This window comes from Capricornis sumatraensis, chromosome 23, assembly GCF_032405125.1.
Source record: "Capricornis sumatraensis isolate serow.1 chromosome 23, serow.2, whole genome shotgun sequence".
NCBI lineage: Eukaryota > Metazoa > Chordata > Mammalia > Artiodactyla > Bovidae > Capricornis > Capricornis sumatraensis.
The window spans coordinates 21,104,493-21,171,127 of record NC_091091.1 but is presented as its reverse complement, the minus strand read 5'-3'; the positions used below and the strand labels follow the sequence as shown (position 1 = coordinate 21,171,127).

The window sequence follows — 66,635 nt, the reverse complement described above, 5'->3', positions numbered from 1 at the left end:
AAATACTTTTACTAATTATAAATTTATTTTTTAATATTAAAACTTGAAATATAGTGAAATTTTTCTGGTTGAATAAACAAATTTCAAAGAACAAATTTAAATAATTAATGAACTCATTGAACTAGACCTAAAGCCTAACAAAATAGTCAGCTACTAAAATATTTATGTAGAGTTTTAAAAAAATGAAGATGGGGGAACACATGTTTAACTGTGGCTGATTCATGTTGGTTGATGTAAGGCAAAAACCATCACAATATTGTAAAGTGATTATCCTCCAATTAAAATAAATTAATTAATTTTAAAAATTTAAAAACACATACTTTAAAAAATAGTAAGAGTTACTTATTGATGGTACAAAATAATGACCCTAGTAAAGTCAAAAAATAAAATTTTAACCATTGACAAACTAGAGAGAATTGGATGAGCAGTTCAATGTTTTTTAGACAGAAGCATTTTAGTATAAAAAAGAAGTAACTGGGAATCCCCTGGTGGTCCAGTGGCTAGGACTCAGTGCTTTTACCGCCATGTCCCACATTCAGTCCACAGTTGGGGAAATAAGATCCTACAAGCTGAGTGGGGCAGCCAAAAATAATGATAACAATTAATTTAGGTCTTTGCTTCATATCATACCATAAAATATATTTTGATAGGTCATAAAACAGGAGAAGAAAATGGGCTAGCATAAAGAGATATGCACTGGAGAGAATAATACTCTTCTGAGTCCTGGGGTAAAAAAAAACGGTGATATCAGAAAACAGAAAAATGTCTACACAATTTTTTTTGTTTTATTAATTTTCAAGAGACTTTTATAAAAGTCAGTCAGCCCTCTGTATCCCTGGGTTCCACGTTCACAGATTCAACCAATCACAGATCAAAAGTATTTGAAAAAAAAAAAAAATTCCAGAAAGTTCCAGAAAGCAAAACTTGAGTTTGCCATTCAGTAGCAGCTATTTACATAGTATTTACATTATATTGATATTTACAACTATTTGTATTTACATTGTATTAGGCATTATAGGTAAACTAGAGATGGTTTAAAGTATTCAGGAGGATGTGTGTGGGTTACAGGAAAAAACTACACCACTTTCTACATGGGACTTAAGCATCTGCAGATTTTGGTATCCAGGAGGATCTTGGAATCAATCCCCCCTCGATACTGAGGGACAGACACCTATACAATATGAAAGTAACCAAACAGGGAAGACATCTGACAAAAATAACATGGGAGGGGCAATCTAAGTATCATAATTATCACATAGAAAACCACATAGTTTTACCAGCAGTTAAATACAAGTAATTATAAAAATTTCTGGAAAGGTACAAAAGAAGAGTGGCTGCTTTCAGAAGAACTGGAGGAATGAAGAAAATAAGCTAAAAGAAATTATATGTAAGATGTTGAATTCTGTGGAATACAAGTTCTAGCAAAACAGCACCAAAACAACCTGTTAAGATAAAGCTGAGTTTATTCTTATCACAGTGGGATAGCACTACCTTAACATATGGTGGCCTTTTACTAGGAAATTATTTAAATTCATAATACCAAATGCATTCTTATAATTTATGGTTGGACTCCTGCTATTATTATTATAGACAGTTTTGTGAACTGAGAACATGAAAATGGCCAAATTAGTGAAAATTTGCTGGATAGTATCTTTAAGTGTACTGTCAAGACTTAAAAATGCATTTCTCTGTATGTTCATGTTTGTTCACACACATATGGAGAAATCTGGGGAGTGCTTTCACTAGCACTTAGCTTTTTCACCTGTTATTTGGGGACATGTTTGAGAGAGATTACTATTTGCAAAAGGAGTTTGAAGAGGTCCATATTTTATTTAAAGGAAAAAAAAAATCTGAACTTTCAATCATATAATTTCAACTTTAAATTCTTTGACTATGGGAGTTGTATCCATAGAGCAACAAGTAGAGTGCTAGGCATATGGATATGAGCCATATAAATAAAATTGCTATTTTCATAATCTTTACTTTCGACTTGGGTTCATCTTTGACCTATAAAGGGAAGGACCATCTTTTTGGCATCTTGTGAGCAGACAGTTGTGAATGGGTTGAAAAAAACAGGATGACTTGTTTATGGGTCTCCTATTTTCAAACACATGAACTGTAACTGACTTCTGAGCAATTTCTAAGTATAAAGTGGATTCTTTAAGATAGGTGTCTGAACTTCATTGAACTCTGACTGGCTTAAGCTTGTGAGCAGACAGTTGTGAATGGGTTGAAAAAAACAGGATGACTTGTTTATGGGTCTCCTATTTTCAAACACATGAACTGTAATTGACTTCTGAACAATTTCTAAGTATAAAGTGCATTCTCTAAGACAGGTATCTGAACTTCATTGAACTCTGACTGGCGTAAGCTGTAAGGAGGTTTAGAGGACTTTGAACTTAGTCAAGCCAGTGAGTTACCAGTAAGACTTTTTCTAAAGATATTTCTTTTGCAATTGTCAGACTGTAGAGATTTGGAAAGTTCTTAATTCTGCTAAAGAAGGTTGCTATGAAACCTTCACAACAAAGGCTGGAGGGGAAACTCACTCTCCAATTTTTTTCTTCTTACCACCTTTACCCATTTTTTCCCACCCCTCTAGCAACCACCAATCTATTCTCTATGAGTTCCCTTTATCGTTTTAGATTCCACATATAAGTGAAAAGAGACAGTATTTGTTTTTCTGTGTCTGATTTATTTCACTTGGCATAATTCCCTCAAGGTCCATCCATTCATGTTGTTGCAAATGGCGGGATTTCTTTCCATCTCTTTTGACTGAATATTTCATTGTGTATATATGTATATGTGTGTGTGTATCTTACAACTTATTATTCTTTAAAGTTTTTTATTGGGATACAGTCAGTTTACAAAGCTGTGTTAGTCCCAGGTGTACAGCATCTTACAATTTCTTTATCCATTCATTCACTGATGGACACTTGTTTCCCTGTATTGGCTATTGTAAATAATACTGCAATGAACATGGTTATCTTTTTTGACAGCAGCTTCATTTCCTTCAGATAAATACCTAGAAGTGGAATTGCTGGCTCGTGTTAATTCTGCACCTCTATACTGTTTTCCATAGTAACTGCACCACTTAACATCCCCACCAACAGTGCACAAGGGTTTCCTTTTCTCCACATTCCTACCAACAATTATTTGTCGTTTTGGTAATAGTCATTCTAACAAACATGAGATGATATCTCATTATGGTTTTGATTTGCATTTTCCTGATGACCAGTAATGTTGAGCATCTTTTCAGGTACCTGTTGACCATTTATTTGTCTTCTTTGGAAAAACGTCTATTTGGATCAATTCTGCCCATTTTAAATCAATTTTTTTTCTATTGAGTTGTACAGGCTCTTTATATATTTTGGATTTTAACCCTCATCAGATATGACTTGCCAATACTTCCTTCCATTCTATAGGTTGTCTTTTCATTTCACTGATATATTTCTTTGCTGTACAGAGATTTTAGTTTGATGTAGTCCCACTTGTAGTCCCATTTTTGCCTTTGGGCAAATCTAAAAAAATCATTGCCGAAACTATATTCTCCAATTGTATTATGCTCAGTGTCCTCGGTCATGGGCTCAGTCTGTGACCCCAGGGACTATGGCTTGCCAGGCTCCTCTGTTCATGTCTTTTTCCAGGCAAGAGTACTGGAGTGGGTTGCCATTTCCTACTCCAGGGGATATTCCCAACCCAGGGATCAAACCTGAGTCTCTCAAGTCTCCTGCATTGGCACCTGGATTCTTTACCACTGCGTTACCTGGAAGCCCAATTACATTAGGATCCTCATAAAGAGTACACCCAACTTAAAGTGGCTTGAATGAAAATATTTACTGGTTCACATAATTGAAAGCCCAGAGATAATGCAGTTCTCAAGATTGATTTATTCCAGTGGTTGTGCTCCCTTTCCCTCACATTCTTTTGACTTCGCTCTCTTTTGGCATCAGTTTCATTCTCAAACAGGTCTTAGGACAGCTGCAACTGTTTCAAGACTCATATTCACACATAACAAATAGCAAAAAAGTCATTTTCAGCAAGTGTCCTAGAAATAGAAGCTACTAGCAAATGTCTCCTGGCATCTCAATGGCCCACATTTCTGAATCAATTCCTGACAAGGAAAATAAGGTCACTCTTATAGATAACTCAGACCCATCCCTGAAGTTGTGGGTGAGGCTGGCCTTTCCTCAATCACATGGGACACAGAGTGATTGCTACAACAAAATCAGAATTGGGAGAAAAAATGAGAGGTAAAGTTGGGTAAGAAACTGATTCTGTCTACTAGGAATCAATTCTTAGTTTTTTTCCAATCCAGACTAAAGAAAACATGGGAAACTATTTAGTGCCTTATTATAAAAAGGATTTTAAGTGACTTTAAAAAATATATAAGAATAGCAAAATAAAATGAGTAAAGAGAAAGGATAGAAAAAGTTAAAAGACAAGCGCACTACACAAAATTTATTCAGTATGATCCTTTGTACTCATGGGATACATATTTGACTCAGTTTCTGTCAGTTTAAAGAGGAAAACTGAATCAGGAACTCTATCAGTCAAGCCTCTTTTGGTTGCAAGTGTCAAATATCCAAATCAAACAGGCATAAATACAAAAAAGGAAATTTATTGGCTTATTTAATAGAACAGTCTGCGAATGGAACTAGCTTTAGGCACAGATTAGGTTCACAGACTCAGACAAGGTTATCTGGACATTTACTTTTCGTTGGTTTCATTTTTAAGTAGCCTCTGTTCACCTGCTGGCAAAGATGGCCTCAGAAAGTCTGTGCTTACATAGGTCTTACAGCTAGTGATTCTAGTGAAAAGAGAGCATCTCTTTCTGAGAGCGCCACAAAAAAGTCCTTGGTTGGATTCTGTTTGGCCCTCTTTGTGGTTAGTCCCAACTCTGGACTAAACAATGTGAACAAAGGAATGAGGCATTCTAACCGGTTAGCCTGGGTCAATGTGCCCTCTCCCATAAGCCCCAGGGGGTGCCGCATGATTTACAATCCCATTAGGAAATCATCATCTTTCAGTGGCAGCTTCAGTAAGGCAAAGGGTTAAGCAAACAAAATATCTTGATAACAACATAATTCCATATACATAAGATATAAACAAATCAACTGTTCAGAAGCCCAGCTACTCCCCAGACTAATACTTAAGAAACAATGTCTCCTCTAGGACCTCAGTAACACACTGATAGGGACATTTTATTATACAAGTGTCTTCTATTACATCTCCATTACAAACCAGTGGCATAATGCCAATGTAGTTTTTTTTTATTTTTTTAATTCTATGAGAGACTAGAGCAATGCAATTCAAACACACAGCTCTTTGTGATTTTTTCTCCAAGGATAAAATTTAGCATCTAAACAGGACAAGATGGAATGAATATTCTTCAGGTGTCTTAAGTCACTACCCTTGGTTGCAGGGAATAAACTGGTGTAGCCATCTTACTGAGAGATATAAACTAAATGCAAAACAAACAAGAAACAGTATTTTGTTTCCACCATTGTCTTAAACCATCACACCTCTTTCCTTGCTTGCCCTTGACATCTTGGGCAGCTCCTATAGCTTTTCAGTCTCTTTCAGGTTTAAATACCCCAAGCTAATTTAATCTAATTTAAAACTCTCTCACATTCACTTTTTAAAAACAGCTTTATTAAGATATAAATTATATATAATTCAGTGTTTAAATGTACAATTCAATGGTTTTTAGCATATTCAGAGTTAGTTGTCCGTCCATCACTACCATCAAGTTTAGAACATTTTTCACCACCCACAAAAGAAACTCACACTTGGTTTAAAGCCCCTCTCCTTTTTTGGCTCAGGGACCAGTTATTGCTGGAGAGAGAAATGCCACTCCTTTTATCATTTTCCTTTGTTATTCAATTTCTCCCCTACAAATTCCAGAATTGGGGCAGGGAAGGTGAGGACCAGGGAAAGGAGGCAAAGGTAGTTTTACTGAGTTGGCAGGATGACCAAACTTTCCCAGTTTGCCTGACACTGATGAAAGTTTTTTAGGATACAGGACTTTCATGGGCAAACTCAGAAAAGTTCCAAGCAAACTGGGATGGTTAGTTACCATATTGATCTGGTGCTGTTTGCATTAATAATTCACTCATTTGATCAATAGCTAATCATCACACTTTGTCACAGCCACTTTCCCGGTGTTCCAACTCTTAGATCTTCTTTGGGTGACTCCCAAACTGCAATTTCCTAACACAGCGTATACACACTGGCTGACCTCTTCCCCTTTGAAATCCTGTCTTCCATTGCTGGTAATGTTAAATTTGATTGGGTTAAAATGGTAACAACTAGAAAGCTTGACCATTATAATGTCAAGTTTCTACTTTCATGACTAGCAAATGATCCACAGGGTGATATTTCAACACCATTTGGATATTCAGCCCCCAATCAACCTTTTCCTAATGGTTTCAGCATTAATAGTCTTTGGCTGATTTATTTCATTAGGGGTTGCAAAATGATTTATTCTCTAATTCAGAAAGATGAGTCATGTTGCTAGGAATATTCATGTACAAATACCCATGTGAACATGTTTTCACTTTTCTTGGGTATATATATATATATGTAATATATATATAAAACCTAAGAATAGAATTGCTGGGCCATAGCAACTCTATGTTTAACACTTGAGAAATTCCCAGACTATTTTACAAAGCAGCTCCACCATTTTACAATCCTGCCAGTAGCATTGAAAGTTGTAGTTGCTCCACACCCTTGCCAACACTTGATATGGTCAGTCTTGTGGGGGATACAGTCATTCCAGTGGATGTGAAGTGGCAGCTCGCTGGGATTTTTATTTATATTTCCCTAAGAGAGTTCCAGAAAAACATCTATTTCTGCTTTATTGACTATGCCAAAGCCTTTGACTGTGTGGATCACAATAAACTGTGGAAAATTCTGAAAAAGATGGGAATAACAGACCACCTAACCTGCCTCTTGAGAAATCTGTATGCAGGTCAGGAAGCAACAGTTAGAACTGGACATGGAACAACAGACTGGTTCCAAATAAGAAAAGGAGTACGTCAAGGCTGTATATTGTCAGCCTGCTTATTTAACTTATATGCAGAGTACATTATGAGAAATGCTGGGCTGGAAGAAACACAAGCTGGAATCAAGATTGCCGGGAGAAATATCAATAACCTCAGATATGCAGATGACACCACCCTTATGGCAGAAAGTGAAGAGGAGCTAAAAAGCCTCTTTAGGAAAGTGAAAGAGGAGAGTGAAAAAGTTGGCTTAAAGCTCAACATTCACAAAACGAAGATCATGGCATCCAGTCCCATCATTCATGGGAAATAGATGGGGAAACAGTAGAAACAGTGTCAGACATTTTTTCTATTTTGGGGGGCTCCAAAATCACTGCAGATGGTGACTGAAGCCATGAAATTAAAAGACATTTACTCCTTGGAAGAAAAGTTATGACCAACTTAGATAGCATATTCAATAGCAGAGACATTTCTTTGCCGACTAAGGTCCGCCTAGTCAAGGCTATGGTTTTTCCTGTCGTCATGTATGGATGTGAGTTGGACTGTGAAGAAGGCTGAGCGCCAAAGAATTGATGCTTTTGAACTGTGGTGTTGGAGAAGACTCTTGAGAGTCCTTTGGACTGCAAGGAGATCCAACCAGTCCATTCTGAAGATCAGCCCTGGGATTTCTTTGGAAGGAATGATGCTAAAGCTGAAACTCCAATACTTTGGCCACCTCATGCGAAGAGTTGACTCATTGGAAAAGACCCTGATGCTGGGAGGGATTGGGGGCAGGAGGAGAAGGGGACGACAGAGGATGAGATGGCTGGATGGCATCACAGACTTGATGGACGTGAATCTGAGTGAACTCTGGGTGATGGGACAGGGAGGCCTGGAGTGCTGCGATTCATGAGGTAGCAAAGAGTCGGACACAACTGAGCGACTGAACTGAACTGAACTGAACTGAACGATAAATAATTTGGGGGCATCTTTCGTGTGCTTGTTGGTCAGTTGTCCACCTTCTTTGGAGAAATGTCTACTCAAATCCTCATCCATTTTAAAACTGGGTTGTGTTTTGTTTAATATACATTCTGGATACAAGCCCCTAATCAGACACATGATTTGCAAATATTTTCTCCATTCTATAGGTTGTCTTTTCACTTTTTTGATGTTACCCTTTGAAGCATTATTTTTTCTTTTGTGATTTGTGCTTTTCCTGTTGTACCTAACGCTTTGCCTAGCCCAAGTTGACAAAGATTTACTGTTGCTTTCTTCTAATAATTTTGTTTTAGATCTTTTATTCATGTCTATGAGGCATTTGCATTAACTTTTGTACATGATGTAAGGTCTAACTTCACTCTTTTACAAGTATATATCTAGTTGTCCAGCACTTTTGGTAAAGACTTCTTCCCCAGGGAATTATCTTGCCACCCTTGTCAAGAATCAATTGCCTATTGTAAAAGGGTTTATTTCTGGACTCTCAGTTCTATTGCATTGAGCTATGTATTTATCTTTATTCCAGTTATACACTGTCTCAATTATTGTAGCTTTGTAGTAAGTTTTGAAATCAGGAAGTGTATGTCCTCCAGATTTGTTCCTTTTTCTTTGGTTATTCCTTGTATTTCCAGATGAATTTTAAGATCAGCTTGTTAATTTCTGCCCAAAAGGCAGCTGGGATGTCAATAGTGATTGTCTTGAATCTGGAGATCCATGAAAAATATTGCTAACTTAAAAATATTAAATCTTCCAATCTATGAACATGGGATGTCTTTCCATCTATTTCCTTATTCTCAGGTCTTTAAAAATTCCTTTAAAAAATGCTTTGTAGCTTTCAATATATAGTCTTGCACTTCTCTGATTAAATTCCTAAGATTTTATCATTTTGATGCTATCATAAATGGAATTTCACTTTAGAATTGTTAGTGTAGCAATACAATTGATTTTGTATATTGCTCAACTTAAAAAATTTTGTGTGGATTCTATAGAATTTTCTGTATACAAGATCATGTCACCTGTAAATGTTGTTCAGTTGCTAAGTCATGCCTGGACACTGCAATCCCATGGACTGTAGCACACCAGGCTTCCCTGTCCTTCACGGTCTCCCAGAGTTTGCTCAAATTCATGTCCATCTCATTGTTTCCCTCTTCTCCTTTTGCCCTCAATCTTTCCCAGCAATAGGGACTTTTCCAATGAGTCAGCTCTTTGCACCAGGTGGCCAAAATATTGGAGTTTCAGGTTTAGCTTCAGTCCTTCCAATGAATATTCAGGACTGATTTACTTAGGAATATTAGGATTGACTGGTTTGATCTCCTTGCTCTTTCAAGAGTCTTCTCCAGCACCACAATTTGAAAGCATCAATTCTTTGGTGCTCAGCCTTCTTGATGGTCCAACTCTCACATTCATACACGACTACCGGAAAAACCATAGTTTGACTATATGGACCTTTGTTGGCAAAATGGTATCTCTCCTTTCTAATATGCTGTCTAGGTCTGTCATGGCTCTTCTTCCAAGAAGCAAGTTTTAATTTTGTGGCTGCAGCCACCATCTGCAGTGATTCTGGAGCCCAATGAAATAAAATCTGTCAGAGTTTCCACTTTTGCCCTATTTGCCATGAAGTGATGGGACTGGATGCCATGATCTTAGTTTTTTGAATGTTGAGTTTTAAGCCCATTTTTTCACTCTCCTCTTTCACTCTCGTCAAGAGGCTCTTTAGTTCCTCTTTGCTTTATGCCTTGGAGTGGTATCATTCGCATGTCTGAGGTTGTTATTTCTCTCAACAATCTTGATTCCAGGTCGTGAGTCATTCAGCCCAGCGTGTCCCATGATGTACTCTGCATACAAGTTAAACAAGCAGGGTGACAAAATATAGCCTTGATGTACTCCTTTCCCAATTTTGAACCAGTCTGTTGTTCCATGTTCAGTTCTAACTGTTGCTTCTTGACCTGAATTCCAAAAACAATATCTACGGCTTCACTGACTATACTAAAGCCTTTGTGCGGATCACAACAAGCCGTGGAAAATTCTTGGATAGGAATACCAGACCACCCTATCTGTCTCCTAAGAAACCTGTATATGCAACTATATAGAAGACGTTTTCTTTCTTTTTAATCTGGATGCTTCTTGTTTCTTCTTCTTGCCTAACTGCCCAGGCTATGGGCCTGCAGTACAACATTGAATAGAAGTGGTGAAAGTGGACATCCTGTCTTGTTCCTGATCTTAGGGAGAAAGTATTAAGTTTGTTGTTAGCTATATGTTCTATTTTTTGTTTTGTTTTGTTTTTTATAGTTGCTCTTTATCAGGTTGAGGAAGTTCCTTTCTATTCCAAGTTAGCTGAATGTCTTATTATGAAAGGGTGTTAGATTTTGTCAAATGCTTTTTCCACATTGAGATGACCATGTGATTTTTGTGCTTTACCCTATCAATATGGCATATTACACTGACTGGTTCTTGACTGTTATACCAGCCTTGCATTCCTGGTATAAATCCTATCAGATCACAACGTATAATCTCTGTTATGTTGCTGGACTCAGTTTACAGAAAGAATACAAAGTAGATCTTGATGGGGCGAATTGAAGGTAAGCAGCATAGTAACCAAAGTCAGTAAGTCCTGACTCTGAAGCCAGTGCTCTTTTTCCACTAGAAAGTAAATCAATATGGATATGCAATTTGATGGTTTAAATGAAAAATGCCTAAAAATATGAAGGCATGCTTCCCTAGTCACAAATTACTTGTAATATTGATGAGAAGATATATACACATAAAATAATGAGAAAATATTTTAAAATAGGACTAGGTGTAGAAAATAAAATCAAGGTAAGAGGTTACCTTGCGTTTCCCTGGTGGTTCATACAGTAAAAAGTCTGCCTGCAATGTAGGAGACCTGGGTTCAATCCTTGAATTGGGAAGACTCCCTGGAGAGGGGAATGGCAAGCTACTCCAGTATTCTTGCCTAGAGAATTCCATGGACAGAGGAGACTGGCGGGCTACAGTCCATGAGGTCGCAAAGAGTGCGACGTGACTGAGCAACTAACACTTTCATTTTCACAAGTGGTTACCTTGTGCTTCATTTATATTCATGTAGTGGAGGGCACCGGAGAAGGCGATGCCACCCCACTTCAGTTATCTTGCCTGGAAAATCCCATGGGTGGAGGGGCCTGGTGGGCTGCAGGTCCATGGGGTCACTAAGAGTCAGGCACAACTGAGTGACTTCACTTTCACTTTTCACTTTCATGCATTGTAGAAGGAAATGGCAACCCACTCCAGTGTTCTTGCCTAGAGAATCCCAGGACGGGGGAGCCTGATGGGATTCTGTCTATGGGGTCACACAGAGTTGGACATGACTGAAGTAACTTAGCAGCAACAGCGGCAGCAGTGGAGGGCACAGAATATTGGCTTCAGTACTCAATGCCTAGCTTCCTGGCAAAAGCTTTTAAACTATCAAAGATTGATACTAGAAAGCTAACCTAGAAGAATAAAAACATTTAATGGGCACATACTATGTACTTGGTGTTTTAATATATTCTTAAACTAGAAACCATAATTATTATTCCTGATTTACAAATAAAGGAATTACAGTTCAAAATAAGTTAACTTAAACTGGAAGCCAGGATATGATTTCAAGTGTGTCTGATTTGTCCAGGAGTACAGCTCTCTGTGCTACATCCACATTCTAGAAGCATCCTAAAGCAGAAGACTTGGAGGTTAATAGTCTAGCATTTAAGCCTCGTAAATAACATTAATCTGTTATTAAATTTTGAGCAATTCATAGCACCTTTCATATGCCTTGCTACTCTGTTTAAATAAAATAGAGATGATAACATACCTGCTCTTATCTCTGAAGGATCATAGAGTAAAATTCAAGCATGACAGAGGGTTAGGCCACAATACTAAACATGACTGTGTGTGCATGTATATGTGATACTTACATATCTGTATCTATACTTCAAAGCCAATATTAAAACTGTTAACAGAAATCACTACCAATGGAAAACACTGAAGTTACTGTTAGTTTTTCAACAGTTTGTCTTTTGTTTCTCAAAAATTCCTTGGCAATATTCTATGTTGAAATGGTATCTGGAAAAGTGAGGAAAGATTTAAAAGTGAGGGAAATGACACATTAATAAAAAGGCAAGGTTTTCAGTATATAGTCATTAGTACCCAAATCTGTGCATGCTATTTATAGAGGCTTCACTAACTAGTTTCATGACCAAGGCCAAGTTTTCTACATTATGATTCAGTTAATCTCCTAATACAGAAACATCAGTTCTATTACCAGAAGGGTGTTGTGTGTGTAGAATGAGATTATAACATGAAAGTCACAGAAAAAAGCTAGTAATAAATTTCACCATTTGGGACCTGCTCGTGAGAGCTGGACTGTGAAGAAAGCTGAGCGCCGAAAAATTGATGCTTTTGAACTGTGGTGTTGGAGAAGGCTCTTGAGAGTCCCTTGGATTGCAAGGAGGTCCAACCAGTCCATTCTAAAGGAGATCAGTCTTGGGTGTTCTTTGGAAGAACTGATGCTAAAGCTGAAACTCCAATACTTTGGCCACCTTGTGCGAAGAACTGACTCATTGGAAAAGACCCTGATGCTGGGAGGGATTGGGGGCAGGAGGAGAAGGGGACAACAGGATGAGATGGCTGGATGGCATCACCGACTCGATGGACATGAGTTTGAGTGAACTCCGGGAGTTGGTGATGGACAGGGAGGCCTGGTGTGCTGCGATTCACAGGGCTGCAAAGAGTCGGACACGACTGAGCAACTGAACTGAGCTGAACACAGGAAAAACATCTTTCATCACTAGAATCCATTCTCCATATCTATGGCCTTAGCTGAAAGAAACTATTATTCTGATAACCTCGCTAACCTCCCCAATTCTCACTATAGGTCTTTCTAAATTGTCAGATGAACCTTATGGTTAAGCCATTTCTCTTTCTGGTGACAGAGACAGAAGTAACCTGATAAACAAAAAGATCACGTCTGGCCTTTATAAGTCTCGGAACTTTTACATCCTACTTCCCAAGGCTGAAAATTTTTATGCTATACCATATACTTCATATCCTTTGCATCTTGCCCAGGGTAACACATCCAAAAAGTACATAATAAAAAGAGAAAATAAAATTAAAAAACAACAAAAAAATCTTCCCTCTAATCACAGATTGTATTCAGGGTATGAATAAGAGATGCTACCATAATAGAATTGCAATTTTTATTTTACAATGACAAGGCAAAATAACTGCTATTGAGTTGACCATGAAGTCACATTTGAGTTCATACCTTGCAGCTGAACTTTCCCAGTTCAATTAATCCCACTGAAAACAGACTTAAACCTCTGTCTGCAGAAGAAGTGTAGGCCAGATTTAACCACGATGATGGAGATGGCTGACAAGATTAAGCAAAGAAAATGACTGTACTCTGTTTCAAGTTCTTTTTCTTCTTGGAAACATTCTCCATGGTAATATAAGACTCAAAATAAAGACGGACTGTCCTGGCCAGAGAAGGTTAAAGCTGTCATAGAGAACTGTAGACTATTCTTCTATCTTTGTCTGGTGATATCCATGTCTCTCAGAGAGGTCTGGCTAAACGAGAATATTCTTTGCAATAGCATTCAAAGTCCTTACTTGGGTCACATCTGTAACCTTTAGAGAATATTCTGAGTTAGAAAGAGAGGCTCCCATAGCAACAGAGGAATTTCTGCAATGGAAATAATAAAGAAACAGATAATTACATAAGTTGTTAAATGAACCCCCCCTACTGGCACTTCATTTTAGGGTAGATTTCATAGCTCAAGAACAAGGACACTGAACTAACATATTTCATAATTTTTATTAGTTACTTGAAATACCTAGTATCTAAATATACCAGATAGTATATTTGATTTTATATGTGGAATTGTAAATCTAAGGTTCTTGGTTCTTTTATATCTCATTTTCCCCAGCTTATAAACAGAAATAATCAATTAACTATTAAATTATAGGAATCCTCTCAAGTATGATAGAAAACACATAATAGCTTAAATTCCTTAAAAGTGATAAAATTTCAAAATGACTAAAAGTAGGGAATTCCTTGGTGGTCCAATGGTTAGGACTCTGCTTTCATCACCAAGGGTGTGGGTTGAATCCTTGGTCAGGGAACTAAGATTCCACAAGCTGTGAGGCATGGTCAAAAACAATAAAATTAAAAAAAAAAAGAGAGGGTAAAGGTGAGGAAATATTTACATATTAACAGTAGGAAAGATAAAAAGGACTACAGTTCTTCCATCCTTATTACCATAGTTATTAACTTAGTTAAAGGAAATCATAGGTGAATGGGCACACGTACATATCTACTTCATCTGAAGCTTAGTTGCTGAATTAGAGTTTACAATCAACTGGTCTCGGAGAAGACAATGGCAACCCACTCCAGTACTCTTGCCTGGAAAATCCCATGGATGGAGGAGCCTGGTAGGCTACAGTCCATGGGGTCTCGAAGAGTTGGACATGACTGAGCGACTTCACTTTGACTTTTCACTTTCATTCACTGGAGAAAGAAATGGCAACCCACTCCAGTGTTCTTGCCTGGAGAATCCCAGGGATGGGGGAGCCCGGTGGGCTGCCGTCTATGGGGTCACACAGAGTCGGACACAACTGACATGACTTAGCAGCAGCAGCAGCATTAACTGGTCTAAGTTCAGCAAAGCCTTAAAGATTTGGAGGTTAGCCTATGTTCAGAAGAGCCTGCTTATTTAAGGCAGGATAAGAGCCACTCTGCAGTTAAAAAACTTAAAAAATGACTAATACTTACATGCTAATCACAACATTCTATTCATTAATCATACCATCAACTAAGGCTTCCCTATTTGGAGAAGTAAAAATTAATCCCATTCCTTTTTGTAGGAGTCAAAGGAGTCATTTTTACCGAAACTTCATTCCTGAATCTCTAGCCGACCGAGCAGAACAGTGGAATTCTGTAGCACCTGAACCCTCAAGGATCCTTTGCAGATTTCTATCTGTTATGCCACCCCCTGTTGGAAAGAATAAGTAATATAGTAAATAGAACAGATTTTCACATAAAATTTAGTGACTCTACCTGGAATCTTCAGACTGAAATTCCTCTTTGATATTCTCTCCTTACTCAGCTAAAATGAATTTAGAAACAAATGATGAAAGACAAGACTGCAGACTCTGGAGAACAAAAGATAAGATCAAAGAACCTTTATGACAGAACTGTACATGCCCACTGGTTTGTATAACAATGATCCATGTTACTGATTTTAAATCTAAAAAGATTACTCTGGGGCAAGGAAAATCATTGAATACTCCAGCCCTGCTTCCCCTTAATTAAAGTAAAATCAAATTAAAAGCAAAGACTCAGAAATGTATCTCAAAGAGAAAACCTCAAAACAAAATCAAAAACAAAAACAGAATATCTCCAAGGTTCTTTCTCTGGCCCATAACACATGGATTTCACTGGAAATGGGAACAATGAAAAGTGTTACACAGTTTCTTTATTATAATGCCAATTTAAAATTTTCATTTCACAGAAGAATTTTATTCTAGTTTATTAAAATTGCATAATCAAGGATTTTATGACTCATTTGTTTTGAGGAACAATCTTTTAAATGTCTGTATATAAAGAATTACATTCTGAACTGATATCAGATTAGATGACTGTTAAAATATGTATTTTTTACCTCAAGCTATTAAAGTTGCTTGAGATCAACTTTATTATGACCAACCTAGACAGCATATTAAAAAGCAGAGACATTACTTTGCCAACAAAGGTCCACCTAGTCAAGGCTATGGTTTTTCCAGTGGTCATGTATGGATGTGAGAGTTGGACAATAAAAAAGCTGAGTGCCAAAGAATTGATGCTTTTGAACTGTGGTATTGGAGAAGACTCTTAAGAGTCCCTTGGACTGCAAGGAGATCCAACCAGTCAATCCTAAAGAAAATCAGTCCTGAATATTCATTAGAAGGACTGATGTTGAAGTTGAAACTCCAATACTTTGGCTACCTGATGCAAAGAACTGCCTCACTGGAAAAGACCCTGATGCTGGGAAAGATTGAAGGCAGGAGGAGAAGGGGACGACAGAGAATGAAATGGTTGGATGGTATCACCGACTCGATGGACATGAGTTTGAGTAAGCTCCGGGAGTTGGTGATGGACAGGGAAGCCTAGTGTGCTGCAGTCCATGGGGTTGCAAAGAGTCGGACACGACTGAGGAACTGAATTGAACTGACTGATTAAAGTTGCTGAAATAACTTGACTTACACACTTTTTCAGACTCATTAACTTTTTTTTTTTTTTTAGTCATATAGTACAACAACAACAAATACCACCGAGCCCTAAGAAAGAACACAGACTGAGAGGTCAGATTTATGAGAATCCTGGCTTTACCACTGTGGCCCTTCACAGCTATGTGGCCTTGGATAAACTACTCAAGTCCACTGAGCCTCAATTTTTTTCATTAAAGAGGGATAGTATTGCTTACTTCACAAACTTGTTGTAAGGATTAAAAGACAAATATTTGTCATTTCTTGCTAACAAATAACAGAATATCTGGTCACTGAAATACATGTTACTCAGTTATCAGAACATAAGTAATACATTTCCCAAACATAGATTAACAGTTGGGACTTGAAAGAAAACTAGTTCAATACCTTCTCTTTATGAAGATAAGGGAACTGGAGCCTAAATTATAAGCTTCATTATGAAAATCTTCTAGAGGGAAACTGCTATATTTTATCTTTATATTTCCCAGTGATGGACACATATTAGGCATTCAGGCTGATTTACCCAGGAATTTTTACTTGCTGGTATTTATTTACATGAAATTATTATAATTTGTTTATAGGTCTACTTGGTAAGCTCCTCAAGAAGAAAGATTACTTCATATACATTTCTGTGTTTTTACATCAGAACCTGGCATATAATCAGCATTTTCTTGGTAAGGTTTGTTAAATAATCACAAATACTTTTGGATATAACATCATTTCACTTAAGACTATAAGCCTCTTGAGGAAGTAGTTTTTTGTGTAACTCTGTATCCCAAGTAGTGCCTTGCACATAGCAGATAACTTAATAATTACATATAATGCAAAAGCAAGTTAACAACTTGCAAAAGCAAGTTAACAACTGTCTAACTGTGGGTATTAGTCAAGACTAAATACATTTAGTCTTAATGGAAATGCATCAGACACAATTAAGTCTCTTTAAGATTCCCTGATTAATCTCTTAAGGGTCTCAATTTAACAGATAATGTATGCTTCTATCTGCTTATGTTTCAGGAACTTGCTACAAGTCAAAGCTTTCCTAAAATTCTGACACTATACTTATATTTGGCCTCTTTTAAAAAGTTTTCTTATATCTAACTATCACCATTTTGACTCCTGCTCAGTCTTGGCGTTACTGCTATTAAGACAACCAGACATTATATGCCTTCTGATGTGATGAAACGTGAAGTATACAGAATTGTTGTGAACTATTTCTACCAAAAATATTTAACCAGAATCTAACCAAGCCTTATGATCTAACTACCTGTTTATAGGAAATACAGAGACTAGGAAATACATGCTAAACAATATTGAAAGGAAACAATCCAATAAAACCAGAAATTAGGACATTTTATAGCATAAGTGGTTCAAACTTTTTAAATGTCTTTTTTTTTAAGCAGAAAAAGAAAACTTCTATATTAAAAGGTATTAAGAAAGATAACAATCAAGTGCAATCCTTGTTCCTTGATTGGATCCTGGTTTGAACATATCAGCTATAAAAAACATTCTGGGTACCGTTAGTATTGGCCAAGTATTAAATGGTATTTTAGGGAATTAGTGTTTATTTTGATAGATGTGATAATGATATTGTGGTTAGATACCCATATGTGGTTAAAACGCCCCCTCCACCTTTTAAGAGAAGTATAAAGTGTCACAATACCTTTAGTTTAATTTAAGATGCCTCAGGATAAAAAAAGATGAGACAAATGTGACAAGATGTTAAATACAGAAATTGAGTACATGAGTATTTATATGCTATTTTCTACTTTTTTAAATTTGTTTGAGAAATTTCTTAAGAAAAATTTAAGACTGTCTTTATATTCATCTCATTCTGGATCTAGGTCTGCTTATCTAATTTTTTAAAAACTACTGACTTCTAATGAGCCATTATGTACTTAATTGACCTTACAGTTATCATTAGGAGTATGTGATCCAACTGTTCTGACTACAAGAATTTGTTCATCGAGATTTTTTAAAGATTGAGTATTATATTATTCAGGGATATTACCTAAACGTTTACTTATACTTTGTCACCAACTAGGACTTGTGGCCCTAAACCAGTGTAGCAGCATCAAACTTGGTAAGTAAGCATCACCAGAAATGAACATCTACATTCACAAGATTGTATACTATGGGAAAGCAAATGTGGAAAAATCCCAATCCTTATCTGCTCTTCTCTAAGCTAAACCTCACACAAAGTTCTAAATTGCAGTCAGGATCTCCCAATCTTAAACATTTTAATAAAATTAAACACTATGTGCTAATACTTCTCCCCACATTGTCCTGCCTCTTTTGCTCTTCCTTCCCATTTTCAGTGTTACACTAGTAAATGGATAGATACATACCTGGCATTACCACAATCCTGCCTTTGGCCTGAAAAAATAAAAAAAATTAAACAAGTTAATTTTAATATCTTTCTCTTACATGGGATAGTAAGGCAGCGAAACAGAAAAATAACTATACTAAATTACTACTAATATCTAATTTCAATAGATCTAATTCTTTGGAATCATGCATAATAAAATCCTCAGCATACTAATTCCTTCTATCCAGAAAGGTTATTATATTGCTTTAAAGACTTGTACTGTTACGAACATAAGAATAGGAGAACTAAATATAAATGCTAAATAATCACATCACCTTAAGAAAAGCTATTACTGAAAAATAACACTCATTCTGAATTCTTGGTATGCAATTGAATGAAAGTTCAGTTCAGTTCAGTCGCTCAGTCGTGTCTGACTCTTTGCGACCCCATGAATCGCAGCACTCCAGGCCTCCCTGTCCATCACCAATCCCCGGAGTTTACTCAAACTCATGTCCATTGAGTTGGTGATGCCATCCAGCCATCTCATCCTCTGTCGTCCCCTTCTCCTCCTGCCCCCAATCCCTCCCAGCATCAGAGTCTTTTCCAATGAGTCAACTCTTCGCATGAGGTGGCCAAAGTATTGGAGTTTCAGCTTCAGCATCAGTCCTTCCAATGAACACCCAGGACTGATCCCCTTTAGGTTGGACTGGTTGGATCTCCTCGCAGTCCAAGGGACTCTCAAGAGTCTTCTTCAGCACCACAGTTCAAAAGCATCAATTCTATGGCGCTCAGCTTTCTTTATAGTCCAACTCTCACATCCATACATGACCACTGAAAAAACCATAGCCTTGACTAGACGGACCTTTGTTGGCAAAGTAATGTCTCTGCTTTTGAATATGCTATCTAGGTTGGTCATAACTTTCCTTCCAAGGAGTAAGCGTCTTTTAATTTCATGGAATGAAAGTAGTTGAATTTAAATAAGATTTCAGTATAAACTAAAGAGTATAGCATAACTGTAAATTACTGGGGGTGGGGTGGGGGTGGGGAATCTGTTCAAATCCTATATCCTCACATCCTAAATATAGGAATTTATAGCCTATAAATTCCCTACCATATTATACCAATTAAAAAACACCAGAGGTCCATTGTATTGGATACTAAAGAATAAAATGAACTACAGGAATTAATTTAATTTCTGATAATTCCAGAAGATAGGTATTGAAATTTCCTTACTTTCATTCTAATTTTTATCATATTTCCTGAATAAATTTAGGTGATATATACTCAGTATCACTCAAAATCAAAATGGGAATAACCCTTTTTACAAATGTATACTCAGTGAAAACACTAGTAGCAGGTAGGTAATAATGACAGAATAAAAATAACATGCTACAGCAAGCTCACTAATTTGCAGGATAAAACCCTGATCACATTGCTCTATTATGAAAGAGTTTATTAAATGTCACTTGATTCACTCCTCCATCCATCCAACAGATACATTTAAGTGCCTACCATGTACCAGACACTGTTGTAGGTATGGGGACTACTGTGATCGAGGGGTCCAAAACATGCCTCTATGGTATAAAAATGATTTTGAGCTGAAGGCTCAAATTCCTTACTTGCCTAAAAGCAGAGACTCCCAAAAGAACTGAAACAAACAAACAAACAAAAAAACCCTACACTGTCATAAATCCCCTCACCGCGAGCAACTCATCAGCACCACAGCCAAATAGACACTATCAAAACACCATTCTGTCTCCCATATGTTCTTCTAAGGATCCAATTATCTTTCCAAAAAGTCATTTGTTTTTCCATAAATGTACTTTCTCCTTTCACTTCTGAGTACCTAAGTGCACTCTGTCCCCTCCTCTTCATCTATTAAGATGGTTTATAAGCCCCAAATTCTAAGCACCTCTTTGAGTCACATTTCTTTGTGAATGCCCAAATATACATACACATGTGATCACAATCTTTTTTTCATTTATTTTTGAACCTCAAAAACTTAAGCTAAGAATGTTCACCTTTTAAAAAAAAGAGGGTAAAGAAAAAGTTTTTCCTCCCTGACATGATGAGCAAGAGTAAGTTCCTACTCTCATGGGGCATTCATGTTCAACTAAAACAGATAACAAGTAGGTATATTTATAAAATCTAAATACTTAAAGTAGCCATCATGGTCAACAAAAGAGTCTGAAATGCAGTACTTGGATGCAATCTCAAAAATGACATAATGATCTCTGTTCATTTCCAAGGCAAACTATTCAATATCACGGTAATCCAAGCCTATGCCCCAAACAGTAACACTGAAGAAGCTGAAGCGGAACGGTTTTATGAAGACCTACAAGACCTTTTAGAACAAACACCCAAAACAAGATGTCCTTTTCATCATAGGGGACTGGAATGCAAAAGTAGGAAGTCAAGAAACATCTGGAGTAACAGGCAAATTTGGCCTTGGAGTATGGAATGAAGCAGGGCAAAGGCTACTAGAGTTTTGCCAAGAGAACGCACTGGTCATAGCAAACACCCTCTTCCAACAACACAAGAGAAAACTCTACACATGGACATCACCAGATGGTCAACACTGAAATCAGACTGATTGTATTCTTCGCAGCCAAAGATGGAGACGCTCTATACAGTCAGCAAAAACAAGACCGGGACCTGACTGTGGCTCAGGTCATGAACTCCTGATTGCCAAATTCAGACTTAAATTGAAGAAAGGAGGGAAAACCACTAGACCATTCAGGTATGACCTAAATCAAATCCCTTATGATTATACAGTGGAAGTGAGAAATAGATTTAAGGGACTAGATCTGATGGACAGAGTGCCTGATGAACTATGGATGGAGGTTTGTGACACTGTACAGGAGACAGGGATCAAGCCCTTCCCCAAGAAAAAGAAATGCAAAAAAACAAAATGGCTGTCTGAGGAGGACACACAAATAGCTGTGAAAAGAAGAGAAGCGAAAAGCAAAGGAGAAAAGGAAAGATGTTCCCATTTGAATGCAGAATTCCCAAGAATAGCAAGGAGAGATAAGAAAGGCTTCCTCAGCGATCAATGCAAAGAAATAGAGGAAAACAACAGAATGGGAAAGACTAGAGATTTCTTCAAGAAAATTAGAGATACCAAGGAAACATTTCATGCAAGATGGGCTCAATAAAGGACAGAAATGGTATGGACCTAACAGAAGCAGAAGATATTAAGAAGAGGTGGCAAGAATACACAGAAGAACTGTACAAAAAAGATCTTCACGACCCAGATAATCACAATGGTGTGATCACTCACCTAGAGCCAGATTCCTGGAATGTGCAGTCAAGTGGGGCTTAGAAAGCATCACTACGAACAAAGCTAGTGGAGGTGATGGAATTCCAGTTGAGCTATTTCAAATCCTGGAAGATGATGCTGTGAAAGTGCTGCACTCAATAGGCCAACAAATTTGGAAAACTCAGCAGTGGCCACAGGACTAGAAAAGGTCAGTTTTCATTCCAATCCCAAAGAAAGGCAATGCCAAAGAATGCTCAAACTACCGCACAACTGCACTCATCTCACACGCTAGTAAAGTAATGCTCAAAATTCTCCAAGCCAGGCTTCAGCAATATGTGAACCGTGAACTTCCAGATGTTCAAGCCGGTTTTAGAAAAGGTAGAGGAACCAGAGATTAAATTGCCAACATCCGCTGGATCATAGAAAAAGCAAGAGAATTCCAGATAACCATCTACTTCTGCTTTATTGACTATGCCAAAGCCTTTGACTGTGTGGATCACAATAAACTATGGAAAATTCTGAAAGAGATGGGAATAACAGACCACCTGACCTGCCTCTTGAGGAACCTATATGCAGGTCAGGAAGCAACAGTTAGAACTGGACATGGAACAACAGACTGGTTCCAAATAGGAAAAGGAGTACGTCAAGGCTGTATATTGTCAGCCTGCTTATTTAACTTATATGCAGAGTACATCATGAGAAACGTGGAGCGGGAAGAAGCCCAAGGTGGAATCAAGACTGCCGGGAGAAATATCAATAACCTCAAATATGCAGATGACATCATTCTTATGGAAGAATGTGAAGAGGAATTAAAAAGCCTTTTGTTGAAAGTGAAAGAGGAGAGCGAAAAAGTTGGCTTAAAGCTCAACATTCAGAAAACGAAGGTCATGACATCTGGTCCCATCACTTCATGGGAAATAGACAGGAAACAGTGGCTGACTTTATTTTTTTGGGTTCCAAAATCACAGCAGATGGTGATTGCAGCCATGAAATTAAAAGATGCTTACTCCTTGGAAGGAAAGTTATGACCAACCTAGATAGCATATTAAAGAGCAGAGACATTACTTTGCCAACAAAGGTCCGTCTAGTCAAGGCTATGGTTTTTTCAGTGGTCATGTATGGATGTGAGAGTTGGACTGTGAGGAAGGCTGAGCACTGAAGAATTGATGCTTTTGAACTGTGGTGTTGGAGAAGACTCTTAAGAGTTCCTTGGACTGCAAGGAGATCCAACCAGTCCAACCTAAAGGAGATCAGTCCTGGGTGTTCATTGGAAGGACTGATGCTGAAGCTGAAACTCCAGTACTTTGGCCACCTCATGCAAAGAGTTGACTCATTGGAAAAGACTCTGATGCTGGGAGGGATTGAGGGCAGGAGGAGAAGGGGTCGACAGAGGATGAGATGTCTGGATGGCATCACTGACTCGATGGACGTGAGTCTGAGTGAACTCCAGGGGTTGGTAATAGACAGGGAGGCCTGGAGTGCTGCGATTCATGGGGTCGCAAAGAGTTGGACACGACTGAGCAACTGAACTGAACTGAAATACTTAAACATACAATGAAAAAAAACTAACCAAAGAAACAGAGAATAAAAAGGAGAGGAGGCTATTTCATAAAATTTAATAATTGTTAGAGAAATAAGTGAAACAAGGCTGTTTAGTGTCCTCAAACATACTACAGCAAAATAGCCACAAAACTAAATATTTACTACATAGAAAGCTGAAATGAGTTTAGGAGTTAAAAAAGTCATATTTACTCTAACTGTTTCTTCCAACTGAAAGCTTTCCAAAATATGGACAAATGTTTGAAGAGATGATTCCTATCGCTTTTTGGGGGTCCTTTCAAAAAACATTATTATGCTTATCTTGGGCTATCAAAGTGACTTGCCAAAATAGAGCACTTACTAAGTGTCAGATGTATGCTGAAGTAATCCACAACTATTCTAGGAGGTAGGCACTTTTACTATGCTAACTGGCACTCAGTATGCAACTCTGTAGGTAAAGAAACAAGTTTAGGATGGTCAGGTAAACTCTCCAAGGTCACTGTTAAAAATAAACAGAAAGTTTAGGATGCTTAGGTAAACTGCCCAAGTCTATTGTTTTTTGCCCAATAAACAGTAAAACTAGGATTTAAACATAAACCTTTCTAATCCCAAATTCTATGCTTTCACCAGTATATTACACAGCTACAAAATGGCTTCAAGAAGTAAAGTTGGGCTTCCCTGATGGCTTAGTAGTGAAGAATCTGCCCGCCGATGCAGGAGACACAGGTTAGATCCCCGGTCCAGGAAGATCCAATATGCTGCAGAGCAACTAAGCCTGTGAGTCACAACAACTGAGTGTGTGCTCTAGAGCCCAGGAACCTCAACAACTGAAGCCCACACACTGCAACTTCTGAAGCCTGTGCACCCTAAAGTCCGTGTTCTGCAACAAAAGAAGCCACTGCAATGAGAAGCCCACACCCCACAATTACAGAGTAGCCTCTGCTTGCCCCAACTAGACAAAATCCTGCTCAGCACCAAAGACCCAGCAGAGTGAAAACTGAAAAATAAAAAAGCAAAGTTAGTATGCTCTTACTTCTATGTGCAATCTAGAAAAGTAAAATATATGAAGCAGAGAACAGAATGGTGGTTACCAGGGGTGGTGAGGTGATGGAAATGGGAAGATGTTGGTAAAAGGGTACAAAGCTCCTACACAGGATGAATTAAGTCTAGAGATCAAATGAATAGCATGATGACTATAGTCAATATAACTGTACCGAATACTAATAATTTGCTAAGAGAGTAGATGTCAGGTACTTTCACCAGACATGAACGCACACACACATACCACACAATTGTACTATATGAGCAGTTGAACATGAGCTTGACTGGAACCATTTCATTCTGTATGCCTGCATGCTGAGTAGTGTCCAGCTCTTTGTGACTCCATGGACTATAGTCCGCTAGGGTCTTCTGTCCATGGAATTTCTCAGGCAAGAATACTGGAGTGGGTTGCCATTTCCTCCTCCAGGGGATCTTCCCGACTCAGGGATCGAACTATTAACTCTTGCATTGGTTGGTGGATTCTTTACCACTGAGCCACTAGGGAAGCCCCTTCATTCTGTATGCTGCTGCTGCTGCTAAGTTGCTTCAGTCATGTCCGACTCTGTGCGACCCCATAGACGGCCTCCTACCAGGCTCCCCTGTCCCTGGGATTCTCCAGGCAAGAACACTGGAGTGGGTTGCCATTTCCTTCTCCAATGCATGAAAGTGAAAAGTGAAAGTGAAGTCGCTCAGTCGTGTCCAACTCTTAGTGACCTCATGGACTGCAGCCTACCAGGCTCCTCCGCCCATGGGATTCTCCAGGCAAGAGTACTGGAGTGGGGTGCCATTGCCTTCTCCATGTTGTACACAGTAATACATATTCTGTATATGTAACTCAAAACATCACATTGTACACCTTAAATACATATAATTTTTACTTTAAAAAGTAAAATTATTTATAATAAGTGTATGACATTCTTATACACTTATATATTCTTATACACTTATAAATAAACTTTTTAAAGTCAAAATTATATGTATTTAAGATGTACAATGTGATGTTTTGATGTAACATATACAGAATATGTATTATTCTGTTCATATACAGAATGAAAATATCACATTGTACATCTTAAATACATACAATTTTTACTTAAAAAAAGTAAATTTAGTGTATAAGAATATTTAACTTAGCTCTTCCTACCAAATGACTAAACTACAAATCTGTCTCTCTCTTTCTCACATACAACATTTTGAAATGCAACATATTACTATGACAATTATTCTCTATTCTATACTGAGTAACTATTAAAAAATGGAAACCTGACTCATCAGTTCTTCTATTTCAAAACCCTTCAGGCTTCCCCAGTGAACCAAGGATAAAATGCAAACTCTTAAACAGTTTAAAAGGCTCTGGACAGTATTCTTCTCTTCACATTCAACTTTATAGTCATTCTTTAATATCTTAATAAGTTATGCTCACTTTTGTTTCCAGGCCTTTGCATATACTATTTTGTCTATAAGGAGAATCCCCCTGACTTTCCCTCTCTCCATTCCAGCTTAGACTGATGGCTACTAATCATCCTTTAAATGAGTAAGGCATTGCAGTGTGGGGCTTTCCTGGTGGCTCAGTGGTACAGAATCCACCTATCAATGCAGGAGACATGGGTTTGATCCCTGATCTGGGAAGACCCCACATGCTGCAGAGCAACTAAGTCCATGTGCCACAAATATAGAGCCTGTGCTCAATGGAGCCCAGGGGCTGCGACTACTGAAGCCCAAGCACTCTAGAGCCTGTGTTCCATAACAAGAAAAGCCACTGTGGTGAGAAGCACAAGCACAGAAACAAGAGAAGAGCTCCCTTTCTTCACATCTAGAGCAAAGGCTTTGAAGCAACAAAGATCCAGCATGTTCAATAAAAACAGACACTACAGTGTGGATGTCTTTTCTTCTGGGAAGCTAACTGCTATGAATCCCAACCCCTCAAACCTGGGGTTAATTCCTCTTCAGTATGCTCCTACAGTACTTTTTAAAAAATATAGCACTCTATTGGAAGTGCCTGTTGTGCACTAGTTTGCAAGGCTAGTGACTACACATACACACACACCCTGGTCACCAGCATAGTACAAATGCCCTGTTGTTCAGTCCATAAGTTGTGTCTGAGTGTTTTCGATCCCTTGGACTGCAGCAGGCCAGGCTCCTCTGTCTACCACTAACTCCCAGAGTTTGCTCAGATTCATGTCCATTGACTTGGTGAAGCTATCTATCTTATCCTCTATGGCCCCCTTCTCCTTTTGCCTTCAATCTTTCCCAGCATCAGGGTCTTTTCCAATAAGTTGCCTGCAAATGCCTTGCACCTTGTGTGTGTGCTAAGTTGCTTCAGTCATGTCCAACTCTTTGCGACCCTATGGACTGTAGTCTGCCAGGCCCCTCTGTCCAAAGGATTCTCTAGGCAAGAATACTGGAGCGGGTTGCCATGCCCTCTTCCAGGGGATTTTTCCAACCCAGGGACCAAACCCTCATCTCTAATGTCTCCAGCATTGGCAGGCAGATTCTTTACCACTAGTGCCACCTGGGAAGACCCCTTGCACCTTAATATATACTTAATAAATATTTATAAAGCCAGTAAGCTGCCTAGAAAAGTTAATCTGATTCTCATGTGAAATTTCTGAAAATAATTTTCATGACTATAAAAAAGTAAACATTAGCAAATGTCTACACAAAAACACTAAATATTATTATTAATAATAGCAGTAATAATAATAGTCCCTTGGACTACAAGAAAGTCAGTACTAAAGGAAATCAACCCTGAATATTCACTGAAAGCTGGGAAGTTCCAATATTTTGGCCACCTGATGCGAAGAGCCAACTCATTGGAAAAGACCCTGATACTGGGAAAAGATAAAAGAAGAAGGGGGCAGAAGACGAGATAGTTAGAATTACCGATTCAATGAACATGAATTTGAGCAAACTCCAGGAGATAGTGAAGGACAGGGGAGCCTGGTGTACTGCTGTCCCTGGGGTCACAAAGAGTTGGACGTGACTTCGCAGCTGAACAACACTGCTGCTGCTGCTGCTAAATCGCTTCAGTCATGTCCGACTCGGTACGACCCCAGAGACAGCAGCCCACCAGGCTCAGCCGTCCCTGGGATTCTCCAGGCAAGAACACTGGAGTGGGTTGCCATTTCCTTCTCCAATGCATGAAAGTGAAAAAAGAAAGAGAAGTCGCTCAGTCGTGTCTGACTCTTAGCGACCCCATGGACTGCAGCCTACCAGGCTCCTCTGCCCATGGGATTTGCCAGGCAAGAGTACTGGAGTGGGGTGCCATTGCCTTCTCCTAGCATGTATCATATATCAAGCACTCTGCTAAGGCTCTTACCAAGAGCATTTCTTATCTTTCACATTATTTCTTGAAAGTAAAAGTGAAAATGTTAGTCACTGAGCCGTGTCTGACTCTTTGTGACCACATGGACTGTAGCCCACCAGGCTTCTCTGTCCATGGAATTATCCAGGCAAGAATACTGGAGTCGGTTGCCATTTCTTTCTCCAAGGAATCATCCCTAGGGATCGAATCTGGGTCTCTTACACTGCAGACAGACTCTTTACCAACTGAGCCACCATGGAAACCAAGGCTCTTACCAAGAGCATTTCTTATCTTTCATATTATGTTTTAACTCTACCAATTCTACCTTATCTCTATAAACCCTCAGAGCAACCCTATAAAGAAGATATTAAGATTATCTCAATTTCACACATGAGGGAACAGCGGCTTAAATGCTAGTAACCTACTCAACATTACACAGCAAACATCAAACCTCTCAAATCCAGAACATTCTCATCTCAAGTCCATGTTCACTCATTTAGATGTCTCTGGACTGGTGTGAGAAAACAGACATACTATTAATACAATTACAAAGCCATCGTCTAACCGTTCTACAAATGATCCAAACTCACAAGAGGAAATCACATAAGAGATAAACATAGTTCCTATCTTGACAGTTGGGGAGAGATGAGAGAAGAATAGCTCTAGAATTTTTCTTTTTGGCTGTACTCTGTGGCATAGAGGATCTTAGTTCCCTGACCAGGGATGGAACCCATGCTCCCTGCATTATTAGTGTGGAGTCTTAACCACTGGACTACCAAGGAAGTCCTAGTTTTAGTTTTAGAATTCACCTCCAAATGATAATTTTCTCAAATTTCATGCAAGAACCCCTGAGTATACACAGATCGACAGTAAGAAGCTTAAATTATGCAATGATGATGGCAGAAAAAGGTAAAATTCGCGGCAGTTATCCAAAGTAGATCAGCTGTTTAATCACTGTCTATAATTTGATGTTAAGAGCCTTAGTTACTAAAAATGCTATGTGAAAGAAATGAAAGTTATATTACTGCCTGCTTGCTACAGAGTAACCCACAAAGTTAGTTAATATGTAGTTTCACAACCTCTCCAAACAATAGAATATCAGAAGTAACCACAACAGACTCTTAGGAAGAAAGGAAAGAAATCATGTGTACCTGATCTATGAGTCGCTTTATTAGGGGTAGTCCTTCTAGGGCTGAACTGTCACATCCACTGGTTAATACTCGTTCAAATCCCAAAGTTAAGAGTGTCTCTAGAGCTGCCACTGGATCATGAACCATGTCAAAGGCTGAAATAAATAAAACTGACTTGAGTTTTGAACAGATCTCTCTAATACAGTGCTTTCCAGAATACAGTATACCCACAGTGCTATGCTAGACCTAGCTTGTCCTGGCTTTTGCAAGCATGATTATTAACCCATTGCCAGCTTGAAATCAATCAAGGTGGAAGTATTCAAATCACAGAAATCAACAAATGTTATAAATCAAGGCTCTTTTTTCCTGAGAAACAGTTTACCAATATACCACAGTCAGCATGCCACTAGTGGTACCAGGATCATTTTATGTTTTAAACATATTTATTTAATTTACTTATTTGGCTGTGCTGGGTCTTAGCTGCAGTATATTGGATCTAGTTCCCTGACCAGGGATAGAACCCAGGTACCCTGCATTGGGAGCATGGCCTTTTAGCCACTGGACCACCAGTGAAGTCCCTGTAGGATCATTTTAGATGGTACACATATGAACAGATGCATTTACTTAAATGCAGATTAGAAGTGAAAAGCTTCCATTTTTTTCATTAGTTTCTCTTTAAAATAAATTTACTTAAGATTTTAAAAATAAATTTGCACAAGTAGCCCTTGGATATGGTCAAATTGTAAATGTGACAGACAAGTGACTCACATTTGGGAAAGTCTGTTCTAAGGGTTCAAAGAAACTGCACAAGCAGAATGAAAACTTTACACTCATCAGTTCTAGAAAAGCCTCGGTTCATATTCTCTTTATTGACTAATATTTTATTCTAATCCGTTTTACCCCATGTTTTTAAGATTCATAGTATAAAGATAGTTGTTTACGACAGACTCTATCCATTTCAATTCCCTCCTACTTTCTAAGAGACCTCTCTCCTCTTCATTAAGGAAACTGGCACTAGGAACCCCAAACAAAACGACTTCTGCTTTGACTCTCTGTGCTGCTACCTGATACCAAGTGCTGGTCTATGGTGGATTAGGTGGTAAACCCCTTCCTTTCGCCCTTTAATTTATGTAGGCACCAAAATCTACCACAGAGGATTTTCGTTTTTTTGGTGGCAGTACCTTCTCACAGTGATTATACTATCATATTATAGTAAGCCCCTACATACGAATGAGTTCCATTCCAAGAGTGTAAGTCAGTCCACTTTGTTCCTATATCTAACAAAGTTAGTCTCAGTACCCAACTAACAAACATAATCAGCTATACTGGACTGTACTGTAACAGGTTTACAATACCTATCACTGCTGGCTTTACACGTACTTCCAGACATCCTGGGCTTGAAATAAAGATACTGTATCACTGTACTCTATACAGTACTGTACAGTAAAGTACACAAAGGCACAGTCACCTACCGAGGATGCACACAGGTGACAATATATGCTAGACATGTGGATGAACTGACATGATTAGACATGCAAAATGCACGGTCCCATCTTTGAAAGTTCATAACTTGAAGGTTCATATGTAGGAGACTTACTGTATTAAACATACAAGTGAGAAAAATGTAGAATCCAGGACAATATAACAATTTAAAAATATGGAAGTATTTTCATTAAATTTATTGAAGGAGGAAAAGAACAGAACTCTAAAATGATTTTCTTAGTTTAAGAAAAATATATTCTATATGGTGGGTTTATTTTGAATTATTTATCATATCAAATTTTAAACTCTATACTTTTCAGATAAATATTTACTTATTTAAATGACTTCATATTTTAAAACTTTTTGTTTTTGGCTAGCTTCAAAGTTCTGACTTTTAAGCAATCTAACATGTTTTAGTTATTGCTAGTTTATAAGAAACACTGCTAAACAGTAAGTCAAGAAAACAGTTTTCTGGTGTTATCATTCATTTCACAAATTAACAAGGATGACAAATGTTTCATGTCTAATTTCTATAAATGGATACAAATGGTGGTGTCCACTCTCATCTTAATCTTTGGACAATTACTCAAAAGGACAGAAAGACATTCAGTAATTTCTCATGCATATAATCAAATAAAAAGAAAATTGACGGAAGATTTTTCTTTTCTTTTCATGTGCAATAGCAGTGCCTTAAAGGCAAAATTTGCACTTGTTCCTCCATTTTACCAATGCTAGGCAAAAATGTATGGGAACTGTAACTGCCTGATTTAGAGATAGGAAGTATTTTTATATAAAATTATTAGACACTTTTTAGAAATCATTCTCAAGTAGACAAGCTATCAATAATGTAAAATAGTTTTGTGCACTATGGTGAACGTCTGTTCACTGACTATCCAGCACCTATTTTTTTCTCTCCTCTTCCTAATATTATCCAATTCTTCATTGGAAATCCAGCCCCTTTCTGCCCACGAATTTGGGAAAGTTGACCTCACTCCGACCTCCAGAATGGTCTTATCTGGTTTAAGCCAGGCAGTACATTTTATTTCCATTGGCCACAGTGACCTATTCTTTTTGAGACTGCACATGACCTGAGGCGATGCAACAAAAATAAATCTCAAGATTCTTGCTTGGAATTCTGTGAGAAGTATACACACTTGCAGGCAATGTTTACTCTTTCCCTCTATTATATTCCACCACCGGCACCTTCCACCTTTAACAACTTTTCATAACTAAGGCTTCATATTTTCTAGAAATTGTGCATTTCTAAATTTACAACTGTTAGTTCCACGACAGGTATAAAAAAAACCAATTGGTAACACTATAGAATTGTGTTTCATGAAAAGGTTGGCATTTGGTGAGATGAGAAAACTGACACTGTTCAACAGAACTTCTAAAATGGAAATGACTCACCTCGGTGGAAAGTGACTGGCAGAGGACGGCAAAGAGCTATAAAAAGAAAATAACATAACAACATGAATGAAGAGATAATCACTGATTACTATTTATAGAACTCTCCATGTTAGACAGGACTTTTTTTATACTTTCTTTTCCTAAGTGAAGACAGTGAGGTAAATAGTCTTCCAAATTTAATAATCCTGTGTTTCCATTAATCTCTAACTTTCATATTTAAAAAAACTGTCACCCACCCCTTAGAGGCACCAAATGAAAATTATACAATCTGGCAACTGTAAGGATAGCACTACATCTATCACTGACTCTTCTGAAAATCTTTAAGAAATACTCTGGCCTAGTAATATAAATACTTTGCCTCTGTGTTCTCCATGTCTCCTCATCCTTACCAACTGTAACAGGTTTTAAAGTTTTTGCTGCTATGATTAAAGAGATCAAGGTAAATTCCCCTTAAGCCCTATAGGAACAGTAGCATAATCCAATCTATTGGAGCTGAGTCAGGGGGTTTCTGTAGCACATACTGTCTACCTAAAACATCTAAATAATAGTGTTTAAAACAGGTGAGTATCAGTGCCTGCAGGTGTGAATGAAAAGCCAGCTCTGTGATTGCATTTTTCTGTATAGGGACTATTCAATGCAATCATCATTAGGGGCTTTTTGGTCTCTGATACAAATTCTTACCCACAAGGGACATGCACAGTTCTTTGTCAATGTGTCCATCTTCAGTCAATGCCCCAAATACCAAACCATCAGCACCATAAAGCTTGGCAAGACGAATGTCAGCCTTCATCACCTCAACTTCACGATCTGAATATAAAAAATCACCTCCACGTGGCCGAATCATCACAAAAACTGGGATCTGGACATACTGCTTCACTACTTGAAGGACACCTATAAGAGAGGGAACAGACTAATTAAAATTCAAATGTAAGCTAAAAGCTTAAGGAAGTCAGTAAAATATTACGGTATTGGTCTTTTACATTTGCTCTGGGTGTTATCACTTCTACAAGGAACAGAAGAGTTGATGGAGTAAAAACCATAGAAAGATGACCTAAAGGAAAAAGGAGACACTAAGAAAAATGTACCTATAATAGAAATTTGCATAATAAAAAAGTCAAGGGTAAAAACAGCAATTTAGAAAACAGAAGTTACTGCATTTTAAAAGCACTGTTCAGTTATGCTTTAAAAATTTTTTTGTTGTGCTTAACAAAAATTCTTTTACTGGAATGTGACATTTAAAAGTGTAACAGCTACCAGGCTCTATGTTCTGCCAATGTATTCCCTAAGATCTGGTTTCTCCTTCCTAATGATTACATCTCTATTTAAAACCTGCCATACAGATGGTTACATAGTTTTAAAGTTTATGATTCCTACTAGACGAAGATATTTAGTAAAGCCTTTTTAAATAAGAGATATGTAAAAGGGAGCAATGCTGCACTTATTTGTGATGCTAACAGGCGATCTATGAACAAAAATGACAGCTTCCCTGTTGGTTCACCGGGTAAAGAATCCACCTGCAATGTAGGAGACACAGGAGATGAAGCTTCAATCCCTGGGTCAGGATGATCCGCTGGAGTAGGAAATGGCAATCCACTCCAGTATTCTTGCTTGGGAAATTCATGAATAAAAATAACCAAATCTGACACGATTTGTGACTAGTTCAGAAACTCAATGATATAAGATCTGTGGCAGGCACTATGAGTGATTACCTAATATGAATTTACTTCTTTTTCCTTGCTACAAGAACCCCAATTCTGTATGGGACAACAAGCAATGACTGGTGATGGGCATATTATTGCTGGCTTGGCCCATTCACCAAGTCCATCATGCATGACTGCTGTTGCAAAAAACAGACTGCACTCAAATTACAGATATGTTCTAGGTATTTCATAGAATGGCCAGGGACTGCCCTCCTTTATTTTCGTGAGAAGAGTCACTAAAAGGCCATTGCATACATAAATCTTTTATAATAAATAATGCTATCATCCATCTCAGAATAAAATAAAGAGGTCAAAAATTCATATAGGGACTTCTGCTTTTGACCAAGACAGAGCAAAAGGAACTGGATTTACCCTTCCACTTATTTTAAAAAAAAAAAGACAAAACATCAAATAATGGTTTGCAACAAAGGATAATGATCCCTTAAAGATGGAAAACAAATGAGGTAAGCTCTCCTAATTACCCAGATTACTACCTTGAGATTTTTCCAGGCCACAACATAGGGAGGTCAGGAGAGACCCTCCCCACCTGATCCCACTTCTCTCTAATACTCAGCTGAGTACCAACTGATGTATGCATGCAAGGAAACTACACAAAGCCAGGGAAAGATCCACTGAAAAAAATCAGAAGCAATACTGCCTGTTGTTCATACTAGACCAGGAATAATGCCTGCTCCCACCAGCCAGACAAGACAATTTTCAGATTCATGGGGCACTGGGTAGAGTGAAGAAAGGGTCTTGCTTCAGTAGTGGGGAATAATGAACTCTAGACTGACCACTGTTCCAGACCCACTTAACAAATTTTAAAAACATTACCCAAAAGGAACAAACTGTTTCCAAGTAACCTAACTGCTCAAGAATATTCATAGGAATACAAAAATATCTAGTAGCCAACAAAGTAAAATTCATAATGTCTTACACACAATGAAAAATATCAGGTAGGAAAACAAGATGGATCATGAGGTAAAAATCAATCAAACAAAACCAATCAAAACTGATACATATGTTAGAATTAGTAGCCAAGGCATTAAAAAAGCTATTGTAACCTTAATCTATACTCCAGTACTCTTGCCTGGAAAATCCCATGGATGGAGGAGCCTGGTAGGCTGCAGTCCATGGGGTCGCTGAGTCAGACACAACTGAGCAACTTCACTTTCACTTTTCACTTTCATGCATTGGAGAAGGAAATGGCAACCCACTCCAGTGTTCTTGCCTGGAGAATCCCAGGAACAGTAGAGCCTGGTGGGCTGCCGTCTATGGGGTCGCACAGAGTCGGACACGACTGACACAACTTAGCAGCAGCAGCAGCAACCTTATTCTATATGTTCAAAAAAGTTTAAAAGGGACAAGAGATATAACAATAAATTCAAATATCTAGTGATAAGAACTATGATATGTGAGATGAAAAATACAGTAGCTAGGATTAACAGCAATTAAATACCGCAGAGAAAAGATCAGTACACTTGAAAACAAAGGAAGAAGATTTATAGAAAATGAAACAGAGAAAAAAAATTTTTTTAAGAGTAGTTGTGGAACAACTTTAAGCAGCCTTATTTAAGTTAGTTGAAGTCTTTGAAGAAGGGAGTGGAGGACATTAAATGTTGAAAAATTTCCAAGTGTGATGAAAAGTATAAATGCACATGTCCAAGAAACATGAAGAAAATTACACTCAGGGACATCACAATCAAATGTTCAAAACCAAGAATAAAGGGAAAAAACCTTAAAAGCCACCAGAGAAAAGAGACAAATTACACAGAAAAGAACAAAGGTTTGGATGATAGATTTCCTGTCAGAAACAACACAGGCAAGAAGACAGTTGGAGAAGCATCTCTAAAGTCCTGAAAGAATAAAACTATCAACCTAGAATTCTACTCAGCAAAAATATCTTTCAAAAAATGGGGAAAGATGTTTTCAGATATACAAAAGCTGAAAGAATTCATTACTAGCACACTTGTACTACAAAAAATGTTAAAAGAATTACTTCAGGCAGAAAGAAAATGAAACCAGACAGAAATCCAGATCTATACAAAGGAAGAGCACCAGAAATGGTAACTACACATGACTAAATATATGACTGTGTTATTTTTTTTACTCTTTATAGTGTAACTGACTCTTTAAACAAAAATAATCACAATGAAGTGTGGAGTTTTAACATATGCAAAAGCAAAATGTATGACAACAGCACAAGTAGGAGGGGAGAAATGAAGACAAAAGCCAGGATACCAAGGATGCCAGAATGGAAAAGGTGAGAAAATCAGGGTCCCTGACAGCCTGCAGAGCATATGATCCAAAACTAATAGTAATTTAATCTCAACTTTTTGATACCTAAAGGGAAGAAAATATCTATTTGATCACATTTACAACTGACAGGTTTATCTCCAACTAGAAACATTTCTGATACAATATTCATGGCACAGTTAACATGTTAGTAACTTGAGTAAAAGATCCCAATAACAGATTATCAATTGTCTCTAGGCTCTGTAAACTCCTATGAGGAAATCCTAAAAAATGGACACTTACCCATGCTGGGTGTGGTTCCTCCTTCCAACAAGCCAGAACATAACTCTATGCGACCAGCACCTGTAATAAAAAAGCACTGCTCAGCACAAGAATTTTTTTTAATTAAAAAACTAAGAAAAATTTTGAAAAGCATTGCTCAAAAGTATTAAACAGAAATATTTTTTTTCTAAATAGAGGAACAAAGAGTCTTAGAAAGTGAAAGAAATCAAATGATAGAACTAGACTAAAATTCTACTTTTAAACCCAACTATATTCTCCAACCCACATTATGTTACTGATAAGTCAAATTTAACAGTTAATTCAAGTTAAGCTAGGTTTCTTTTTTTATTATAGGGTGGCCTCTCTACATATAAGAAAGTGACTTAGAATAAAGAAATTTCTGGACTGACTACAGTGGAATGCTAATTCTTCATTGATTATAAAGAACAGTCATCTTTTCCAAGAGAGTCTTTATTATTCTAAGCTTTAAAACAGCACAAGTTACTTTTAAGTAGCTTAAATCAGGATAATTTTAAGAAAAAGAAAATGCTGAAAGCAAAAGAACTATCAGACTATAGCAGCATCACGTCAAAAGGTCTCAGAAGCCAGCTTGAAGAGGCTCCTACTGGCTAATAAGCATCATCACAAAGACATTTTGAGCATCAACAAGAACAACAACTATACTGGATTCAAACACGTCAAATATGTCTACATCTAGGCTTGTAATGATAAAACTAGAATACACTGGAGGATAGAGAACACATCATCCCCAAAATCGGTAAACAAGGAAAAAGCAGCAGGCACTTATCCTTTCTTATACAAACTGAACCTCAGTATAACAAAGCAGCTGGTGAGGGAAAGTTCTTTATAGAAGCATACTGCTAATAAATGAAAAATAAATGTTAGACATAACATAGCACCATTTTACAAACCCTACTAAAATAAGCATTGCTAAAATTATTAGGTGAAAGCTGGTAGGAAAACCAGGTGGATCAGGCTGATAATATCTGAATCCACTGATCAACCTTAGTATCATAAAAACCGAAAAAACTAGGATGTTATATCCCCTGATGAGATACAACAGGGAATATGCCATTATCTATTAAGTCTGTTATTTTCAGTTGCTAAATTGTGTTTCACTCTTTTGAGACCCCCATGGACTGTAGCTCTCCAGGCTTCTCTGTCCATGGAATTCTCCAGGAAAGAATACTGGAGTGTGTTGCCGCTTTCTTCTCCAAGGGATCTTCCTGATCCAGGGATTGAACCAGGGTCTTTTCCATTGGCAGGTGAGTTCTTTACCAATGAGTCAACAGAAAAGCCCATCTATAAAGTAGTGTTATAAAAAACTCAAATCTGAATCTAATTAAGCCTTTAGGTTAACTAAAATTTTACAGGAAATGCAGGGGTCAGAGGAATATAATAAATAACACTACATATACAGTCAGCAAAATGTAGAAATATGGAATACTTTATAAGATGAAAAAAAAGATGAAAATCAGTTTAACAAACTGTAGAAAGAAGAATTAAAGAAAGCAAAAAGGGAAACAGATTGAAACAGACATAAACAAATGACATGTTTCTATCTTGATTCCAAGAACTGTAAAATAAAACAAAATAAAACTGTGTGAGCCAGTTGGGGAAATCTGAAAACTAATTGGGTATTTAGATGCTATTAAGAAATATTATTTTTAGAGATATGTTACTGATATTGTGGTTATTATTCTATTTTTTTAAAAGGCCTTTACCTTTTCAGTTCAGTTCAGTCACTCAGTTGGGTCAAACTCTTTGCAATCCCATGAACTGCAGCATGCCAGCCCTCCCTGTCCATCACCAACTCCCAGAGTTTACTCGAACTCCTGTCCATCGAGTTGGTGATGCCATCCAATCATCTCATCCTCTGTCGTCCCCTTCTCCAACCGTCTTCAATCTTTCCCAGCATCAGGGTCTTTTCCAGTGAGGCAGTTCTTCGCATGAGGTGGCCAAACTATTGGAGTTTCAGCTTCAGCATCAGTCCTTCCAATGAATATTCAAGACTGATTTCCTTTAGGATGGACTGGTTGGATCTCCTTGCATCCAAGGGACTCTTAAGAGTCTTCTCCAACACCACAGTTCAAAAGCATCAATTCTTCAGTGCTCAGCTTTCTTTATAGTCCAATTCTCACATCCATACGTGACTAGTGGAAAAATCATAGATTTGACTAGATGGACCTTTGTTGGCAAAGTAATGTCTCTGCTTTTTAATATGCTGATTAGGTTGGTCATAACTTTTTTTCCAAGGAACAAGCATCTTTTAATTTCATGGCTGCAGTCGCCATCTGCAGTGATTCTGGAGCCCCCCAAAATAAACTCTCTCACTGTCTCCATTGCTTCTCCATCTATTTGACATGAAGTGATGGGACCAGATGCCATGATCTTAGTTTTCTGAATGTTGGGTTTTAAGCCAACTTTTTAAAACTCTCCTCCTTCACTTTCATCAAGAGGCTCTTTAGTTCTTCTTTGCTTTCTGCCATAAGGGTGGTGTCATCTGCATATCTAAGGTTATTGATATTTCTCCCAGCAATCTTGATTCCACCTTGTGCTTCATCCAGCCCAGCATTTCTCATGATGTACTCTGCATATAAGTTAAATTGCTTATTGTTAAATAAGCAATATACAGCCCTGATGTACTCCTTTCCTGATCTGGAACCAGTCTGTTGTTCCATGTCCAGTTCTAACTGTTGCTTCCTGACCTGGATACAGATTTTTCAGGAGGCAGGTCAGGCGGTCTGATATTCCCATCTCTTTCAGAATTTTCCAGTTTGTTGTGATCCACACAGTCAAAGGCTTTGGCATAGTCAATAAAGCAGATATTTTTCTGGAACTCTCTTGCTTTTTTTGATGATCCAACAGATGTTGGCAATTTGATCTCTGGTTCCTGTACCTTTTCTAAATCCAGCTTGAACATCTGGAAGTTCATAGTTCACATACTGTTCCAGCCTGGCCTGGAGAATTTTGAGCATTACTTTACTAGTGTGTGAGATGGGTACAACTGTGTGGTAGTTTGAGCATTCTTTGGCATTGCCTTTCTTTGGGATTGGAATGAAAACTGATCTCTTCCAGTCCTGTGGCCACTGCTGAGTTTTCCAAATTTGCTGGCATATTGAGTGCAGCACTTTCACAGCATCATCTTTTAGGATTTGAAATAACTCAACTGGAATTTCATCACCTCCACTAGCTTTCTTTGTAGTGATGCTTCCTAAGGCCCACTTGACCTCACATTCCAGAATGTCTGGCTTTAGGCGAGTGATCATACCATCGTGATTATCTGGGTTGAAGATCTTTCTTGTATAGCTCTTCTCTGTATTCTTGCCACCTCTTCTTAATATCTTCTGTTTCTGTTAGGTCCATACCATTTCTGTCCTTTACGGTGCCCATCTTTGCATGAAATGTTCCCTTGGTATCTCTAATTTTCTTGAAAAGATTGCTAGTCTTTCCTATTCTATTGTTTTCTTCTATTTCTTTGCATTGATCGCTGAGGAAGCCTTTCTTATCTCTCCTTGCTATTCTTTGGAACTCTGCATTCAAATGAGCGTATCTTTCCTTTTCTCCTTTGCCTTTCATTTCTCTTCTTTTCACAGCTATTTGTAAGGCCTCCTCAGACAACCATTTTGCCTTTTTGTATTTCTTTTTCTTGGGAATGGTCTTGATCCCTGCCTCCTGTACAGTGTCACAAACCTCCGTCCATAGTTCTTCAGGAACTCTATCAGATCTAATCCCTTGAATCTATTTGTATAATCGTAAGGGATTTAATTTAGGTCATACCTGAATGGTCTACTTGTTTTCCCTCCTTTATTCATTTTACGTCTGAATTTGGCAATCAGGAGTTTGTGATCTGAGCCACAGTTAGATCCCGGTCTTGTTTTTGCTGACCGTATAGAGCTTCTCCATCTTTGGCTGCAAAGAATATAATCAACCTGATTTTGGTATTGACCATCTGGTGATGTCCATGTGTAGAGTCTTCTCTTGTGTTGTTGGAAGAAGGTGTTTGCTATGACCAGTGCATTCTCTTGGCAAAACTCTACTAGCCTCTGCCCTGCTCAATCTGTACTCCAAGGCCAAATTTGCCTGTTATTCCAGGTATTTCTTGACTTCCTACTTTTGCATTCCAGATCCCTATAATGAAAAGGACATCTTTTTTGGGTGTTAGTTCTAGAAGGTCTTGTAGGTCTTCATAGAACCGTTCAGCTTCAGCTTCTTCAGCATTACTGGTTGGGGCATAGACTTGGATTACTGTGATATTGAATGGTTTGTTCTGGAAATGAACAGAGATAATTCTGTTGTTTTTGAGACTGCATCCAAGTACTCATTTTGGACCTTTTTGTTGACCATGATGGCTACTCCATTTCTTCTAAGAGATTCTTATCCACAGTAGTAGGTATAATGGTCATCTGAGTTAAATTCACTCATTCCAGTCCATTTTAGTTTGCTCATTCCTAAAACGTCGATTTTTACTCTTTCCATCTCCTATTTAACCACTTCCAATTTGCCTTGATTCGTGGATCTAGCATTCTAGGTTCCTATGCAATATTGCTCTTTACAGCATTGGACTTTACTTCCATCACCGGTCACATCCATAACTGGGTGGTGTTGCTTTGGCTACATCTCTTCATTCTTTCTCGAGTTATTTCCACTGATCTCCAGTATTTTACTGGGCACCTACCGACCTGGGGAGTCCATCTTTCAGTGTCCTATCTTTTTGCCTCTTCATACTGTTCATGGGGTTCTCAAGACAAGAATATTGAAGTGCTTTGCCATTCCCTTCTTCAGTGGACCACGTTTTGTCAGAACTCTTCACTATGACCTGTCCTTCTTGGGTGGTCCTACATGGCATGGGTCATAGTTTCACTGAGTTAGACAAGGCTGTGGTCCATGTGATCAGACTGGTTAGTTTTCTGTGATTGTGGTTTTCAGGGATACTTTATCTTTTAGGGATACTGAAATACTTGATTATGAAATGACATAATGTCTGGGATTTGCTTCAAAATAATTTAGGGATGGGGTAAGAAAGGTAGGAATATAGATCAGATGGTCTGGAGGCCAAAGGCTTACAAGCTTGTTTTTGTTAAAGCATACAAGTTTAAAATATTTTATGTATTTAAGAAAAACACACATATCATACAGTTTGCCCATTTAAAGTGTATAATTCAATGGTTTTTATCATGCTCACAATATTTGGCAACTATCACCATTATGCAATTTTAGAACATTTTCATCACCCCCAAAAGAAACCTCATACCCTTTAAGCAGTCATTTTCTCTTCTCCCCAGGGCTCCTCAATCCTTGGCAACCACAAATCTTTCAGTCTATAAAAAATTAGCCTATTCTGGACATTTCATATAAGTTGAATCATATAATATGTGGTATTTTTTGACTTTTTTCCATTTAGAATAGTGTTTCAAGATTTATCTGTGTTGCAGACTGACCAGTACTTCATTCTTTTTAACTGACAAATTAAGAATGGTTTTTACCCTTTCAAAGGATTATTTAAAAAAACTAAGAAGTGGGAATTCTCTGGTGGTCCTTTGGTCAGGACTCCCACTCTTTTACTGCTGAGGGCACAGGTTCAGTCCCTTGCGAGGAAAATGAAGACTCTCCCTGTAGCATGACCAGAAAAAAGTATATATGACAGAGACCAATGACCAATGTAGCCAGCAAGGTCGAAATATATACTGTCTTGCTCTTTACGAAAAAGTCTGCTCACCTCTGATACAACTGAAAGACTAGCCATGTACCGAAAATAATTAAAGCTGATGGGTAAGTGGTGATTCATTATAATATTCTATTTTTGTATGTCTGAAATTTTGCATAATGAAGTCTAAAAATTTTTCTGATGCTGAGATGATGGGAATTTCTATGCTTCTTATTAAAGCAAGTTAGGGTGCAAAAGAATCCTTGAGGTAAAATATATAACATTCAAAAAAAAAAAAAGAGGTAATGATAAGTCTTGACAATGAAGAAAACATCAAATCTAAAATTAATGGCTTGGAAAAAATTGTATCTTTGCTAAATTCAATTTTTTTAAAAAGTAGGTTTGTAATCACTATCATGGACACTTAGGTCAAAATGTAAACTACTGGGGAAGTAAGACTAGAAGATCAGTAGGTTTTCTAGTTGGTTGGTTGTTTTTAGAGATCACAAAGGTTCTCAAGTTCAGTTCACAGGACTCATTTTCAAACTCTTAATGGACTGCCAACTGCCATTCATTCCGTAATTTCTCTTACCTCCTCTTTCTGCATTTACAGCTGATTCCACTGAATCAACACACACTTCCATGAGAAACCCATTTGCTGCTCCTAAAATACATGGAGAACGATGAAACTGCATGAGGGTACTTTCCATCCAGACCAAGCCAAACACAAATATTTTACATTTTGCTGCCAAAATCCAAATGTCTAGTAATAGGTAACTAGGTTAAGTACACTAGGGTCCATACATGCAATGAAATATATCAATGCCTGCAGAATCCATTTAAATTTCTTTATAAGGTATATATGCTTAAGAGCAGGGATATTAACAAATTTGTTAATATGTGATTCTAGACCAGTTACTTAGCCTAAGTTTTCCCCAAAACTGAGTTTTTTTGGTTGAAAGTTGCTCAGTCATGTCCGACTCTTTGTGGCCCCATGGACTATACAGTCCATGGAATTCTCCAGGCCAGAATACTGGAGTAGGTAGCCTTTCCCTTCTTCAGGGGATCTTCTCAACCCAGGGATTGAACCCAGGTCTCCTGCCCTGCAGGCAGATTCTTTACCAGCTGAGCCACAAGGGAAGCCCAAGAATACTGGCGTGGGTAGCCTATACCTTCTCCAGCGGATCTTCCTGACCCAAGAATCGAACTGCGGTCTCCTGCCTTGCGGGTGGATTCTTTACCAACTGAGCTAACAGGGAAGCCCCAAAGTAGGTTTTAATACTTACATCAGAGTAAAGAGGATGAGATAATTCATGTAAAGTAAATAGTACCTACTAACTGTACAGGAAGTATTAGTTGTCATTAATTAACTATACATTATTTCCTCTACATGTCTCCAGTTCTCCCTGATCCCCATTCCTGCTCCTAGTTAGCTCTTCAATCCACAGTGCTTCCAGCTCTATCTTTGAACACTAAAATCTTCCAAGGTTCAAGTCATATCATATTTCCATGATACTTCTCTCTCCCCAGGTAGAAAACTGTGTCTCCCTTTTTTGAGTTCAGATAACTCTTTATAATCCAAACGTTCCTCTTTAAAACGTTGTTTTCTCTTATCATTATTTATGTAGATAGGTGCCTGGTCATTCTTACTTGAACCAAGTTCCTAAGTAAGGTCTTTATGAGAGAAATCTTTATTACAGTAAGCACACTCTCTAGTGTGCTTATAGTACATAGCTCATAGTACAGAATAGACACACAAAAATTTACTAAAGGCTGAATGATTACATGGATGTGAGAGTTGGACCATAAAGAAAGCTAAGTGCCAAAAATTGATGCTTTTGAACTGTGGTGTTGGAGAAGACTCCTGAGAGTCCCTTGGACTGCAAGGAGATCCAACCAGTCAATCCTAAAGGAAAGCAGTACTGAATATTCATTGGAAGGACTGATGCTGAAGCTGAAGCTCCAGTACTTTGACCACCTGATGCAAAGAACTGACTCATTTGAAAAGACCCTGATGGTGAAAGACTGAAGGCAGGAGAAGGGGATGACAGAGGATGAGATGGTTGGATGGCATCACTGACTCAATGGATATGAGTTTGAGCAAGCTCAGGGAGTCGGTGCTAGACACGGAAGTCTAGCGTGCTGCAGTCCATGTGGTTGCAGAGTCAGACACAACTAAGCCAGTGAATTGAACTGAATGATTATAAATTCATAAACATTCATGTATTTACACTAAAGAGTGTGATGAAAAGTTTTGAATGTTTTCTGTAAGCACATACTTTTCTTAAAAAAATTAAGAATAATGAATGCATACTTCATGCAATAATATCTAGAGGAATGTTCAGCATATGCTGGTAATTGTTACTTCTAGGTGGTAGTATTTAAAATTACTTTTACTTTCTTCTTTTTACTTTTCTTTACTGCTTGGTTGTTTTTTTTTTTTACCTAATGCTGCTTTTATAGTTTTTTAAAATCAACTTTCAATTTGAAAAACAAAAATCTATCATTCCCTAACACCAAACTGCAAATGTCTCATTTATTTAAGAGACTATCAGCCTCAAACTCTGAAAGGGCCAAATGTTGGCTATGCTCTTAGCCAAGAGCACTGCATTAATTCCATGGGTTTCCTGACAGTTCACCCACATCAGCTGTTAGATCAATCTAACTGAACAGTGCTGTAGGGGTACCATTTCCCTCACACAAGACAAGATCTTGGCGGGAATTCCCCAGCAGTCCAGTAGTTAAGGGGCTTCCCAGGAGGCTCAGTGGTAAAAAATCCGCCTGCCAATGCAGAAGATGTGGGTTCAATCCCTGGGTAGGGAAGATCCCCACAATAGGAAATGGCAACCCACACCAGTATTCTTGCCAGGAAAGCCCATGGACAGAGGAGCCTGGTGGGGCACAGCCCATGGAGTGGATAGGGTCAGACACGATTGAGTGACTGAGCATGTACCAGTGGTTGAGACTCTGGGCTTTCAACGCCAGGGCCTCAAGTTGGATCCCTGGTTAGGAGACTAAAATTCCATAAGCTGCAGGCTGTGGCCAAAAAAAAAAAAAGATCTTGGCCAGAAGAGAGTAAGGATGCACATAAAAGGCTATGACAAAAAGAAAAGAGTAAGGCAGTTGTCCTAAAATAGGAAGTTATTTGAAGGGATCAAAGAGATTTGTTTGGAGCAGCAGTTCTCAGTGTAGCTGTCCAGTTAAGTCTGGACTAAGGGCCTCTAAGACACTTTCAGAGTCTGTACAGTGAAAATTATTTTCGTAACAATACCAAGATTTTAGTTGCCTTTTTCACTCTCATTCTTTCACAGGCAGAGTGGAGTTTTCGAGAGGCTACCTGTCACACTGAATGCAAAAGCACTCCATTCCTAATGAGAATTCCATTACGCCAGACATTAAAGAGTTATCTGCAAAAATATAAAACATTTGGTACTATTCTATTTTTTGTTTGCTTAGGAAAATAGTGATTTTTTTTTTCATAAAGTGTCAACATGTAATGGGCTTTTGTTTGTGAAAGAAAGAAAGTCGTTCAGTCGTTATCTGACGCTTTGCGACCCCCATGGACTTATCCAGGCCAGAATACGGGAGTGGGTAGCCGTTCCCTTTGCCAGGGGATCTTCCCAACCCAGGTGTCGAACCCAGGTCTCTCGCATTGCAGGAGGATTCTTTACCTGCTGAACCACAAGGGAAGCCCTTTCTTTTTAAAAGTCCTGTTTTAATTTCTAACATGTCCAATATCAATAAATTTAACCTATATAAATAAAAGGTCTTTGAGGTTCTCAATAATTTTAGGAGAGTCAAGGCGTCCTGCGATCAAAGTTTCAGAACCGCTAGTTTGGAGGAACCAAGTTTCCGGAGGAGGGACCTGGCAAATTCCCTAGCACCTGCCATGCCAGCCGATCCTGTTGCAGCTTGGGGCAGCCAAGCTTAGCCACTTCGGAGCGGTGTGGCTTTAGGGACAACCCCTATCCCCGCCGCAGCAGCTATAGGTTATTAAGCGGTCCCTCCAGGTCAGACACTGATCCAGCGCTGCCGTGAGAGGGTACCAGTATTCTCGTGTGGCAATGGGAAACGCGAAGCTGAAAGAAGTTAACCAACTTGAACACGGTCGCACGACGAGAGGTGGGGGCGCCGGGTTTCGAACCTACACACCTATCTGGCTCCAGAGCCGGGCCACTCTCGCCATCAGCCCCTCAGATTTCACATGTTTAAAGCCGAATAACAGATTACGCCTCACAGTGGGGTGTTTGTGAGGAGCAGAAGAAAGTACTTCCAGGGAAATCGCGATTAATCCACGGGCCAGAACCCCCGCCCGACCCGGCCCGGCCCGCACCCCGCGGCAAAGTCGGCCACCGCCACACCCCGCCACCTTCCGCACCCGCCTTCCCGGATGGTATCCGCGCCCGCTTCCGCTCGGAGGAGGCCCCCTGCCTCTTCATGCTCCACGCGTTCGTCCCTCGTGCTTCTTCGGTTTCCACTCAAAGAGTCCGGGTTCCAACGCGCGCGACCAGACAGGCGCGTCCTCCCAGCTGCGCGCATCCCTGCGCGTCCCCGACGTCCCCGCCCCAGCAGCCCCCGCGAAAGCCCAGAAACTGGCGCAGGCGCAGTCACTGCTCGCTCCGACCTTCCGAAGAGGAGGAGCTCGTTTGTGTGATCCGGAAGTGCTTCTTCCGTTGGTGGCGGAGGAAAGAGACCAGAGAGCGCAGGAGCTTGAAGGTGGCCGTTGGGCACTGTTTATAGTATGCAGCGATTACTCTTTACGCCCTTGACGGCCTTGCTGGGGAGCCCTTGTCTCCGGCTTCTGGTTCCTAGGGTGGCGCCTGGAACACAGGTAGGGCAGAGCACCGAGTCGCGCAGGCGAGCATGGGGTGAAAGGGCCAGGAGATATCCTCACATATCACGTTTCTCTAGCTCCTTGAAGTTCACACGGCATTTCACTGTGTCTAGGGCTCCTGAGTCCGGATCCGGACCCACCACTTACTAGCTGTGTGCTCTTAGCCAAGTTGAGTAACCTTTCTGTGCCTCAATTTACTCGTCTGCAATATGGGAATAATAGCACTTCATAAGTGTTGTGTTAATATACACAGAGGTTTAGCACATAGTAAAAGCTCAGTGATTTTTACCCATATGTTTGATTTCTGCTCAAAGCTACTGGGTAGTCAGGTTAGGGATTGTAACTCCATTCTACAGAGAAGTAACTTGAGGCTTAATTTGTCTCAAGTTAGTTAGTTAACTGGGCTTCGCAGGTGGCTCAGTGGTAAAGAATACACCTGCCAATGCAGAAGACTCAGGAGACTCGGATTTGATCCCTGGGTCAGGGAAGCAAGATAAAATATCAAGTCTCCTGCCCTAGAGGAAGTCACAGTTCATTTGTTTGTAACTCATTTGTCAAATCTTTATTAAGGTCTTGTTGTGTAAAGGAACTGTGTATGAAACGAAGTTTGTAGAAGCCAGACTGACCAGACACTGCTGTCCTATAGCTCATAGCTTAGTGGGAGATAGAGACAACCTCTGTGTACTAACTGATACATTGCTGTGTGATGGACAGGTATAGTGTGCTGGGAGAGTGACCCAGCACATATGTAGGGGGGTCTGGGAATACTTCCTAGAGGAGGTGACATCCCAGCTGAGATCTGTGATAGGTCAGTCAGGGGACAAGTAGAACCTCAGAGAAAAATCATATAAAAGAAAGGAAATAATCCTTATTTAATCCATATTTAGGTGTAGAGTTAAGTCTGGGAGAAATATGAGAGACAGAAGGTTCATGTAGTGTGGGGATGGATTGGAGGCAGGCAAACCAGTTGGGGGTAGATGCAGCCCAGATAAGAGATGATGTTTTACCTGGACAGTAGCAGTGGAAATATGACCAGGGTACTTCATACCAGACACAATGAGACTGTGTGAGTAGCAGTGGAGTGAAGCCTTTTCCTCTTTCTCCAGGTGTAATTTGTCTGTCTTGATCCTTAGTGTGGTTGCAGTTGTGGGATCAGGCGCCCCTTGAGGCCAGGGCAATACAGCACTATCTCCGATGTAGCTTTGCAACCTGGAAGGGGTACAGTGTCCCTCCCTTCAAAGGCTGCTGAGCGGGTGGTGGGCCGATGGCTCCTGGTCTGCAGCGGGACAGTGGCTGGAGCAGTTATTCTTGGTGGAGTAACGAGGTGAGTAATTTGTTCATAGTCAGCTGTTTGGATCATCAGTAGACATGCAGAATGGTGGAGGGGGAAGGGACCTTAGAAATCATCTAATCTAGCTTCCACATTTTAGTATGCAGAAATTGAGGCCTATAGAAGGAACATGTCTGATGGCTTGCCCCACCATAGAACAGTTTAGGATTTTATTAATGCATGCATGCTGTAGAAGCCCTTCATAAAGACTGGTTCAGGTCTTAACTGTTAGCTGTGCATTGTTTGTGTATATTTCCCCCTACAATCAGAGTTCAGATTTGTCACAAAAATTTCTGTACAGTTTGTTTGAATTACATACAAATAATTTCCACATCTCACTGTTGGTTCTTGTGCATGCTTCATGCTTGGTTGCTTCAGTCATGTCCAATGCTTTGCGACCCTTGGACTGTAGCCTACCAGGCTCCTCTGTCCATGGGATTCTCCAGGCAAGAATATTGCAGTGGATTGCTATGCCCTCCTCCAGGGGATCTTCCTGACCCAGGGATTGAACCTGTGTCTCTTACATCTCATATATTGGCAGGCAGATTCTTTATCACTAGCGCCACCTGGGAAGCCCATGCATGCTTCTTACTTCTGCTACTGCTGCTAAGTCGCTTCAGTCGTGTCCAACTCTGTGCAACCCCATCGATGGCAGCCCACCAGGCTCCCCCGTCCCTGGGATTCTCCAGGCAAGAACATTGGAGTGGGTTGCCCTTTCCTTCTCCAATGCATGAAAGTGAAAAGTGAAAGTGAAGTCGCTCAATCATGTCCGACTCTTAGCGACCAGGTCTCTTTAAATCTATAGAGAGATGTTATAGATTTGGATTCTACTCCCTCCACCTCCCCTACACCCTTTGCAGTTTTTTGCTATTGTTGAAAAAACCCAAGTCATTTGTACTTTGTAGTTTCTCACGGTCTGGATTTTGCTAATAGCATTTATGGTATTTAACATGTTCCAAAAGCTATGACAAACCTAGACAGCCTATTAAAAAGCAGAGACATCACTTTGCCGACAAAGTCCCATATAGTCAAAGCTATGGTTTTTCCAGTAGTCATATATGGATATGAGAGTTGGGCCATAATGAAGGCTGAGCACCGAAGCATTGATGCTTTTGAACTGTGGTGCTGAAGAAGACTCTTGAAGAGTCCCTTGGACAACAAGGAAATCAAACCAGTCAAACCTAAAGGAAATCAACCCTGAATATTCATTGGAAGGACTGATGCTGAAGCTGAAACTGTAATACTCTGGCCACCTGATGCAAAGAGCTGACTCACTGGAAAAGACCCTGATGCTGGGAAAGATTGAAGACAGGAGGAGAAGGGGATGACAGAGGATGAGATGGATGGTATCATCGACTGAATGGACATGAGTTTGAGCTAACTCTGGGAGGTAGTGAAGGACAGGGAAGCCTGGCATGCTGTAGTCCATGGGATTGCAAAGAGTCAGACATGACTGAGCAACTGAACAACAACAACAGCATTGTCCCCTGTATTTCCTGTAGACAAACTTGTTGCTTGATCAGGTTCAGGTTGGGGACAGGGAGCAAAATACTTCATAGGTGACTGGATCATTCATAAATATCTGGTGTCTGTTAAAGATGTCAACAGCCCCTGATGATCATTGCCTAAATCTATTACTTCATTAGATTTGCAAAATTGTAATAGGTATTTTATTAGCTCAACTATAAAGAAAAACTTTCTCTCGTCAATGATTTGGTTATGCTGAGGTACAACATGTTAGGAAAGGCAGGATAAACACTTAATTCCTTTCCCTTTATTTATCAGCCTTCAAAGTAATAAGTTGGTTCCAAGCATTTTCCAAAAGTGACCAATAAAGTGAGTGTTTAAGTATTAATGAGCTGATAGGTTTAAATATATTTGATTTGTTTCAGTCCATTGCAGTGGTGATGGTTTGCTCCAGTTGTCCTGTCTTTAGTCAGTGGGAACCTCTTCAGATTAACTCCAGTCTTTCTGACAGGAACCTGGTAAACTTTGATCCCTTGCTTTCTGGGTAAGATGTTCCAGGTTTGTCTTGTACACATCCTGCCTCAGACCTGAAGTTGGCTTTTTTACTTTTGGAACCCTGACCCCGTTTGGTGAAAATACTTTCTAGTGTTATCAAAGTATGTCTTCCTCAAATTCTCTCTGCATTCCCTGTGCCCTTACCTTATGTGTTATGTAGGATAACCAGTAAGTTTTGATTTTTATTGTCTTTAAATTCACTCAGTAACCTCAACTGATTTATATCTGTAGCAGTCTCTTCCCCTTGTGTAAATAATATTGGCTATGTACTTAGTGCACATTTCTTTGGTCTAAGGGTTGATTTTATCTGTCAGGGAATGCTAGTGAAAGAAATTAGGAGAGTTTAATGAAATAGAACAAGGAGTAAAGAAATTTGTACCTGATAGCAGCTCTTTCTGACAAAATTCTAAGCAGTAAGAAGAGAGCAAGTTGTCAAAAGAGGAAACAATGAAATGATACGTTTACTTTTATAGGAGTCAAGTTCAGATCTGCTGGCTACTGTAAATCATTTATGAGTAATCGAGTGTGGTGCACACCCATATACACACTGAAATTTAACACATACACTCAAATTTCTTCCCTATCTTAAGGTTGACAGAGTCTGGCCTCTCAATGGTAGATTGGCATTTAATAAAGGAGATGAAGCCACCCACAAGCAAAGAGGAATGGGAAGCAGAATTCCAAAAATATCAGCAATTTCCAGAATTTAAAATGTAAGTATTATAGAAAATTGGGTAGACATCCCAGTAGATCCACTCAATCTTTTTCTTATTTAAAACATTTCAGAACAGTAGGTTCTATTCTTCTTTGATATGTGATTTAGGTATGTTTAGCAAGCTTCCTACTCTAAACCTCCATTTCCAAAGTGATTCTGAGGTGGCTGATGAGAAAGATGGCAGACTGGTCAAGTTTCAAAACCAAGAATGTTCCTGCATTCTATCAGAAAATAAAAATCAGATGGATCTTTCTGTTTTTGACTTCCCTTTTCACCCAGCTTGAATCATGATATGACGCTGGCGGAATTCAAGTTCATCTGGTACATGGAGTACTCACACCGAATGTGGGGTCGCCTTGTAGGCCTCGCATACATCCTGCCTGCTGCCTACTTTTGGAAAAAGGGCTGGCTCACCCGTGGCCTGAAAGGACGTGTTCTTGCCCTCTGTGGTTTAGTTTGCTTCCAGGTGAGATTTACTCAAGTTTGGGAAAGCAGAAATGTTCTCAGGAGCTTCCTAGTGGACATGTTTTTAGTAAAGTAATCTTTGAAACAATATAACAAAGAAGGTAAGAACATGGATTTTAGTGTCATAGGCCTGGCTTCAAGGCCCAGCTCTGTCACCTAATAGGGCTTGTTGTCTGACCTCTGTAGGTTGTGCTTGTCTTACCCGTAAATGGGGAAAATAATAGACCCTAATGCTTAGGTTGTATGAATATTTTAAAAGATCGTGCATGTAAAGTACTTAGTGTCTGGAATCAGTAAGCGCTCAGTAAATATGTTTTTGTGTCACAAGAATTAGAGTTTCTTTCCCATCATGGCGCTCTTTCTGAGTCCTTGGTCTCCTCCCTTTTTCTAACTTGCCTGCTCTATAGGGAAGTGGGATCCCTATGCTAGAATGGCTGTAGAAACAAATAGGGAAATTTCCAGAGAGAACCATTTTGTGGGATGAAGGATCTTTGAATACAGAGGTAACTGAGAGATGTTCAAGTGCAAAAGGTGATTAAAGTTGTGTAAGTTGAACTTCTCTTAAGGAAAAGAATGACTTCTGCAGTTCTGGGGTTAGGGAAGCCTGAGAGCCAAGTAAAGGGATGTTAGAGAGGACACATGGGAGTATGTGGGGCAAGATATACAGGCTCTAACGAAGCGTCTCAGAGCATTGAAGAAATATCAAGATTTGGTCAGGAGGAAGCTAATTGGTTGATTTAAATCAAAGTGGTAAGAATACCACCAACTCATGATTAGAAATAAAGGAGGGAGATGGAAGAGACAAAATAGAAGGGATAGAAACAGATAATAGAGAGTTTGACATAATAAAAATCTAATAGAAACTAGGGATAGTTGGTAAAACAAAAGTTTGTTTTAAAATTAAAAAACAAACACTTAAGTCAGACTTTCAGGGAGGCAAAAATTTGAAGATGGCAGATAGGGTTTTGGGAGGAAGAAAGTGGGGGCTGGCAGATCACACTGTGAATGCCCTCATCTTCCAGCACGCTCTGCAGATAAAATCAAGATAATGAGAACATCTAGGGTAATAGTGAAGGGGGAAAGAAATAGCCAGAGACCTTGAGGAGCATATATTTATATTAACATGATTCTGTTAGCTGGTGAGGGTTGGCGTGAAAGGGCTGTACCTTATATGATATGACTAGAACTGACAGTTTTGTTAAATGAAAAGTCAGTTAAACAGAGAATCGTGGAATAATAATACGTACCTTAAACTTTTGCACTTAAGCATGTACTTTCATTATAAATTTTTTAAAAAAGGAGTAGAAATTTAGACACTGGCAAACCAATTTGCCTGAAAAACTTTACAGATTTTTATGACTTGCCCTCCCACAAACTTTGATAATTGTCTGTTCCCACCTAACATGAGAATAATTGTTTTTAAGCAGTTATCTTTGTCAAGCTTCTCTGAAGCTTTCACAGTCTAGTTTTTGTCAAATCACCTGTCTTTTTACTTTCATATTTCACTATTTATGCAATGTTAAATTATGGCAAGAATTTCTCTAAAAGGTTTTGTCCAAAATACACGTTTGTGTACTTTTCTGTATTTGGCTCTTCAGATCAGTTCAGTTACTCAGTTGTGTCCAACTCTTTGCGACCCCATGGACTGCATGCAGCTCGTCAGGCCTCCCTGTCCATCACCAACTCTGGGAGTTTACTCAGACTCATGTCCATCGAGTCAGTGATGCCATCCAACCATCTCATCCTCTGTCGTCCCCTTCTCCTCCTGCCTTCAATCTTTCCCAGCATCAGGGTCTTTTCACATGAGTCAGTTCTTCCCATCAGGTAGCCAAAGTACTGGAGTTTCAGCTTCAGGAATTAGTCCTGCCAATGAATATTCAGGACTGAGTTCCTTTAGGATGGACCAGTTGGATCTCCTTGCAGTCCAAGGGACTCTCAAGAGTCTGCTCCAGCACCACAGTTCAAAGCATCAATTCTTCGGCACTCAGCTTTATTGATAGTCTGACTCTCACATCCATACATGACTACTGGAAAAATCATAGATTTGACTAGACGGACCTTTGTTGGCAAAGTAATGTCTCTGCTTTTTAATATGCTGTCTAGATTGGTCATAACTTCTCTTCCAAAGAGCAAACGTTTTTTAATTTCATGGCTATAGTCACCATCTGCAGTGATTTTGGAGCCTAAAAAAGTAAAGTCTGTCACTGTTTCCACTGTTTCCCCATCTATTTGCCATGAAGTGATGGGACTGGATGCCATGATCTTAGTTTTCTGAATTTTGAGGTTTAAGCCAACTTTTTCACTCTCCTCTTTCACTTGCACGAAGAGGCTCCTTAGTTCTTTGCTTTCTGCCATAACGGTGGTGCCATCTGCTATCTGAGGTTATTGATATTTCTCCCAGCAATCTTGATTCCAGCTTGTGCTTCATCCAGCCCAGCATTTCTTATGATGTACTCTGCATATAAGTTAAATAAGCAGGGTGACAGTATACAGCCTTGGCGTACTCCTTTCCCAATTTGGAATCAGTCTGTTGTTCCATGTCCAGTTCTAATTGTTGCTTCCTGACCTGCATACAGATTTCTCAAGAGGCAGGTCAGGTGGTCTGGTATTCCCATCTCTTTCAGAACTTGTGATCCACACAGTCAAAGGCTTTGGCATAGTCAATAAAGCAGAAATAGATGTTTTTCTGGAGATCTCTTGCTCTTTCAGTGATCTAGCGGATTTTGGCAATTTGATCTCTGGTTCCTCTACCTTTTCTAAATCCAGCTTAAACATCTGGAAGTTCATGGTTCATGTACTGTTGCAGCCAGGCTTGGAGAATTTTGAGCATTACTTTACTAGTGTGTGAGATGGGTGCAGTTGTGTGGTAGTTTGAGCATTCTTTGGCATTGCCTTTCTTTGGGATTGGAATGAAAACTGACCTCTTCCAGTCCTGTGGCCACTGCTGAGTTTTCCAAATTTGCTGGCATATTGAGTGCAGCACTTTCACAGCATCATCTTCCAGGATTTGAAACAGCTCAACTGGAATTCCATCACCTCCACTAGCTTTCTTCATAGTGATGCTTCCTAAGGCCCACTTGACTTCGCATTCCAGAATGTCTGGCTCTAGGTGAGTGATCATACCATCGTGATTATCTGGGTTGTGAAGATCTTTCTTATATAGCTCTTCTCTGTATTCTTGTACCTCTTCTTAATATCTTCCGCTTCTGTTAGGTCCATACCATTTCTGTCCTTTATTGTGCCCATCTTTGCATGAAATGTTCCCTTGGTATCTCTAATTTTCTTGAAGAAATCTCTAGTCTTTCCCATTCTGTTGTTTTCCTCTATTTCTTTGCATTGATTGCTGAGGAAGGCTTTCTTATCTCTTCTTGCTATTCTTTGGAACTCTGCATTCAGATGCTTATATCTTTCCTTTTCTCCTTTGCCTTTCATTTCTCTTCTTTTCACAGCTATTTGTAAGGCCTCCTCAGACAACCATTTTGCCGTTTTGCATTTCTTTTTCTTGGGGATGGTCTTGATCCCCGCCTCCTGTACAGTGTTACAAACCTCCGTCCATAGTTCTTCAGGCATTCTATCAGATCTAATTCCTTGAATCTATTTCTCACTTCCTCAGTATAATCATAAGGGATTTGATTTAGGTCATACCTGAATGGTCTAGCGGTTTCCCCTCCTTTCTTCAATTTAAGTCTGAATTTGTTAATAAGGAGTTCATCATCTGAGCCACAGTCAGCTCCTGGTCTTGTTTTTGTTGACTGTATAGAGCTTCTCCATCTTCGGCTGCAAAGAATATAATCAGTCTGATTTTGGTATTGACCATCTGGTGATGTCCATGTGTAGAGTCTTCTCTTGTGTTGTTGGAAGAGGGTGTTTGCTATGACCAGTGTGTTCTCTTGGCAAAACTCTATTAGCCTTTGCCCTGCTTCATTCTGTTCTCCAAGGCCAAATTTGCCCATTATTCCAGGTGTTTCTTGACTTCCTACTTTTGCATTCTAGTACCTAATAATGAAAAAGACATCTTTTTTGGGTGTTAGTTCTAGAAGGTCTTGTAGGTCTTCATAGAATCGTTCAACTTCAGCTTCTTCAACAGCAGTAGTGGGAACATAGACTTGGATTACTGTGATATTGAATGGTTTGCCTTGGAAATGAACAGATCATTCTGTCGTTTTTGAGATTGCATCCAAGTACTGCATTTCGGACTCTTGTTGACTATGATGGCAGGAGTGAACATTGACTTTTTAGGCATCAGCGAACTAAAATGGACTGGAATAGGTGAATTTAACTCAGATGACCATTATATCTACTACTGTGGGCAACATTTCCTTAGAAGAAATGGAGTAGCCATCATATTTGGCTCTACTTCAGTTCAATTAAATTCACTCAGTTGTGTCTGACTCTTTGTGACCCCATGGACTGCAGCACACCAAGCTTTCCTGTCCATCACCAACTCCCAGAACTTGTTCTAACTCGTGTCCACTGAGTTGGTAATGCCATCCAGCCATCTCATCTTCTATCGTCCCTTCTCCTCCTGACTTCAGTCTTTCCCAGCATCAGGATCTTTACCAATGAATTCTTCGCGTCAGGTGCCCAAAGTATTGGAGCTTTCAGCTTCAGCATCGGTCCTTCCAATGAATATTCAGGACTGATTTCCTTTAGGATTGACTGGTTTGGTCTTCTTGAGTCCAGGGGACTCTCTAGAGTCTTATCCAACACCACAGTTCAAAAGCATCAATTCTTCGGCTCTCAGCTTCTTTATGATCCAACTCTCACATCCATACCTGTCTACTGGAAAAACCACAGCTTTGACTATAGGCTTCAGTAAAATGTTAATCTAAACAGTGGTTAAGTATTTATGGTGCTGTATGTGGAAATTGGGTAGGTCTCAATTCCTTTATTCCTAGGGATATGGGAACATATGGAAAGGAGGGGTCAGAGGATACTCATTTTCTCAGGGAGTCAAGTTGTATAGGCAGCTTCAATCTTGTTTTGTTTACCCTTTTTCTTTGTGATTGTAGGGCCTGTTGGGATGGTATATGGTAAAAAGTGGATTAGAAGAAAAACCAGATTCCCATGACATCCCTCGAGTCAGTCAGTACCGCCTTGCTGCCCATCTGGGGTCAGCCCTTGTGCTCTACTGTGCCAGCTTATGGACCTCGCTCTCCTTGCTGCTTCCTCAGCACAAGGTAAAGTCAGTCTGTATTGTTTACCACACATGTGGACAGGGTCAGAGATGGAAATTCTGGTCCTAAATGGAAGTTCCATGTCAAAATACATACATTGCCTTAGCAACATCGATCAGTTTACTAGAAGCTGGATATACCAAAGTTTAGAGAAACAATGAACTCTGAGACTCTGGATAGCTTCAGGATGGCAAAGTAAAACCTGCACTTACGCTTTTGGGCAGCAGTGGCTTATTCAAAGGATAATTAGTATAGGAGCCAAATATTTTGTCAGCATTGCCTATCAAGAAAACATGAGTTTTAGTAAAAGAAGGAATGAATACCAGCAACAAGAAGGAACGAATACCAGCAATGACAGAATGATCTCTGTTTATTTCCGAGGCAAACCATTCACTATCACAGTAATCCAAGTCTATGTCCCCACCAGTAATGTTGAAGAAGCTGAAGCTGAGCAGTTCTGTGAAGGCCTACAAGACCTTCTAGAACTAACACCCCAAAAAGATGTTCTTTTCATTATAGGGGACTGGAAGTTGACCACTTGACTTCTGATTCCCAGCGGGATGGGTGGAGAGGTGAAGAAGGCCAGAATGAGAGTTGCTTGTGGACCTTAGTGGCGTACAAAAGCCATGTTAAGTTGTTTATTTTTCCCGTGGGGACCCTACCATTCAGCAGATCTGACAATATAGTAAACCATAGTGATCTCACCTAAAAGTATTTTCTCTGTATGCTGATTAAAAGGAAATACATTTTAAAATACTTATTATTTTAGGTGTCAAAGTCATGGTTGGCCTGAATAAGCTGTTCATGGAATGAGGTTTAGGTTGATAATAGGACTTTTAAGTAGAATCATCTCGTAGGTATCTGGAGCCAGAGGTCTGGATCCCAGTAAGAACAGGAGTTGTTGACTTGGCACTCGTCCCACAGGGAAGCCAGATGGGGTTGAAACATTGGTATAGTAGGTAATTCACATCTGACTAGTTCCTATTCTTACTTTCAAAGCCAGACTTCTAAAACAATCTACATCTACAGCTGTACATCCTAACAACCCATTCTTTTTTTCCACTCCTTGTCATCTGGCTTCCCCATCCACCCCATCCATATCCGTCTACACATTCACTCCTACACTTGCACATATCAAGTGTACAGTGCTTAGGACAGTCTCCTAAGTACTCCTAACTGAATGGTACTCTTAAAGGTTACCAATGACTTTTAAATTATTAATTGTTTTTCTCTTTTTGTTTATTTATATTCCACTAATTACAGAAAGGATTTGAGATGATAGTCAACCATATAGAACTGTGCTGTCCAGCACAATAGCTCCTAGCCACTGTTGCTATTTAAATTCTAATTAAAATTAAGTAAAAATAACTTTGTATAAACAAACTTGTTATCTACTTAAACTTTAAATAAAATTAACTTAAAAAAATTTTTTTTCACTTGCTCTAGCCTCTTTTTAGATCCTCCATAGCCACATATTGGGCAGCACAGATAATAGAACTTTTCTGTCATCACAGAAAATTCTAATGGCCAGTGCTGATACACTGTCTTATGAAATCTTAGTAATGATACCTAACTCCTCACATACTAGATTGTAAATCGTTTGAGGGCAGCACTCTGGCTTTCCTTTGTATCTTTCCTTTATGCTTCCATGTGTGCTCATTTTGCCTGTGTATAAAGTTCTTACTAAATATTTGTTGATTTCCTGATTATTACCACAAGCTGGCTGCTGGCTCCAGTAAAGTAAAAACAATTTACCCAAAACACTAAATGCAAGAATCTCTACTCTACTCTCTCTACAGTTTTGATTCTAATTATATTTGCTAAACACTAAATATTACACATGACATGAAAATCCAGTTCTTTACCTTAAGCCACATCATTTTAACCATGGTGAAATGGTTTTCCCTGAACGATGCAAATCATTCCATTCCTGAACAGATGTATATTGAATACCTATATGCCATCTACTGGGCTAGGATTACTGTAGTAAGCAAGTGAGATGGCAGTTCCTGTCTTCACAAAACTTACAAGGTAGCAGGAAAGACAAATAGTAAATGTATACATTTAATAAAATTTAGATAAAGTAAAACGTCTTCTGGGAGCGCTTAACCTAGTCTAGGAGTCAGAGAAGATCTGGCCTCAGATTGTCTCTGGAGTTTGTCCTTGGAGATCTGGCTGCCTTTCCCAATTCCTGCAGTCAGTGTCTCTGGCAATTTTCTCATTTAGTTGCCTGAAACGCGTCAACTCCTGCGGTTGAGACGATTTGCTCATGGAACTGCAGGCCTGGTGTTCCTTACGGCTCTCTCAGGTAGGACTCTTCTTATCAAAGGTGGCCTAACTTCTTTTTGCTCTTCAGGTGGGATCTCTTGCCTCATGCTTTCCTCCTGTATCTTTATATCTCCTCCTCACACCTGCCTCTCTCATACCCGCCCTCTCATCTTCACCCTCTTGTTTTCTATTCCTTCCTTCCCCAAATCCTGCTTTTCAGCTAGCTGAACAAAAATATTGAACATCTACTTGGATCCAAACTGTCTAGGTTCAGATCCTGGCTTTACCATCTATAAACTATATGACCTTGGACAAGCTGTGTAACCTGTCTGGGCCTCAGTGACCTCATCTGTAAAATGGGGAAGATGATAATAGTTCAAGTAATATACGTGAAGTATTTAGCACCTCACATGTAGCAAAGGCTATGTAAGTGTTAGCTGTTGTTATCATATAAACATTATTGTTATTACATTATACCAAGATAGGTCAGACAAAAGCCTGCCCTCAAAGATGGCCTTTAGGTGGGGCAAAGAGACTAAAACAGATCTCTCTCATTCTTTAAATCACAGCTCTACCTTTCTTACTCTAGACCTGCCCTGAACAATAACCACTAGCTTCATGTGACTATTTAAGCTTAAATTAATTAAAAGCAAATAAAATTTAGTTTTTCAGTCACAGTAGCCACATTTCAAGTGCTCAATAACCACAGTGAGTGGCTTGCAGCTGTTGTACTGGATGGATGACAGATATAGAACATTTCCATCATCGCAGGAAGTTTGATTGGATAGCACAGCTCTAAATAAAACCATCAAACCAGTGATCCCACCCAAATCTCCCTCCCCCTTTTTTTGATGGAAGAACATGAATTTTGACTTCATAAATGCAATTTAGAAAAATAAAGAATATGATTTAACATACCCAAATCTTCTGTGATCATAAATAATGGATCAGTTATCCATTAAATTCATGGATACCTTCTTTGTATGTTTACCCAGGGTTTAGTTTATAAGATTTTTTTTGAGCACTTGGGGAAGACAGATAAATAAAACCCATAACATGCCAGATGATGTTGAGTGCTGCGAAGAAAGTAAAGCAAGATAAGGGGATAGACATGGGGTTGGGGAGTGCTATCTTATAGAGGATTATTGGAGAGATCTCTTTGATAAAGTGACATTTAAGTGGAAACTTGAGGACGTGAAAGAGTAAATTAACTAGTTCCAGAATAGATCAGTTGGCGGTAGTGAGGCGAGGCAGTAAGGAGAACTCATATCACAGTCAGTAAAGGAACTTTTCCAAATATTCCTCTCTCTAGAGCTTCTCATCGACCCCTCTAGGGGAGGCATGCCAGAATCTTCGGGTGGAAGTAGGTGAGGATGCAAGTTTTAAGTTTCCATGGTGTGTTCCTTGGTGAATACAGCAGAGTTTGAGAACCCCTGCTGTAGATCTTTCTATTCTCTGACTATTCCTTTTGTCTAACTCTGACATAATAAACATTTTCTATGTCAGAACTTCCCTGGTGGCTCAGAGGGTAAAGAATCTGCCTACAGTGCAGATCAAAACCTGGGTTCAATCCCTAGGTTAGGAAGATCCCATGGAGAAGGGAATGGTTACCCATTCCAGTATTCTTGCCTGCAGAATTCCATGGACAGAGGAGCCTGGCGGGCTACAGTCCATGGGGTCACAAAGGGAACTTTCACTTTCATGTCAGAACTAGTATTTTATCTCTTCTTTCTCTCATTTTAATAAATACTATTTACCTTGGAACCCAGGGGCTTTTGTGGCAGGGCTGGATGCTGGACTTGTTTACAACTCCTTCCCCAAGATGGGAGAATCTTGGATCCCAGAGGATCTCTTTACCTTCTCCCCTCTCCTGAGGAATGTTTTCGAGAATCCCACCATGGTGCAGTTTGATCACCGGGTTCTGGTAAGTCTGGCTGGCGGTTACTGGCTACTACACACAAAGAACCTCTAACAGGCTATGGGTGTCTGAAGCACTGCTAGCAACATTGAGATGGTAGATTGGGTACTAGAATTCTTTTTAGAAGAAATTTAGTACCAGTTTTCTGATGTGATGTTTCTGTCTTAACTATCCACATGCTTCTAGCCAAATTCTGACGTGCAGGATACTGCCAGCTTTTTAAAGTTAATTCTCCTCAATCCTGCACATGCAAAGAAGAGTCATTTTAGCAGAAATGAGGCCAAGTAGAGAAGAGAGTGTAAAGACAGTGGTTGCTAAACACATAGCCATCAGGGCTGCACCAAGACCCCAAGGAGCTAAGAGCATCATAAATACTCCTCATCTTATTTAAGCTAATATTTATTACGGACCTACTCTGAGTCATGTTAAGATTGCTTGGTGGCCTGAGCATGATAAATCAGAGCTCAGGGAAAGGTTAGTGGCAAGGAGACCTGGGAGAAGCAGTAGTGCTATTGTAGTAATGCTGTGAGAGTGATAAGGTTCAGGGCTTCATGGTAGGACCCAGACTTGAGAAGACGAATCTGAAAGAAGACAGGCTGCAGGAACAGAAGTGAAGAAAGATCAAAGGCGATCCTAGAGTTTCTTCTGTGACATGTTTAAAACATACCAGCAGGAATGGGACTATTGAAATGAGTGTTGAGCTAGGGACAGAGGATGTCAGCAGACTGAGGTAGGTTGAGCGTGAGATGACAGTAGGGCACCCAGAGAGAGGGGCCCAGGGGCCTCATTTCCAGAGGGAATGCTAGGGCTAGGGCAAGTTACCTTGTGTGGGGTCAGTCCCCACTGCCACACAGCATTTTGGAATAAGTAAAGACTGGTTGAAATTGGATGGCTATGAAGAGAAAAATGTGAAATTGGTATAGAAAATGATAGAAAACATTTTCCTTGATATCATGGAAGGTGGGAAATCCTACTGCCAGCTCCATACTCTCTTTCTAAAGTGGTAATGAAAAGGAGACTTTAGATCTTTTTAACACTAGCTGGAAGAACCACCACCTCCTCTACTCATAGCCCAGGAAAATAGTAACTCTCATGTGCTGGGATCAGCCTTGTTTTAAAAATACAGGATTAGAATAGAGATAAAATTAGGGTAAGTAAGAGGATGAGATGGTTGGGTGGCATCACCGACTCAATGGACATGAGTTTGGGTAAACTCCGGGAGTTGGTGATGGACAGGGAGGCCTGGCGTCCTGCGGTTCATGGGGTTGCAAAGAGTCAGACATGACTGAGTGACTGAATTGAACTGAATTGATGCAAAGAGTAATTTAAAACCTGAGGGCCACACCGGGCAGACACCCACATTGGAAGGTGGGTAAAATTGCTGGGAGACAGTCAGTATGTATAAAGTGTAGAAACTTTAAGCGGAGCCACGCCTCCACTGCACTGAAGTGGCGAGCAGAAGAGGAGCAGGGAAGAGCTTGAGGAGTCATCGGGTCGTTCTCTGCCTGGGAGGGGAAAGTGTTGAGTAGTTACTCAGTGGATCCGGGGGAATTAGCTGGAAGGTGAGCAGAAACCAGGGGGTAGGACATTGTTTTGGCACCTGATGAGACTTTTTCTACCCTACAGGGCATCACTTCAGTTACTGCCATTACGGTACTCTACTTCCTCTCCCGAAGAATTCCCCTTCCTCGAAGGACCAAGATAGCAGCCACCACTCTGCTAGCTTTGGCGTATACACAGGTATAAGCCACTTCTTTTGATTCTGAAGGTGTCCCCAAAACAAAATTTAAAAAGAAAGGTGACAGGCTAGGAGAAAATATTCATAGTAGACTAAAAGATGAACAACCAGAAAATAAAATAAGTAAAGGATATTAAGACCCAATTTTCACAAGAGAAATGATGAATGGCCAGTAAATATGAAAGACTCCTTTAGCCTCACTCATGATCAGAGAGGAACAAATTAAAGCACTGTGTGCCATTTTGTACCTGTCAGATTGGAAAAAAATGAAAAAAAAATCAGGCATTGGCATGGGTATAGGAAAACATACATTTGTATATTCTTGGTGAGAATTTAGTTATAGTTTCTTTTTTTGAGGACATTTGGCAATATTTTTTGAAGTGTTAAAATGTTTAGTCCTTTGATCAAGCACATTGGCTTATTTTTGCCTGCCCTGGAGATACTCTAATGCACAAAGAGCTGTTCCCAGGGAATTCATGATGGAATTACTGTGATAAGTGAAAATTGGAAACCACCTAAACACCTGTGATATAGCCATACTGTGGAATACTGTACAGCAGTTCAAAATAATAAGATCTCAAGACATACATTATTATGTGAAAAAAAAATGACAGAGCGATACATTTTTTAAAAGCTGTTACGTTTTTCTTTAAGCATGTATATAAAAATACAAGTGTGAGAAACTGGTAATAGTGGCTACCTTTGGGGAAGAGAACAGGGCTAGATGAAGGATAATTAGGGGGAATTTTAGTTTTATCTAATTTGAATTTCTTTTGTTGTAAGTCTATTTGCTTGTGAAATTTTAAAATATATTCTGTAAAGTTCTGATGGGAAAGTGTGGAGGGTTTGTGTGTCTGGTTATCCATGCCAGTCATTTCAGTTCTGAACGTGTGTTTCCCCCTTGGCTTACTGCTTGCTTTTCTTCGTGACAGGTGGGCTTGGGCATTAGTACTCTGCTGATGTATGTCCCAACTCCTTTGGCTGCCACTCACCAGTCGGGCTCCCTGGCTCTGCTCAGCGTTGCCCTTTGGCTCATGAATGAACTCCGAAGAGTCCCAAAATAATTCTCAGAAGATCAGCTTCCTAGGACTGAAACTGTGCTTTTGAGAGATCATCAGAGAGCACAAGAATTTGAGCTTTTCTGAGAGGAGGACTTTGGCATACCAGGTGGTTTCCAAATTGGTCAAGTTATTTAAATTCTTTGCCTGTTTTTGGGACAATCACTGGATCAAGCAAGTCATTAAGTGTGGTTTTGCTCAAGGTTCCTTTTTAAATCTGTTGAAAATCAGATTTAATGTAGAGAAAGAATTGTCTGTCATTTTCTTCTTAACAGGCTCTGTGTCAGTTTTCTTAAATGTTGACAAGCTGTTGGTTCTACATGTATAATCTGTTTCCTTGACCTCCTGAGTCCTGGATTCTGCCTGAGTAGAAATTCTTATGATCTCAACTGTACTTTGATCAGGTAGAGATTCAAATGGATGGATTAGCAATATCCTAAAGTACTCAGATAGCCTTTAGCAAGAAATAGCTGTTTTCTTCTAGTGTCTTGATTTTCAAAATGGGGGAAAGCACTAACCTAGTTCCTCCTGTGATAGGGCTGTTACGTCACTACATGAGATGAATGGAGAATAGTATAAATCAGTTCCTGAAAGGGTTTCCTAAGAGCCTTAGGGATAAGAAAAATACAGCCTTGATGGTGTAGTACATGGACATCTCTTTGGTTATTTAAACAAATTACTGACTAATGAATTGGTGTGATTTTGGCCTCTGTTGATATTTCACAGGGCTCTGTCTTATTCAACATTTTAAAATCAGCAATTTGGATGAAGGCATCACAAAGACCATATTTGAGGATGGAGCAACCCAACATTGCTGATAGAATAGATGATGATCACAAAACAGTTCCAGAGTGACATCATCAAGATGAAATTAAACCAGTCATAAATGTAACAGCTTCATTTAAATAGGTTATGTAAGTTTGGGATAGAGAAAACTAGCTTATCATCTTCATATAAAAAAGACTTAGGGACTTCAGTTGGACACAGGCTCAGTATGAACCAACCATGTGATGACAATGGTAAAAACTAGTGGTGTTTAAGATTCTATGAATAGAAGTGTCACAGCCATAGTCAGAACACCACACTGCAAGTGCTGCATTTTATTCTGGGTACTGCATGTTTTAAGGAGGATACTCAACGGCATGTATGTATCAAGAGGCAGGAACCAGGACAGCAAGGAGTCCAGAACCTGTTTCACACCGGAAATACTTGGAAGAACTAGGAGTATTCAGCTGGAGAACATTCAGAGACAGCAAGAATCCTGCCCTTGACAAGTTGAAGCCCCTTCTTGCAGAAGGAAGAGCTGGGAGCAATGGGTAAAAGTTGTAGAAAGTTAGTTTTTAGTTTTGTAGAAGGTAGGAGCCACCTGGACCAAATCAGATGCCTGCTAGGGCAGACTGGTGCAAACAGGTGAACCCAGAGAGCAGGTGCCCATCAAGGGGCTAAACCTCTGCTGAGTGCTAACCTGTTGCTGCTCTGCAGGTCCAGTTGTGAGATTCAACTTTTCAGACAAACCAAACATCCAGATTTTTATGTGAATGGTCTCAAGTTTTTTAGAACATTATGCAGGCTAAACAGATCTGGGAGCCATAAATGACGTTAAGGTGTGCCCCCGTACAGCTGCTGGACTAATGATCACAGTTCCCTTTCAACTCCAGTATCCTCTGGGTTTCAGTGTGACCAACAGTGTATCATCCTCAAATGGTTCTTAGCAAAACAGAAGTAGCAGTTTGTCTTTGATTTTTTTGTTAATAAAAATCCTGGCCAGGAAACAGCTTTTGCTGTTGCCAGCAGTGGTTCCCAGCTTCTCTCACATTAGAATCTTTCAGAATCCTGACCCCAGCCTTAGCAGTGATCAGTTAAATCATAATCTCTGAAAGCCATAATTAGCAAATTCCTTGGGTGATTCTGATGTGCTGACAAGTTTGGGAACCACTAGTAGCCCTAGTAGCCTACTTACCTTAGAAAGTTCTGACCAGCTTATTCCCATTCCCTCCAAATTTCCTTTCACCCTATCTCATTTAATCCACTGTGTTGATACTGGTTAGTGTGCCAGTGGGGTATCACCTCTTCCAGATAGAATTCTCTAAAGAATGAGAGCGGCAGTCACTGGGCAGGTTCCCAAACTATCATCTCCTGATCCCCAAATTAAGGTTGTTCTTAGTTAATAATTGAGTCTGGAGAGGGCAGTCTGATCCAACTCAAAGAACCATATGCTAATGCTGCTACTGTTCCCTCCAAAAAAAAAAAGTACCAAATGAATTAAATAATTTCAAGTTGCAGATGTTTTACTTCATTTTTTTTCTTTTATTAAAGATGATTAAGTTTGGAAAAACAGATCTGATTGCATTTAGTTATATCTTTATTAATGCCCATCTCTGAGCTCCTGGTGAGTGGATATTATCTGAATTATTTTGTTTGCATTATTCCCAGAACCAGACACATACCACCAAATATTGTATGAATAAATGGAAAATAGATGATTACAGACTGATGTCCCAGACACTGCTTTCAAATTAAGTCGTCATACCCAGAAGATGAAATGAATTTCCCTTAATATTTTCAAAAGCCAACAATCCTGTCAGTTGGTTTTAAAATACCAAGGGAAATTAAAATACCTCACTTTCTTAATTAATGCAGAATATCTTTTGTCTAACTTACTTTGACAAATGCTGTCCATTGTGGCAAGGGTCATTATTAGCCACTGCCTAAAGTGATGCTGGGCTTCCCAGGTGGCTCAGTGGTAAAGAACCTGCCTGCCAACGCAGGAGACTTGGGTTCAGTCCCTGGGTCAGGAAGCTCCCCTGGAGAAGGAAATGGTAACTCACTCCAGGATTCTTGCCTGGGAAATCCCATGGACAGAAGAGTGTGGCAGGCTACAGACCATGAGGTTTGCAAGAGAGTCCAACAACTTAACAAAAAGTGATGCTGGCTGCAAAGACCAACACTGATGATCACAATAGTAGGACAACCAGTTTATCTGCAGCAATTCTTATGGTCCTGGCATGATGGTGGGTTGTATACTGGTATATGTAACATATATACCCATGTCCCTGCATAAGGGACAATGCATCCCCTCTCTAATATGCATTGTGTATTTTGTTCAACACTGACTGACTTAACAGTATCAGAATTTCAATAACTGTTCAGCAAAACTATTATTTAATGTTAAGTGTTAGAAAAACATACAAACTTAGCAACCCCCCACCCACCCAAAGTAATGCCATACAGGCAGCCTTTGGTTTTTGAAAGCAAGAGGGAGTTTTTCATTGAGGGTCGTAATAAAAAGATGCCTTTCAGCACCACAGGATCCCATGCTCAAGGCGGAAATCATGGAGGAGACAAGGTGTATACTTGAAGGGTTCAGCTAAAGGGGGACTGTAGAATAAAAATTCCAAACACAACAACAAATTCCAGAAATCAGAGTGGCTGCGATTCTTGCTTGCAGAGAGACTTTTATGAAGCTAGTTAGGGGGCAGTGCCTTCACCAGCAGCAGTTCTAACAGGCTCAACTGGCAGG

At 39.3% G+C, this 66,635-nt stretch overlaps 2 protein-coding genes across 7 annotated transcripts; one reads left to right on the top strand and one right to left on the bottom strand.

Annotated features, from left to right (window-relative positions):
* Positions 1 to 13,231: 13,231 nt before the first annotated feature.
* CUTC (cutC copper transporter) lies at positions 13,232 to 46,147 on the bottom strand. 3 transcript variants are annotated; one of them, XM_068961551.1, is made up of 9 exons: positions 45,969 to 46,147; positions 42,183 to 42,254; positions 35,944 to 36,003; positions 32,387 to 32,596; positions 31,706 to 31,741; positions 28,835 to 28,968; positions 18,581 to 18,608; positions 14,878 to 14,983; positions 13,232 to 13,674 (listed from the first exon to the last, which is right to left on the bottom strand). In XM_068961551.1, exons 1-9 carry the CDS (start codon positions 46,027 to 46,029, stop codon positions 13,560 to 13,562), a joined length of 822 nt encoding a protein of 273 aa, XP_068817652.1. In that variant the 5' UTR covers positions 46,030 to 46,147; the 3' UTR covers positions 13,232 to 13,559. The 3 variants fall into 3 exon arrangements, with proteins under 3 accessions (XP_068817652.1, XP_068817654.1, XP_068817653.1); XM_068961553.1 differs by having other exon boundaries at positions 32,531 to 32,596; XM_068961552.1 differs by lacking the exon at positions 42,183 to 42,254.
* Positions 46,148 to 46,285: 138 nt separating this feature from the next.
* On the top strand, positions 46,286 to 65,667 carry COX15 (cytochrome c oxidase assembly homolog COX15). 4 transcript variants are annotated; one of them, XM_068961868.1, is made up of 9 exons: positions 46,286 to 46,421; positions 47,558 to 47,748; positions 50,367 to 50,489; positions 50,771 to 50,957; positions 55,969 to 56,136; positions 58,360 to 58,414; positions 60,171 to 60,325; positions 61,946 to 62,059; positions 62,990 to 65,667. In XM_068961868.1, the coding sequence occupies exons 1-9, from the start codon at positions 46,332 to 46,334 to the stop codon at positions 63,119 to 63,121; spliced, it is 1,215 nt and encodes a 404-aa protein (XP_068817969.1). In that variant the 5' UTR covers positions 46,286 to 46,331; the 3' UTR covers positions 63,122 to 65,667. The 4 variants fall into 4 exon arrangements, with proteins under 4 accessions (XP_068817969.1, XP_068817967.1, XP_068817968.1 ...); XM_068961866.1 differs by having other exon boundaries at positions 58,360 to 58,441; XM_068961867.1 differs by having other exon boundaries at positions 58,360 to 58,441; positions 61,928 to 62,059.
* The last annotated feature ends 968 nt before the right edge of the window (positions 65,668 to 66,635 follow it).

Coding starts and splice junctions, on each gene's coding strand:
- CUTC (XM_068961551.1), bottom strand. CDS start 46,029: ATGAAGAGGCAGGGGGCCTCCTCCGAGCGGAAGCGGGCGCGGATACCA. Junction 32,597..35,943: donor AGGAACCACACCCAGCATGG/GTAAGTGTCCAT, acceptor CCTCTCTTATAG/GTGTCCTTCAAGTAGTGAAG. Junction 28,969..31,705: donor GCCAGTCACTTTCCACCGAG/GTGAGTCATTTC, acceptor TATTTATTTCAG/CCTTTGACATGGTTCATGAT.
- COX15 (XM_068961867.1), top strand. CDS start 46,332: ATGCAGCGATTACTCTTTACGCCCTTGACGGCCTTGCTGGGGAGCCCT. Junction 47,749..50,366: donor ATTCTTGGTGGAGTAACGAG/GTGAGTAATTTG, acceptor CCCTATCTTAAG/GTTGACAGAGTCTGGCCTCT. Junction 50,490..50,770: donor CAATTTCCAGAATTTAAAAT/GTAAGTATTATA, acceptor CTTTTCACCCAG/CTTGAATCATGATATGACGC.